This window comes from Schistocerca nitens, chromosome 6 (genome assembly GCF_023898315.1).
Source record: "Schistocerca nitens isolate TAMUIC-IGC-003100 chromosome 6, iqSchNite1.1, whole genome shotgun sequence".
In the NCBI taxonomy this organism is placed as follows: domain Eukaryota; kingdom Metazoa; phylum Arthropoda; class Insecta; order Orthoptera; family Acrididae; genus Schistocerca; species Schistocerca nitens.
Genome location: NC_064619.1, coordinates 682558496 through 682630584, shown reverse-complemented (window position 1 = coordinate 682630584; position 72089 = coordinate 682558496). Strand labels below are relative to the sequence as shown.

General features: G+C 41.3%; 1 pseudogene; it reads right to left on the bottom strand.

Annotated features, from left to right (window-relative positions):
• Positions 1 to 47722: 47722 nt before the first annotated feature.
• LOC126263564 (pyridine nucleotide-disulfide oxidoreductase domain-containing protein 1-like) lies at positions 47723 to 49433 on the bottom strand (annotated as a pseudogene).
• Positions 49434 to 72089: the final 22656 nt, after the last annotated feature.

Genomic DNA, 72089 nt, shown 5'->3' with positions numbered 1-72089 from the left:
GCATTTCCAGTTTGACATTCGATTTCACGATTCACTGTAGCTTTTTAGAGTCCACTTTTCCTTAATCACTTCTGCCAATCCGATGGACAGTCTTGAAAATAGGTAACATTTAGTGATCGCCGACTTCAGTTGCTTTCTATCCATCTGTAAGGGATGTTATCCTGGATGGATGGCATGATGCTGGCGTGTGGTTGTATACCTCGTGAAGTTCCCGTTGGCATTCTGGGATAATCTTCTGTAGGGTCTAGTATGCAACCAGATCGACTAACTCACGTCACGTTGGGACCCAGCGTCCTTCATGCCTGACGATCATTACCTGCTGCATCCTCACAGAGTGCGCTGCCTCACAGAATATGCTTCGGAGTGCCCACGCTGCTGTTACCGTAACCAACATTCATCTGTCTTTTGAGTTTTTATGGTGACTAGTGAGTACCACGAGTGATCCATACACCTCAAAAGACTTCTCCACCAGTTACCCAAAATGAGGGGGCGCCTACATCTGTTTCTAGAAGAGCACATGGCATAGTAGTAAACTACAGTTAAGATGGTGTCACCACCTCCACCGTCGTCTACTCCTTCGTCATCTCTATACTGGCGCCAATTTGGTATAGCAGACAATGCAAACCTGCCTCCAACCAAGCCGGGACCCACAATGCACTAGCTTTTTGTATCTGAAGTTATGATACTGCTTACCTGCTTGCGAGGAAATCGGTCCATTTTAATACTATATGGTAGCGTTAATTTTGGCCAACGGCCTTGCCGCAGTCGCAACACCGGTTCCGTCAGGTCACCGAAGTTAAGGGCTGTCGGGCTGCGCTAGCACTTGGATGCGTGACCATCCGGTCTGCCGAGCACTGTTGGTGCACTCAGCCCTTGTGAAGCAAACTGAGGAGCTACTTGACTGAGAAATAGCCGCTCCGGTCTCGTAAACTGACATGCAGCCAGGAGAGTGTGTAAGTAGGCTTTTTATGTTTTCTTATTGGCAACGTTACGTAGCGCTCTGTATGAAAAATCACTGGCTGTGCTGTGTGCAGTCTGTGGCTAGTTTGCATTGTTGTCTGCCATTGTAGTGTTGCGCAGCGGCAGCTGCATGTGAACAGCGCGTAGCGTTGCGCAGTTGGAGATGAGCCGCCAGTAGTGGTGGATGTGGGGAGAGAAATGGCGGAGTTTGGAAATTTGTAAGACTGGATGTCATGAACTGCTATGTATATTATGATTTTTCAACACTATTAAGGTAAATACATTGTTTGTTCTCTATTAAAATCTTTCATTTGCTAACTATGCCTATCAGTAGTTAGTGCCTTCCGCAGTTTGAACTTTTATTTAGCTCGCAATAGTGGCGCTAGCTGTATTGCAGTAGTTCGAGTAACGAAGATTTTGTGAGGTAAGTGATTTGTGAAAGGTATAGGTTAATGTTAGTCAGGGCCATTCTTTTGTAGGGATTATTGAAAGTCAGATTGCGTTGTGCTAAAAATATTGTGTGTCAGGATAAGCACAGTCTTGAATAATTTTTCAAAAAGGGGACGTTTCAAGTGGTGTGGTGGTCACATGCCCCTCCATAACCGCATCGAGTGGCGCCTGTGGGTTGAGGATGATACGGAGGCCGGTCGGTACCGTTGGGCCTTCCAATGCCTGTCCAGACGGAGCTTAGGTTTTTAGCGTTGATTCTGGTATCCTTGAAGTCATCAGAGCATAAAATTTCATCATGTAATAGAAAATTCGCAGCTTATTTCGCGCCTCAAATGAACATCGATCTCACTCAAAGAAATGAAGTGGTGGACTTCCTGCTCCAACGTAAACCACGGGCCTCGTATTCTTAATCAGCATTATCGTTAACACCCGCGAAAAAAAGGCTACACGATCTCGGGTAAATGTGAGCGTATGTGGCAAATTTGCAGTAAGCATATGACAAGCGAAACTCGTCTCTGAAACGGATGACTAATTAGATCTCTGGTCATGTCAGTGAAATTTCTCAGCACTTATCTGCGTAGAATATATGGACATAAAATTTTTAGGTCAATTTGCAGTCGATGTGTAGCTGAGTGAGTTACTGCAGGATATTTATGAAACATTCCCCAGTAAAATAAGGAGAAGACGAAAACGGGAGGGATGGGAAAAATTACGTAAACTCATTATTATTTGAAATTAACCGTTGCAACTGTTAATACATTTCTCGCACTGTAGGACACGACGATCAGTGTCTCCCTGGAAAAAATGTTTGCGGTCGCCTAAGGAACTATCATTGTACCCAGGCGTCTGCTTCTTCGTCCGAAGATCAACAGCCACGGACGTCTTTCTTCAGGGCCCCACAGCTACGGAACTCACACTGGGGGGGGGGGGGGGGGGGGAGGTGATGCCTGTACTGAAGATGTATAAGAAATTGCCAGCGGAACTTCTGGAAAGTAGTCGAAACAATGTAGGCGAAACATGTGGGCGGGCATTATCCAGCAAGAGCATGATGTTGACCGTCATCCCATTGCTCACTGACTTGCTGGAGTACGGCGCCACACTTAACGCACTACGGTACGTAGAGACTTTGCTAAAGTCGACGCCCAGGAGTGTAGACGGGTGGCTTCATTCTGTTGCAGGATGACGTTCGCGTCCATGCTGCCAAGGTGCTTTCCAGTAAGCTGAAGTAGTTTTCGCTGGAATTCCCAGTCCCTATCTCTCCCCGTGCTATCTTCATATTTGTAGTGCCCTGAAGAACGACATTCGTGCTGGCCAGGGTGGCCGAGCGGTTCTAGGCGCTACCGTCTGGAACCGCGCGACCGCTACGGTCGCAGGTTCGAATGCTGCCTCAGGCATGGGTGTGAGTGATGTCCTTAGGTTAGTTAGGTTTAAGTAGTTCTAGAGTTCTAGGGGACTGATGACCTCAGAAGTTAAGTCCGATAGTGCTCAGAGCCATTTAAACCATTTTTAAAGACAATCGTGGCTGTCGATTTACGCCTGGTTAGACTAATGGTTCAGTAGGCAATTGCGAACACTTTTCAATGAAACCATTGCCGTCTTGTCCACAGCGGGATAAATGCTTTAACGGCTATAGCGATTACTTATGAAATAATAAACAGTTTACTTACCGGTACCTTTATTCAAGTGTCGTTTTTACTAGTGTTTCTTCAACCCGACCAGATTCGCGTCTTAAGACCTCCTTTTACGTCCGACCGGAACCAACACATGCGAAAAAATGTTACAAAACATTACCGAGCGGGGTGGCGCAGTGGATGGCTCACTGGACTCGCATTCTGGAGGACGACTGTTCAATGCCCGCATCCGACCATCATGATTTAGGTTTTCCGTGATTCCCCCAAAACGCGTCACCAAAATGCCATAATGGTTCCTTTGGAAGAAGGTACGACCGACTTCCTTCCCCAGTAGGCGCCTGTGTTCAGTCTCTAATGACCTTGTTGTCGACGGGAAGTCAAGCAGCGATCTCCTCCTGAATCACAAAAAGTTTTCAGTTTTTATGCGTACTTCTAGTTCAGTTCTGATAAATGCGAGCGTCCTACTTGATATGACTGCCCTTTCTTCTCCTTGAAGCTACAGAATGTACCAGCCATTTGAAGTACGCTAGACGGGAAGAAAAACTTCACCGGCAGAAGTCGCTTCAGTGAGCATGAAATACGTGTGTCTCTGATGAACATCCACGAAGCTTCGACTGCTGAACGATAGCGGCGGAGCTCGTGTGTGGCGGCCGCGAGCAGTGTTAGGACGACGTAAGCAAGTCGCAAGCACGACACCACACAGAACGCACACGTAGAGAACGGGGGAAGCAGATCACAGGGAGGAGAAGCTAGTCTGTGTGAGAGAGAGAGGGAGAGGGAGGAATGTGGGAGAGGACGCTTTGGAAGTGCGCCGCGCATTTGCATGACAATCAACAACAATCCCGCAGCCTTCTGGCCTCTTCAACTGCAGGCACAGTGAAGCCGGCGAGCTCGGGCGCAGGTAGTTTTTGTATTAGTTCTGCGGAGGCGAGCGTTGCGCATCGCGCCGCTGACCAGGCCACAAAGGACTGCGGCGACAACAGTGATCGCGCGCAGCCGAGGCGCCGGCCACCAATCGCGGCGCGGCGCGGCGCGGCGCGGCGCCGCCTTTGATGTCTCTCTCTCCTCCGGCCGCAGCGGCAGACAGCCCGGTTTCTGGGCGCGGCGTGCGGTCGCTACGTGTGGCGAGCGGGCATTCCGATCCGCCGACACCACCCTGCACAGGCGCACTTGCGGCTATCGGGCTCTGCGGACTGAGGCAGCCCCTGCGATCCGGCCGGTTAAAGACCCGCGAGACTCGCCCGGTATTCTTCTCTGACACTGCATCTGTGTCTGCTTTCTACGAGGGTTGCCCAGTAAATAATGCCCCATATTTTTTTTCTCCAGAAATATTTATTCCACAACAATCAAATTTACATATGTGAAAGACTGATGTTTTGTCTACTTGCTTTATTTTTCCACATAATCTCCTTCAAGTTCAACGGCCTTTTTCCAGCGAGACACAAGATCGTGTATTCCCTGCCGGTAAAAATCTTTACTCTGCCTACGGAGCCAGGTTGTCACTTCGTGAATCACTTCTTCGTCATCGGCAAAACGTCTTCCACGAATGAAATTCTTCATTGGCCCAAACAAGTGAAAGTCTGAAGGAGCCAAATCGGGGCTGTAGGGTGGATGGGGTAACACTATCCAACCCAGTTTCGCGATGTGTTCACAAGTCCTCAAACTTGTGTGAGGACGAGCGTTATCATGCTGAATCAAAACATCCTGTGGGTTAACATGACGCCCAAGGCGCCGGAAGCGCTGCTTAAGTTTGTCTAATGTTTTGACATAAGCCTCTGAATTAATGGTACTGCCTTTTGGCATCACATCAATGAGAATTACGCCCTCGCAATCCCAAAACACAGTCATCATGACTTTTCCGGCTGAAGGACCTGTTTTGAATTTTTTCTTCTGTGGAGAATAAGCATGACGCCATTCCATCGATTGTCTTTTTGTTTCGGGCTCAAAATGATGCACCCAAGTTTCATCACCTGTCACAATCCGTGACAAAAAGGCCTCCCCGTCAACGTGAAAGCGTCGCAACAAATCGAAAGAAATGTCTTTTCTTTGGGATTTGTGATCGACAGTAAGACACCGAGGGACCCATCTTGCACACACTTTTGAGTATCCAAGCTGATTGATAATCACATCCACACTTCCTTTGCTTAGTGACAACTCCAGTGCCAATTGTCGAGTCGTAATGCGTCGATCCCGTCGAATGAGAACATCAGCCCGCTGCAACATGTCAGGCGTGACAGCCGTGGGAGGCCTTCCCGACCGCGGCAAATCTCGGAGCTCCGCAGCACCGCCCTCTGATGCTTTCACCCTCTGTGCCCAGCGACCAACAGTACTCCTATCGACTGCAGATGTTCCGTAGACGTTGCACAAGCGTTTATGGATATTGCCCACGGTTTCTTCCTCTGCTACGAGAAATTAAATCACTGCACGTTGTTTCTGACGGATGTCACTTGCAGACGCCATTTTAGAACATTCCTACACCACCGCTCTCTGTCTGAGGAAATTGAAACTTTGCGTACACACGCGGGAAACTTCAAATAACTCGCACCTAAAGTTTCACATTTCTACTATTTTTTATTTCGGAGAAAAAAAATATGGGGCATTATTTACTGGGCAACCCTCGTACTATAGTTCAATTCTTTTATCTTGGTGGTTCGCGCATGCCCACCCTGACGCGGGAGATTGCTGCGTTGCCAGTTGCACGCGCCAAGAGAAGCAGCGTCATAGTTTATCACGCAAACTTACGTTTAGGGGGGAGCGCGCAATTTAAGAAGTAAAGCCACCACGGCCGCATTAACCCTTTCGCTGCTACAGAGACGTGCTCCCCGCATTCCGCGCTGTGCGCGATTTTGTCATCATTGCACTGCTCGCCTGTGCAGACACATGGTGTTTCGACTGCTTTGACACACTTTATCATTCGATTTCACAAAAACTATTTGGCCCTAAAATTTGATTTTTACACTGATACCTCCCCCCTCCCCATAGATGACTTAATTTTGTTTCGATGCTCAACGAAGTTATTGTGCAGCATTAGATGTAGTAAACCATTGCACGAAATTCTGAAGAGTTTGCAGAGGTAAAAGTCCATAGCATATACTTTCCATATGGTCGATTCTGGTTGCCACTATAAATTTCAAAAAATTACATTCAAACGAATAAAATTCATGAAGTAATGGGAATTAAGCCTGGAGTGAACTGTATCAAAGCTTTGTATGCGATAGACAGAGAGCGTGTAGTGAAAGCAAATAAATCATTTTTGGAGGTCATAAAATCAAGAAGAGTGCATCATAGGAATGTGAAGAGAAAGGAAACTGATATAGAAAACGAAAAGGAACCTGCTTATGGTGCTGGACAGTTCTAAAACTATGCCAAATTGTTTTTAAATAAAATAAACATTAAACACCAAAGAAGGTTTGAACTCAAAACCTTTCGGTTAGGAGCTAAACCAATTAACCATTACGCTAACGCAGCTCATGAGTCAATAGATTTCCCAGAGGACTTTAAAATAACACACAAAATACCGACAAACACTGTTGGTATGACTATGAGTTACGTTTCGTCGGAGTACAATAGGAAATAAACAATTACCGCTGTTCTCTATTGCGAAAAAGCGGTTATTGAGAATGATTCAGACACCTTTCCCTACTATCGCCTGAATTAGGAGGCTTATTGCTTGTTTGGTTTAATTAATTAATACAATATGAAGCAGTTGGTATAAACAATGCTTTTTTCCAAACTTTCTATAAAAGAAAGTCTGCTATCAAGACATTGCTTTTGTTCAATTACTTTATTTATGATTGAACGTTTCTAAAACTGAAGACACTCGTCCGTGCTCTGCTCTGCAGTCGAGCTCTGGCAACATCATTCTCTGTTCATTTGCTGACTGTGTTTTGTGACGTCAGATGCGCTGAACGAACTTAAACTCGGCCGCCGTCGTAAATGACGCGCACTTTAGTTGAACATTAATCTTCACTAGGCGATGGGTCCATTTTCACCCACACATTTTCTAAATATGTGCTTCTAACTATAGTTGTGAAACTGCCGAACGTTACCATAGACCGTCTTAGAGTAAACTACGGTAGTTTACCTAGAACCTTTGATTAGTTCAGAACATACCCGCATTACCTCTACGTTAGGTGTCTTGCGTATCTGTCGGTTCTTACCTCTTAACGATCGCTTTTTTTATATATGCGATGTGTCTCACTAAATTCCTATAAAAAACTCGAAGTGGTGAACATTCTAGACACTGAGTGATGATATCCAAAGGGCCAGGTAAACTATGAAACCCTTTTAGTGCCACAGAGCTATCAAAAATGGTTCAGATGGCTCTGAGTACTATGGGACTTAACTTCTGAGGTCATCAGTCCCATAGATCTTAGAACTACTTAAACCTAACTAACCTAAGGACATCACACACATCCATGCCCAAGGCAGGATTCGAACCTGAAACCGTAGCGGTCGCGCGGCTCCAGACTGTAGCGCCTAGAACCGCTCGGCCACTCCGGCCGGCACACAGCTATCCTCCTGTCTCTTACTTAAGGTGGGGTAGGACGTCAAACGGGCCGACTTATAGCAGGAGAGGCACCACAGGTCATTTTAACTTCTACTGTCTATACTTTTACAAATAAATTCATAAAAATTTGTTAGCATGACCAAAAAATATTCAGGATTTACACTGATAGCAGTGGACGTTAATAAACATAACAAAAGCAATTTGTTTTATATGTGAAATTCGACCGTTTTTTCCGTTACCATTGGCTGCATTAATTGCTTTAGGTACACTTTTCTTCATAAGTGAGAGAGATTCTTCAATGAATTTTCCACTGCATACAAATCATACTTAAAGGAGTACGAAACTCTAGAATTATTTAATTTATGAAAAAATGACTGAGTTATTACATTTTAAACTTCATGTTTAGGAAAAAACTCAAATTTTATAGTTAATTATGACAATTTTTACCACAATTTTAATAGATTTGGAAAATTATAGAGTTTTGCATTAAGGAGTTTGTGTTTAATAAGTATACCAAGTTTGATAGTAATAGGATATTTATTTTGTATGGTACATGTACCTAAGTACAGAAAATTGTGTTTAGCGGAAAATGGCCGTTAAAGATTCTGCTTGTATCTGGCATAGTTTTAGAACTGTCCAGCACCATAAGCAGGTTCCTTTTCGTTTTCAATATCAGTTTCCTTCCTCTTCACATTCCTATGATGCACACTTCTTCATTTTATGACCTCCAAAACTGATTTATCTGCTTTCACTACACGCTCTCTGTCTATCGCATACAAAGCTTTGATACAGTTCACTCCAGGCTTAATTCCCATTTTCTCTAATACGTATTTCCTGCTTTGCACATCGTCGTTAAAACATGAAACTGCATCGTAAACACCGACAGCAAGTGCATTTCTTCCCGCAAAAACTGTTTTTGGCAATATTTCCCATACACATTGGTTAAATCATTCAATTGGGTTTTGGGTACCGCCATGAAGGCATTTCTTCAGTAAGTTTTCATTTTCAAGGCTCCTGAATATAGGTTTGCTGGCTTCCATTACAGCAGTTGGTAGAGCATTCCTATGATGATATTCTTCACCACCAGTAAGCAATTGACCTTTGGTAGCCACACCATGATTCACTTCCTTTTGGGCATAAGTTGTGGATAGGGTTATTGTCTGTGGACATTTTGTGGAAGTATAAGGCCCAAACTGCTTGCTTCATATTTTTCAAGTCCCCTGTGTTCCTTCTTATTGCCAAACCATAATATGTCTGTAGTTTGTCAAGATCACAGCACCACACTGCACGCCTTTCAAAACATAGAACAAACAAAACCAGCGATCAAAACCATACATATCATTAGCATCAAAAGTAATTGTTTTGGTTACCGGAAAGCACAGAAGTTATGCAATTAGCTAATTATTATTGCTTACAAAAGGCAATTTATGTTCTGTAAGGTTGTGAAATACACGACAGACTAACACTAAATGACGTGGGGTTCTGATTATGTGAGTTTCACGTATGACTATCTTTGGGACAAATATTTCGTTTTAATTCTACAGAGCGAAATACATTTAGGTATGACAGAAGAATGCTGTGCAGAGAGGCGCGGCGTTGCACCTTCATACACTTAAGACCAAGTTACGTACCTTATAACTCCTCAAATATATATGTTTTATACATCAAATTATTCAGGAAGATGTGCGCTACAAAATAAGCATATTTTTGAAAAATCGATTTCTTTTAATGTCCGACTTGAAACAGTGAATGTTTGGCTCAGGTCTTATTCGAAAATTATTGATTTGTAACGTGAAAGAGAGAGATGTTGTAGTAAGAATAAGGGAAACAATGCAGATTTGTCATACAGACCTATAGAACGCAGTTTCCTCAGCTTAAATGTAAAATAAAAAAAAATTTGCACAGCAAAAATATATCAGACATTGCTTTAACACTTCGTCCTAATTTTATAAAACATGTTTCTGTTATTCATAAACAACTTTCGCACTCATCAATAACGAGAGGAAACTCTTGGCTTCCATCATGATGAAGAACGCTGTGTTGAGTACAAAATAACAACAATAATTATATATATTCTTTTGTTTCTGCATGTAATGGGTACTTGCATCAAAAGTAATTGTTTTGGTTACCGGAAAGCACAGAAGTTATGCAATTAGCTAATTATTATTGCTTACAAAAGGCAATTTATGTTCTGTAAGGTTGTGAAATACACGACAGACTAACACTAAATGACGTGGGGTTCTGATTATGTGAAAAAAAAGACAGAGAGAGAGAGAGAAAACGGAGGGGAGTCGTCGTCTTACGAAAACTACCTAACCGTAGTTTACATGGAGCGCAACTCTAATTTTAAGCCTTTGAGTACCACTGATTTTCGCCTTAAATCACTATTTTATTAATATTTTTGAAGTACCTGTGCTTTTAGCATGAAACCAACGATGCTGCTGAAAGACAGAGACATCTTGTGCTACAATACGAACGTAGTACATTGTAGCAGTCACTCGCAGCATGCAAATCAAAGCAAAAGTCGGTGCGGAGACTGCTGCCTGGTTCTAGGAGACTGCCAAATGCGGTTTTTTAAATAGTGGCCATATTAAGAAGGTCTTATGCTGTACAAATAAATATGTCAAATGTTATTGTAATATAAATTCGACTTTTTATCACAGCTTTTATTGGTGGTGTCGAAGTGAAAGTCTTGGGGCAGAAACTAGTTTCGATACAAAATTTACTACATTTTCGGCTCATTTTTTCTTGTTATTGAGAAGTAAAATTTATTTCAAGCATTGAAACTTCATGGAAGCTCGAAGATATGGGTCTGTGTCTGGGAAAAAAGAGAATTTCTTTTCAAACATAACACATGAAATGATGAGTGGTTAATAACTGTTTGCCTCAGTGCTCACAAAGCGAAACGATCGTAAAACAACTGATTGTTTGAACTCTACCAATTTCTTCTTGTACTCTTTACTTTAATTTAATTTTGTGAAAAATATTAAAGTAATATTCCGATGTGCAACCATCACCTTTAAACAATTTAGTGTTTACTTTTGGTCAGATTTTTCTTGTTTTCGTTACTTATCAAGATAATAAAGATAATTTTTTTAAAATGTTAATATCACATTTTTTCGCGTTACTGGGACTCAGAGCGTTAATAAACTCCCTTCACTTACTTTATTTGTCCTTACTGTGATGTAGTTTGGTATTCACAGAAATAGTGCTTCTCAACGTGTCTGAGTCTTTTTGGAGGTGACGTATTATTCATTATTACAGAAAATCCTGACAATATTCAATTTTTCATCAATCGAGCACATATGTGTGCAGTAAGGCAGGTATAAATAAGTGAAGTCATTGTTGGTTTGAACAATGGAATATCTATTTCTGTGGAAAGGAGGGAAGGGGCAGCACATGTCAATGTTTTTAGCTGTAACCAAATCAATTTATAAAGTGACATACTTCTACTCAGGTCACTTGTTTTTCCCTATGGAATACATATATTTTGTAAGTGTTTTTTTCTTTATCAAGATGATAGCCTCAGGCCTCTTTGCAGGGCGATGAAACAGCAGACACACCACTGAACATAACTGATAGTGGTGAAGTAGTGTCCGAGAATGAAGACCATGTTTCAACAATGCAGCTGTTTATCGTCACTAGAAGGCACAGACGATACACTTGAAGAGAAAATGGTAAGCTCTGCAATTCCGATTTAGGATAAATTTAATTGAATGTAAGATAGAATCCATACCTCAACTGGAACAGCATGCAGAATCTATAACAATTCACCTGACTCCTGGCAACAAGGTATGTCACTTTTTGCATTACAAATGAATACTTCGCATACAAGTTGTTCCTTCCTCCACCAATTAAAAGCACCCACACAAAGCCAAAGAAATGTGTTTGTGTGGATATAAGCGTAAGAAGAGTTAGATGTTCTTGACCTAGATGCGTGCATAGGTCAGTTGTTAGTAGCATGAGTTTGTAAGTCACATTTTGAGTCTGCTGAATGTCGATGGGATGAATATAATGGTCGCCCAAATTTCAGAGGCTCAATTGCAGTAGAAATGTTCGAAACGTTAACAAGGGTTCTTCGATTTGATGACCGTCAGACAAGACGATGAATACATAAACAATATATGTTTGCACCTAGAAAGGGCCTTATGGGAGAAATAGGTACAGATATTATCCAAGATGTAGATCACAATATGTTTATTACAGTAGGTGAGCTAGTAGTTGCATTCAGGGGAGACTGCCCCTTTCGCCAGTATGTGTCTAGTAAACCAGAGAATACAGCACCAAGTTTTGGGTACTTTTTGATAGTGAAGAAACTTATGTGTAGAATTTTCAGCCACTTGCCGGGAAACGACCAGGTAGAGCCCCCTGAAAAGAATCAAGGCCGAAGAATTGTAATTAACTTGTCTTACCGCTTGAAATGGTATAGCATTACAAGTGACTTTCATCTCTTACCAACTAATACAAACGCTGATGAAGAGAAATTTCACAAAGACTGGAACTGTGCGGAAAAGCAAGTGTTCCATCCCACCAGAACTGCTGCAGACCAGTGGTATTTATAATTACACATCAACATCTGCTTTTACAAAGGTCGCAACGCTTGTAGCTTACCTCACAAAGCAATGCAAATGTGTCATTTTACAAAGCTCTCTGCACCACAATGCAAAAGTCAATGACAGCACCAAAAGAAAACCTCAAACTATTTGAACCTACAACGCTACGAAAGGAGACGTGGGCACACTAGACAAGATGGTGGTGAGTTATACAGTAAAAAGAAATACAAACAGATGGCATATTGTTGTGTTCTCACGTATCATCGACATGACAGCACGTAAGTTTTACGAGCAATTCCAGGCAGTTGAGCTCGTACGGAAGGCTAACAAAGGTAAAACTGCAATAATTGCTTTACAGGAAACATCATCGTTGGGATCTGTACACTCCTCATCAGAAGAAAATGATGCTGGAAGTAAGAACAGAGGCAAATGTTATCTATGTAGAAAAATTTATAGGAAAAGTTCACTGAAGTGTGCTGAGTGTATCAAATTCATTGCATGTACGTGTAAAAACTGTTAGTAAAAGTTAGCTATGTGGTGGTGAAATCAACACATCATAATAATATTCGACTGTTGTGTAGTTGTACTATTCTGTTACGCAATTTGAGTCAGTAATAGATTAAACTACCTAAATTATAACTTTATCATTTCAGTATACCGATGTAAAAGTATAACTTCCGGAAAGAGAAAAAAAACTGGTCCGTTTTTCACCTAGACATCTTGAGTGCATGTGCAAAATAAACATCGTATAAGGTTAAAAATCAGTCATCATGCATAAATGCCGTACTTGAATTGTGCACCGACTGGGGGAAAGAACTCATAGAGAGATCTACTTTGGAAGCTGTACGATATACTTACTGATCATTAACATGTAATGGTCGTTCAATAAATAATGCACCATAGTTTTTTCCTGACGAGATATTTATTCTTAAGTGTTAGAATCTGGTGACAATATCAGTCAACATTTCATTTACATGTACTATTTTTCTATACAGTCTTCATCACGTTCTAGGGCCGTACGCCAATGTTACGTAAAAGTATGTATTCCCTGCTTGTCACAAGAATTCGGCGACAAAACCAGTCAACATTTCATTTATATGTAGTATTTTTGTACATAGCCTAAATCACGTTCTATGAACGTACGCCAGTGTTACGTAAGAGCAAATATTCGCTGCCCGTAACAACTCTTCCCCCCCATGAAAGACGGACCTTGCCATTGGTGGGGAGGCTTGTGTGCCTCAGCGATACAGATGGCCATATCGTAGGTGCAACCACAACGCAGGGGTATCTATTGAGAGGCCAGACAAACGTTTGGTTCCTAAAGAGGGGCAGCAGCCTTTTCAGTAGTTGCAAGGGCAACAGTCTGAATGATTGACAGATCTGGCCTTGCAACACTAACCAAAACGGCCTTTCTGTGCTGGTACTGCGAACGGCTGTAATTTTTCCCGGGGGCATGCAGCTTTACTGTATGGTGAAATGATGATGGCGTTCTGTTGGGTAAAGTATTCCGGAGGTAAAAATAGTCCCCCATTCGGATCTCCGGGTGGGGACTACTCATGAGGACGTCGTTATCAGGAGAAACACAACTGGCGTTCTACGGATCGGAGTCAGATCCCTTAATCTGGCAGGTAGGTTGGAAAATTTAAAAAGGGAAATGGGTAGGTTAAAGTTAGATATAGTGGGAATTAGTGAAGTTTGGTGGCAGGAGGAACAAGACTTTTGGTCCGGTGAATACCGGGCTATAAATACAAAATCAAATAGGGGTAATGCAGGAGTGCGGGTAAGCTACTACAAACAGCATAGTGAACGCATTATTGTGGCCAAGATAGACATGAAGCCCACGCCTACAACAGTAGTACAAGTTTATATGCCAACTAGCTCTGCAGATGATGAAGAAATTGATGAAATGTATGATGACATAATATAAATTATTCAGGTAGTGAAGGGAAACGAAAATTTAATAGTCATGGGTGACTGGAATTCGAGAGTAGGAAAAGGGAGAGTAGGAAACATAGTAGGAGAATATGGATTGGGGGTAAGATATGAAAGAGGAAGCCGTCTGGTAGAATTTTGCACAGAGCATAACTTAATCATAGCGAACACTTGGTTCAAGAAACATAAAAGAAGGTTGTATACATGGAACAATCCTGGAGATACTAGAAGGTATAAGATTATATAATGGTAAGACAGAGATTTAGGAACCAGGTTTTAAATTGTAAGACATTTCCAGTAGCAGATTTGGACTCTGACCACAATCTATTGGTTATGAACTGTAGATTAAAACTGAAGAAACTGCAAAACGGTGGGAATTTAAGGGGATGGGACCTGGATAAACTGACTAAACAAGAGGTTGTACAGAGTTTCAGGGAGATCATAAGGGAATAATTGTCACGAATGGGGGAAAGAAATACAGTGGAAGAAGGATTCGTAGCTCTGAGGGATGAAGTAGTGAAGGGAGCAGAGGATCAAGTAGGTACAAAGACGACGACTAGTTGAAATCCTTGGGTAACAGAAGAAATATTGAATTTAATTGATGAAAGGAGAAAATATAAAAATGCAGTAAATGAAGCAGGCAAAAAGGAATACAAACGTCTCAAAAATGAGATTTTACAAGAAGTGCAAACTGGCTAAGCAGGGATGGCTAGAGGACAAATGTAAGGCTCTAGAAGCTTATCTCACTAAGGGTAAGATAGTTACTGCCTACAGGAAAATTTAAGAAACCTTTGGAGAAAAGAGAACCACTTGTATGAATATCAAGAGCTCAGATGGAAATCCAGTTCTAAGCAAAGAAGGGAAAGCAGAAAGGTGGAAGGAGTATTTAGAGGGTCTATACAAGGGCGATGTATTTGAGGACAATATTATGGAAATGGAAGAGGATGTAGATGGAGATGAAATGGGATATACAATACTGCGTGAAGAGTTCGACAGAGCACTGAAAGACCTGAGTCGAAACACGGCCCCGGGAGTAGACAACATTCCATTAGAACTACTGACGGCCTTGGGAGAGCCATTCCTGACAAAACTGTCCCATCTGTTGAGAAAGACGTATGAGAGAGGCGAAATACCCTCAGACTTCAAGAGAAATATAATATTCCAATACCAAACAGAGCAGGTGTTGAGAGATGTGAAAATTACCGAACTCTCAGTTTAATAAGTCACAGCTGCAAAATACTAACGCAAATTCTTTACAGACGAATGGAAAAACTGATAGAAGCCGACCTCGGGGAAGATCAGTTTGGATTCCGTAGAAATGTTGGACCACGTGAGGCAATACTGACCCTACGACTTATCTGAATGCTGATCTATCTCGTTAGAGCGAGTTGCCAAGTTCTGATGAGCCGGTCTGCACGACTAGCGGAATGTCTGTGATTCACCATGTCGCTAGCAGTGGCTGTGACAGGACGTTCTGAACGTGGAGATCTTCGAGCTCAGATTCTTCTCTTCCGTTCATGCACCGCTCAACAGTACTCATATCATCTGTATCGTTACCGTACACTGCACACAAGCGTTTATCGGTGTTCACCACGGTTTCTTTTTCTTCAATCAAGAAATCAGTTGAACTGAACGAATATCTTGTGTAGACGCCATTTTGATCGTTCACGACGCATCTGCCATCTGCCAGAGTTGTTCTAAACTTCGCAAATATACAGAAGAAACAAATTCCAAATGTCTAAAAGGATTTTTCCTGGATACGTATATTTGAAAAAAAAAAAAAGAAACTGAGATATTATTGAACGACTGTCTTATTTTACATTTACATCTACGTCCGTACCTTGCAAAATTAAGCGCGTAGTAGAGGACACTTCTCATTGTAACAGATAGACTACTTCCAGCCCTAACATCATTAGGTCCAAATGTGGCACAAATTAGTTACGATGTTCGTAAGAATTGATACTCCACTATTTTTCTTCTGTATAGAAGTCACATCTGTAGCACGGAAACTTAAGCAGCATATCGAAATTCATCTAAGAAATTCATTCTGCGATGGAAGAGAAGCAAGTTATGCCACGATGTTTTCTTGTGGGAGAACGGAAGCATCATTAAAATCATAGCTGTAGTTGTGATTCTTGTACAGGGGTAGTTTACTGTTTACAAGTGCGCGAAGTTTGTCGTCCTTGCTATTTAGTTAGGAATATCCTAGCAGATAAGGAAGGTGATTTCCAAAAAGGAATCTACTTGCTAAAATAAATAAGTGCAAAATATAACACGGATATTTCAAAAGAAAAAACTAAGACAATGGCCTTCATGGGGAAAGAATCAATCAGAACTAAAATAGTGATAGATCAGAAGATTTTACAGCAACTAAACCATTTCATCTACGTATCTCGGATGTGAAATGACGTATGGCTACAGCAGATATATTGAAATTAAGCCTAGTAAATTCAGCAGGGTGTGTCGAACAGTTAACAGAAACCTAAAAAATAAAACCAGGGAATACACTCAAATTAAATTTTACAAAACTGTTGCAGTTCCCACATTGCTCTATGGAAGTGAGACATGGGTGATCACCAAGAAGCAAGAAAGCCGTATTCACGCACAAGAAATGAAATTCCTTAGAGGTGTCAAAGGTTGCACAAGAGGAAACAGACTAAGAAATCAAGATATTGGAGAAGAACTGCAAATCTTTAGCCTCAATGATATAATTCGAGATTACAGAAGAAAATGGAACAAACATCTACAAAGAATGGAGAGTGAGAGAATTCCCATGAAGGCAAGAAATTATAAGTGCCATTGCAGAAAAGACAGAGGAAGACCCCGACGGAGATGGGTACCGTAACAGGCAATTCCTGCCTAATACCTGAAGAGAAGATGAAGATGAAGATATAATCATCTAAGGTTGCCTGTAGCCGGTAATAGCTATGCTCATTGTAGATGTGGTTATCATTACATGTAAGACCATTGCTTTCCCTAGAATAATAACTGATAAACAGCTGAGTGGATGGCAACTATGTTCGCTACTGGTATCAGTAAATAAGTTCTTGAATAATTAAAAGCTGAAGTCGAACATTAAAAATTATGAGTATGCTCCTCAACATAATGAATGCCCGGCTCCACAGCAGAACATAATGCATCGCAGTCCTCACCAGACACTATTAGGACACAGTATAACCAAGTAATGAAAGGAAGACTCATAAAAGGGATCCTCATCAATAGTAAATAAAGCGAAGGAATCTATCAACAGATATTTGACACACAAAGTCTGAAGGATGCTGACACCCTCTCTAGAATAATGAAACTTGGCTGGGATTTCAACTTATAATGACTGAAATGTCGTAACACGTTGAAAGTGGCGAGCTCTATCTTCTTATCTCGTATTTTCTACTCAAAATCTCGTGCTTGTACTCTTGTTAACTTTACTATTATAGAGATAGCCTAAACTTAATTATTTTTTTTAATTGGTCCTGTGCGCAACAAATGACTTATTGGTCTTTCTGCTACCACTGCTTGATCTGCTGCATTCCATTATTTAACAAAAACATAAAAAAAACCTATTATTCATGCTGAGTGCAATGCATGCTCTGTATGGCGGCTACTGCAGTTGCTGAGGCTGCTGCTGCTTACTACAACTACATATGATTCAAGAGAAAGGGTTTGGTCAAATCTAAACTCAATAAATGACAACCCAAACAAGTAATTCCTTTTTTGAAAAACTATATCCTGAAAGCGATTCTTTCTCATTCAATTAACAAAACGCTAGAAGCTCTTTGAACAATCTGCCTCCAGTGGCATTAAAGCAATATTACAAATTAATCAAACTCTTGACACAGACTGAAATACTTCTCAATGAAATACATATTGAAACAGTTCCCTGTCAGTTGCAGAAGATATCAATGACAAAAATCAATACTTAATCTATTCGCCTAACAATGGTTTCCCTTAAGAATTCAACTCCTATCATTATCAAAATTACCGTCTGCTGCTACGCACATACACAAACCCTTTTCTTTAAATTAGTAAGCCCGCTGCAAATTATAAAAGAATATCAACTCAATACCAAATCCTGTGTCGCTGCTGGCGGACATGACAGTACAGCAGCTCAGCGACGACCCCTCGTCCAACACACATGCGCACCACAGCAGGCGGGCTCCTACACTGGCTTCCAAATTGCAACTAATTAATCTGTGCGCTTGTGTGTCCATGCTGTAGCCAACCTTTAAATCCTAAGAGAGTATTGCCAACTCTCATAACCCCCAACCTCATTTTTGAAAATTTTGTGGGGTGATTCTTGCCTAACATATTGGCTAGGAACAAACAGTAAATTTTTTTTTGCAAAACGACGAAAAAATTAGTCCAAGAGAAAAATGTTACAATTTATATCCGATGACAAAGTATTTCTTGCTTAGCATGTAAGTAAAATTTTTTCACAAAACGACGAAAATGTTTTTGCATGGCATATAGGCTAGAGAAAAATGTTAAAATTTTATACAAAATGGCAGAAATGTTGCTTGCCTAATTGATGGGAAATGAGAAAACATGGTTCCTTTTACAAAATAATATCAAAATGTCGCTATCCAAGTATGTATGTAATTAGAAAACACCAAAGGAAATATAATAAGTTTCTTACATAAGTAGATAAAAAAGATCATATAAGTTTTAACAGATGTATAGCAATAACTACTTAAGCATTGAATAGTATTCAATAAGCTAACATAAATAACCAGTAAAAAATAATATTTTATTTTGTGCATTTGGGCACTTACATTTCCATGACATTAATCAGTAGTGGTCTGAGTACATGATAATTTATGTTTTTATGCTCGCAGTTTCCTCTGGTCAAAAGAAACCAGGTCTACATGTTTTAAGTGCAGCAGACTCAGGGACTTCATATCCACTGGCAACCACACTAATATTCCAACATCTGTTAATTTATGGCGTAAGCAAAGTCAGGGACTTCATATCCACTGACAACCACACTAATATTCCAACATCTGTTAATTTATGGCGTAAGCAAAGTCAGGGACTTCATATCCACTGACAAATACGCCTGAAGTCAAAGTTTTATCTGGTGAGACAGTTTGACAACGTAGGCAGACTCAGGGACCTTGTGTCCACTGTCAACCATACGTAACGTTCATTCTCCCAGGATGACACAGTTTGACAGTGTTGGCAGACTCAGGGACCTCGTGTCCACTGACAACCATACGTCACAGCGTTATTGCATAAGGACCTCCTCAAGCTTATGTAGTACAAGTCTCGGTCGAGTATTTTTGTACACTGGAAACGTCATGTTTTGTGGAAACAATAGTCTCCCTTTAAAATACGATATCTCTAACCTAATTACAGAAATTAAGCAAGGAATAATATTACATCGTATAAACAGGCTTGTGAGCTCTGAGCTAATATAAATGTTTTCTTTAACTCTATTGCCACAGAAATTACAGATTTGTGGCATATATCTCATGATATGAAGAATGTGAGGTTCACCATACGGTGGCAAAGCCAATTTCCTTTTAATTTCTCGCCACAGCAATCTCAGATTTGTGGCATGTATTTTTCAATTCAGTCAGAATATGACTGTGCCACATGGTGGCAAGTTAATTTTCTTACGATTAGTTTGGCCAATAACAGTGGCAAAGTTCTGATTGTGACCACGAATCATTATAAATGTGGCACCACAAAAATATTATTTTAATTTCAAGGCATAAATCCTGAGCCATCGAACTCTAATTACCTACTATTTTTACTAGTGATGCTGAAAAAGATCTAAACATTCTGTGTGGTGTCTGTTTGTTCTATATCGTGTCTCCCTACCACTTTCGCGCAACGACGCTCTGAGCGAGTTTTTAAGGGAATTGACTAGTTTGAACCTGGGACCTGTTGCTGGTAAGGAGACGCCAGACCACACATGACATGTAGAATTCAGAAGGGTTCAGTGAGACTAGCGATGATATAACCAATTACTTAATGATTTCAGCGTCAGCTCCACTGCACTCCCTGTAAAAGAATCTCAATACTAACTAAATTTAGTGGAAGGGGTTCAAGGCTTTCCTATTTTCAGTTAGCTGGTAAAATAATGTCGAAAAAGCAGTTAAGTTAACCACTGGAAATTTTATTCTACTCACAAAACATTGTCTCTCATTTGCACTATTGATAAAAGGAAATGTTTTAATACAGGATGGTAAAAACCAACTGTGTTCAACAAAAATGTGAACGAATATTCCCTGAATGGGTTTCCAGGTTCTACATTGGATCGAAGGATGACCTATGCCATATCACATCTATAATCAAGGTTTAAATTAAGTTTCACAAAAGAGAAAACTATCAAAATGGTCTAGAGTGACCCGCAATTATCTTTTTAATTACTTATCTAACTTGTCGTAAATTACTGTGGCTGATGTGGCTTCTCAATAACTATATAACAGAAAAATCATCGCGTTTCTGACTTTTACTTCAAGTGGCAAATGTGAACACCATGAGCTTTAATTGACGATCGACACTAGTATTACGCAAAAAGGGGATGTAACAGATGAGACTTCTGTAGTTCTGAGTGAAGCCTTATGTGCTCAAAAATGCGGCATCGCGTGCGTTCATTACCCTGTCGGTGTTCGTCAGAGGGCGGCGGGCAGCACACCTCCGCTCACCTCGCTGTCTCGGAAGGAACTCTCCTTAACTTCTCCTTACTACAGTTTACCGAAGTTGGTTTAAAAAAACTATCTGGCTGTGTTTTCATCTGACCAAACAGGGTCTCAATGTTAACCTTAAGCTCCGCCTACAAAAATTCTGTCTATCCAATGAGAAACGTTATACTTTTCGTGGTGGGGCAATGTTTTTAAAGTTTGCAACGTAACAGAGACGCGAAAAAGTCTCACGCGAAAACTTGCAGCTGGTGTGGTCCTTTAGTGTTATCGTAACATCTATACTGTTCTTTTGGAGGGCTCTATCTTTTAACATGGGCTGGGGGTTAGTCCTAACGTAACAGAGACGCGAAATAGTCTCTCGCTAAAACTTGCGGGTGGTGTAGCCCTTTTTGTGTTATCATAAGATGTATACTGTTCTTCTGGAGGGCTCTAGCTTTTAACATTGGCTGGGGTGTGGTCTTTACGTAACAGAGACGAGAAAACGTCTCACGCTAAAACTTGCGGGTGGTGTGGTCCTAGCAGTTAGCAGGCGACGTGGGTGCCCATCCTCCGTCCCTTATCGTAGGGCCTTTCAGCTTAACACGGTTCTGCTCTCAGCTTCTGTTCTCGTTTCTCCCCTTGGAAATGCGTCTGTCCCACGGTGGGAAGGTATGACATGCATTTAGGCATTCTTGTGTTAGTCTGTGGTATTCCATTTGCTCACTCGTTAATCGTATTACTATGGTTAATTTAATGTCATGATTTATTCGGAGCTATGTGACATACTACTGAATTTCGTCAAATCTAAACTCAATAAATGACAACCCAAATAAGTAATTCCTTTTTTGAAAAACTATATCCTGAAAGCGATTCTTTCTCATTCAATTAACAAAACGCTAGAAGCTCTTTGAACAATCTGCCTCCAGTGGCATTAAAGCAATATTACAAATTAATCAAACTCTTGACACAGACTGAAATACTTCTCAATGAAATACATATTGAAACAGTTCCCTGTCAGTTACAGAAGATATCAATGACAAAAATCAATACTTAATCTATTCGCCTAACAATGGTTTCCCTTAAGAATTCAACTCCTATCATTATCAAAATTACCGTCTGCTGCTACGCACATACACAAACCCTTTTCTTTAAATTAATAAGCCCGCTGCAAATTATAACAGAATATCAACTCAATACCAAATCCTGTGTCGCTGCTGGCGGACATGACAGTACAGCAGCTCAGCGACGACCCCTCGTCCAACACACATGCGCACCACAGCAGGCGGGCTCCTACACTGGCTTCCAAATTGCAACTAATTAATCTGTGCGCTTGTGTGTCCATGCTGTAGCCAACCTTTAAATCCTAAGAGAGTATTGCCAACTCTCATAACCCCCAACCTCATTTTTGAAAATTTTGTGGGGTGATTCTTGCCTAACATATTGGCAAGGAACAAACAGTAATTTTTTTTTGCAAAACGACGAAAAAATTAGTCCAAGAGAAAAAATGTTACAATTTATATCCGATGACAAAGTATTTCTTGCTTAGCATGTAAGTAAAATTTTTTTACAAAACGACGAAAATGTTTTTGCATGGCATATAGGCTAGAGAAAAATGTTAAAATTTTATACAAAATGGCAGAAATGTTGCTTGCCTAATTGATGGGAAATGAGAAAACATGGTTCCTTTTACAAAATAATATCAAAATGTCGCTATCCAAGTATGTATGTAATTAGAAAACACCAAAGGAAATATAATAAGTTTCTTACATAAGTAGATAAAAAAGATCATATAAGTTTTAACAGATGTATAGCAATAACTACTTAAGCATTGAGTAGTATTCAATAAGCTAACATAAATAACCAGTAAAAAATAATATTTTATTTTGTGCATTTGGGCACTTACATTTCCATGACATTAATCAGTAGTGGTCTGAGTACATGATAATTTATGTTTTTATGCTCGCAGTTTCCTCTGGTCAAAAGAAACCAGGTCTACATGTTTTAAGTGCAGCAGACTCAGGGACTTCATATCCACTGGCAACCACACTAATATTCCAACATCTGTTAATTTATGGCGTAAGCAAAGTCAGGGACTTCATATCCACTGACAAATACGCCTGAAGTCAAAGTTTTATCTGGTGAGACAGTTTGACAACGTAGGCAGACTCAGGGACCTTGTGTCCACTGTCAACCATACGTAACGTTCATTCTCCCAGGATGACACAGTTTGACAGTGTTGGCAGACTCAGGGACCTCGTGTCCACTGACAACCATACGTCACAGCGTTATTGCATAAGGACCTCCTCAAGCTTATGTAGTACAAGTCTCGGTCGAGTATTTTTGTACACTGGAAACGTCATATTTTATAGAAACAATATTCTCCCTTTAAAATACGATATCTGTAACCTAATTACAGAAATTAAGCACGGAATAATATTACGTCGTATAAACAGGCTTGTGAGCTCTGAGCTAATATAAATGTTTTCTTTAACTCTATTGCCACAGAAATTACAGATTTGTGGCATATATCTCATGATATGAAGAATGTGAGGTTCACCATACGGTGGCAAAGCCAATTTTCTTTTAATTTCTCGCCACAGCAATCTCAGATTTGTGGCATGTATTTTTCAATTCAGTCAGAATATGACTGTGCAACATGGTGGCAAGTTAATTTTCTTACGATTAGTTTGGCCAATAACAGTGGCAAAGTTCTGATTGTTACCACGAATCATTATAAATGTGGCACCACAAAAATATTATTTTAATTTCAAGGCATAAATCCTGAGCCATCGAACTCTAATTACCTACTATTTTTACTAGTGATTCTGAAAAAGATCTAAACATTCTGTGTGGTGTCTGTTTGTTCTATATCGTGTCTCCCTACCACTTTCGCGCAACGACGCTCTGAGCGAGTTTTTAAGGGAATTGACTAGTTTGAACCTGGGACCTGTTGCTGGTAAGGAGACGCCAGACCACACATGACATGTAGAATTCAGAAGGGTTCAGTGAGACTAGCGATGATATAACCAATTACTTAATGATTTCAGCGTCAGCTCCACTGCACTCCCTGTAAAAGAATCTTAATACTAACTAAATTTAGTGGAAGGGGTTCAAGGCTTTCCTATTTTCAGTTAGCTGGTAAAATAATGTCGAAAAAGCAGTTAAGTTAACCACTGGAAATTTTATTCTACTCACTAAACATTGTCTCTCAATTGCACTATTGATAAAAGGAAATGTTTTAATACGGGATGGTAAAAACGAACTGTGTTCAACAAAAATGTGAACGAATATTTCCTGAATGGGTTTCCAGGTTCTACATTGGATCGAAGGATGACCTATGCCATATCACATCTATAATCAAGGTTTAAATTAAGTTTCACAAAAGAGAAAACTATCAAAATGGTCTAGAGTGACCCGCAATTATCTTTTTAATTACTTATCTAACTTGTCGTAAATTACTGTGGCTGATGTGGCTTCTCAATAACTATATAACAGAAAAATCATCGCGTTTCAGACATTTACTTCAAGTGGCAAATGTGAACACCATGAGCTTTAATTGACGATCGACACTAGTAATACGCAAGAAGGGGATGTAACAGATGAGACTTCTGCAGTTCTGAGTGAAGCCTTATGTGCTCAAAAATGCGGCATCGCGTGCGTTCATTACCCTGTCGGTGTTCGTCAGGGGGCGGCGGGCAGCACACCTCCGCTCACCTCGCTGTCTCGGAAGGAACTCTCCTTAACTTCTCCTTACTACAGTTTACCGAAGTTGGTTTAAAAAAACTATCTGGCTGTGTTTTCATCTGACCAAACAGGGTCTCAATGTTAACCTTAAGCTCCGCCTACAAAAATTCTGTCTATCCAATGAGAAACGTTATACTTTTCGTGGTGGGGCAATGTTTTTAAAGTTTGCAACGTAACAGAGACGCGAAAAAGTCTCACGCGAAAACTTGCAGCTGGTGTGGTCCTTTAGTGTTATCGTAACATCTATACTGTTCTTTTGGAGGGCTCTATCTTTTAACATGGGCTGGGGGTTAGTCCTAACGTAACAGAGACGCGAAATAGTCTCTCGCTAAAACTTGCGGGTGGTGTAGCCCTTTTTGTGTTATCGTAAGATGTATACTGTTCTTCTGGAGGGCTCTAGCTTTTAACATTGGCTGGGGTGTGGTCTTTACGTAACAGAGACGAGAAAACGTCTCACGCTAAAACTTGCGGGTGGTGTGGTCCTAGCAGTTAGCAGGCGACGTGGGTGCCCATCCTCCGTCCCTTATCGTAGGGCCTTTCAGCTTAACACGGTTCTGCTCTCAGCTTCTGTTCTCGTTTCTCCCCTTGGAACTGCGTCTGTCCCACGGTGGGAAGGTATGACATGCATTTAGGCATTCTTGTGTTAGTCTGTGGTATTCCATTCGCTCACTCGTTAATCGTATTACTTTGGTTAATTTAATGTCATGATTTATTCGGAGCTATGTGACATACTACTGGATTTGCTTATCATGTCAGGGTTTTCATGGAAGGTGTTGGATTTGCCTGACACCATACATATCACCACCCTTCGAACTTAATTTTTGCACTGAATTTAGGCAATGATTGAATCGTTCTCTAAGTTAATCAAAAATTATTGCTTTATCTAAATTTTGTTGCCTACTGTTCAGCCACGTTATTCTGGTTCTATGCTAGTTTGTATTACTGATTTATATTTTTATATTCTTCCAAATTATTCTCAAAAATGACAAGAGAAGAATATTTTTATGCTATTATTAATTCTTAATTATTTTCTTTTTTATTTAAGTGTGAAGTTTGTTTTAAGAAGTTTGTTATCGAAAGTGAGGAGTCTTTCACATCGATTTTCTTAGAAATATATTTTTTATATAAATGTAGTAATTAAGTAAAATCTATTCCTAACACATTTTAAAAATATCATGTACAAGTAAAATGTTTTTGTTTCTAGACACTCATTTCAACATTGTTACACTAACAAATAAGAACTATTTCCAAGAATTGCTTTGACAAAGAAATACACATACACAAGTAATGAGATATTATCCTAACAAATGGTACAAATGTTAAAAAAAGGGAAAACATCCAACAAGATAATTTTTTATTCTTTGTTTTTATAAGAAGAAAATAAGTATTACATAGTTATTCTTTTATTTTTATGAGGAGAAGATAAGTGGCATACAGTTTTAGTGTTTATTATGGTTTACTTTTGTTCTGTGTATACTGTCCATTTCACAACTAATGACTTATTTTTATCGATAGACTATTTTTTACTTAAGTCCATAGTCAATGACTGTTATTTTGGAGTTTATTAGCTGTCTGGTGTGCTTAACTTATTTAGTTTTTCACACGTTTCTTTTGCACAATTCCTACATCACATAATTTGATTTCACACATTCACACAATCCTATGAATGTTTAAGCTTGAGGTTGGCGAATGTTTTTGCACAAAGGTGATGGAATTGAGCGTGATGGATGTGGGCAAGTATTTGATGTACAGCTTGGTTCGTCGTTCCTTGTTGGCTTTGCAAGTGTGTGTTGCTGTTGTGGAGGTCCCGTGATGGAATGGAGCTGTGAGTGCAGAATCTCGTGGTTTACTGGCTTTGTATGCGTGAAAGTCATCGTTATGTGTCGCTGGAAGCGGTCATTTTTCGTTGTAATACTTCGCAGACGACTAGTTTACAATAGGATATGGATTTTGGAAGGTATGTCGTCTATTCTTCACCCATCTTCTTTCTTGGTCTCAATCTTGCGAATCTTCAACTTCTGTTCTTCCTGCTTTTTCTCTGCTTCTTACTTGGTTCTTGGTTCTTCTCTGGGCTTGATATGGATATATTTATTGATAACTCGTCGCTTTGAATTTCTCCTCCTAGTAACAGTTTGATAAACGGTTTGGATATGTCATTTCTACTTTGTGGACGTTTTCTTCAGTTTCATGCATCAGCGTGCTGTTTAATAGCGGTAGTGAGACTTTCACACATTTTTTTTTTTTTTTTGCCAGTGGTGGCTTTCCCAAGCGGTCTTCTCGTCGGGCCATTTTTTTCTCGCTCCGTTTATTCGGGGCGCTCCGGGGTTTACGAGTGGTGAAAGTCCAGTGATTGTTTGTCAGTCCCTGCACCGGTCTCTTCCGGCGTTCGGCGTCCCGGCGCATCTCTGCAAGGTTCTGTGTTCTGTCCCAGCAGATATACAGCCCACTTCAGCAACAAGGGCCTTCTGTTGGTCTCGCTGTCCTTTCCCTTCTGTCGATGCTTCTGCCTTGTAGGAATCGTGTCTTGCTAATTACGTCCTTTTCTTTATTGATACTTCTCGCGTTGCAACTTGTGCGTCGCTGCATCTCGTCCTTGCTGGAGTTTTTACAATGGTTCTTACAAAAAGTTTTACTTACAATAATCTAACATATGTCTAGTACCTACATTGTTTTATGCCTTTTTAGAAAGCTTTACAAATTTCGGTGCCCTTTCCATGTTACAATTCTAAGATATTTTGAGTCTTAACTTATACAAGAAACCTCAAATTCGTTTTTTAGTTTTTTGTAGTGTCGTGGTGTATAGCATTTTAGTATTTCATGCTGTTAGACTATCTACGTTTTATTCCTTCACCTTACTCTATGGTACTATTGGTGTTATTTTTGTTTTTGTTTTTATTGAAACTACTTTCTTTTTCCCACCTTCCTCTCTCTTCATTCTTCTTTCTCCTGAAGATCTTATCTGCAACATAGTCTTGAAATATTGTGCTGATTATTTACTAGTAATAAAATTAATCTTCAAAGTTGTACTGAAAGTATTTAATACTGCTGGTCTTAGGTAAAATACCCTCTAATTCTCTTTTACTGTGTCCCGAAATACCTTGAACTTCTTGCAATTTTTTCGTCGATTTCTTTATGGACTTCTAACATGAGTTGAGGCGATTCCCCCTTTTGTGCATACCATTCTAATTCTTCATCCTCTTTATCTCGCATCATTCTTAATTGTTTGTTTATGACTGGTATTTCTTCTAATTTTAGCTTTTGCTCAAAGAGAAGTGTGACATTCCTGAATGTGACGCTACCTTTCCGCATATCTATTATCGTTCGTTTCTTATTTAAAAAATCTGCACCTATAATCAAATCTACAGTTAGTTTAGGTATAATCACAAAGTTGGCTTCGATCTTTTGACCTTGGCACGAAAGAGTTAACCATGTTTGTCTCATAGCTTCCTCAGCATTGTTTCTAATAGGACCTCTTACTTTAATCTTATGTGTTTTCAGAACTGGCAATTCCTCATTGGCATTACTCTGCATGAGTAAATTTTCCGAGATCGCAGTCAGTTCAGTTCTGCTATCAATTACAATATTGAATGGGATATGCTTTACCATGGCCTTCACAATTGGTTGAATTTGAAAGGGTTGGTTCTGTTCTTCTTATTCTCGCATCAACGAATCCTCCACTCAATCATACATGAGTCTTTTTAGGAATTTCCCTTGTGAATTCGAACTTTCTGTAGGATAAGCTTCGACTGCTACATCTCTCTCTTTTATTTCCTCTTCTCTATTTCTTCTTTCATTTATGCTTTCTTCAACATCCTCTACTTTCTCCTCATCCTCGTCTATCTTCTCCTTCTTTGTCGCTACTTCCACATAATCGCATCTAAATGCTGTAATTATCGCTTCATAACTTCCTTCGTTATATACGTTGGGTTGTGTGCCCACTCGCAACTTATTTTCAACTTCTGTCGACTGCGCATTATCCTCATTGAATTCGCTTTCCCTGGTTTCCGTCTCAAATAGCTCTGCAATACTCATTACTTCGTCCTTTCCTACTACATTCGTTGTGCATGCCTCTGGTAATTCATCTTCCTCGTCAGTATTCTCCCAATTAATTTCGTCCCAGCACGATATTATTATTTTCTTGTCTTCGTTTTAATTTGGTCCCTGCGGATTTGTTTCTTCCTTCTTCTCTTCTCATGATAAGATTTTTACTTCTCTGTTCAAGGTGCTGCAATTATCCTGGGTCGGTACGTAATTCTCTTTGGTATGGGCGCTTAGCTGTCAATTCGAAAGTTTATCAGGGTTTGGTGGTCTTACCTCCACCTCTTCTATCTGCATTCTCTTTTCTTGTTCAGCTTGTTGACAGTGGTTTCTTTGTTGACAATTTGTCGGTATATTGGTTCTCCAGTACCCGTTCCGGTTGTCGTTATTCCCTCTGTAATAGTTGTTGCCGGTCCTTGGTAAATTATAGTTATTGCCATATTCTCTTCTAAATCCATAACCGTTCTTTTGTTGAAATCTGTTGTCGTTTCTTGGTGCAAAGTTATCACATGGTTCGTAATTATTGTTTCTTAGTACTGTGTCTTGTGGATTCCACTGCTTTTTGCTTTCGTTTTCACGTGCGCTTCGTCTTTTTCTTGCGTCATCTTCCGAAAATATGAACTCTTGTTCCCTTAGAATACCTTTAAATGCTTCGACATCATTGCCTCCGCGACCTACTAATGATTGCTGGTATTTCAATGGTAGCTTCATCGCGCATAATTTAATCAACTCTCCGTCACTGTATGGTATATCTAAGCATTGATTTTTCTTTGTCATTAATTCGAAAATTTCACGGGACTCTTCTCTCCTGAATTTTCAAAATATGGGTTCTGTAGTAATTCGTACTTCACTCTGTTCTGTGCTTCGCTGGACCAATATCGTGAGAGAAACTGCCCTCTGAAATCTTCGTACGATCGGCATGTCGCTGCAACATTCTGCATATTTTCTGCGACTGTTCCTGACATGTGTGCACAAATAAACTCTAATTTGTGTGCTGGCGTCCAGTGATCTGGTAATCCTACTCGGAATCGATCAATAAAATTTCGTGGATGTAATGAGTTTCCTTGTCGAAAGTGTTGAAATTTTCTGACTGTGAGGAAATGGTCGTTGTCGTACTTCGTCATCGTTCCATATGAAATTCGCAATTCTTCGCCACTTTTGTTTCTGATCATTTCTCCCGTCGTTCTTTCCGGTTGTGGTAGATCCATTGGATATTGTCCACTGTAACTTTCGCCTACCCTTGCGTAGTATCGTTGGAGTGGTACGCAATAATTTTCTTCCATCGGTTGTGAACGTGTAGCTGAATGCATTGCACTGTACACTTCGCGACCTGGCTTTCCATTGTCACTTATGTTACTTTCCGCCTGTGATTGGATCGCAAATGCGTAATATCTTTGTTAATTGCTTGTTTTTCCGGTGCTGTTACACATACGGATGTGGTTGCAGACTCTGTGCTTGTTCGATCTTGTTCACTACGCTCTTCAATGGTTTGCAACAACTCTGTTCGCAATTTCTGAAACTGTCGCTTCGTTTGCGCTTCTATTTTGACTATGCGGTTATCATATCTTTTCAGCGCTGCTTTTGTGATACGTTTGTGTAACACACTGTTTTCAACAATTTCACGCATTGTACCTGCTGCTTGTCTAGTAATTACATTTTTCTGTTTCTCTAGTTTCTTGACTTCTTTGTTGGAGATGTTACGTAATGTTTTGATCTCGTCCTGAATGTCATTAGCAATGTTTGTACGTCCTAATGTACCTTGTCAATATCTGTTCTCAATTGATTGTGACCTGTTATTAAGTTTCCTATCACTTCTCGAGATTCTTTTGCCTCGTCTTCAAAATGACTTATGTGTAACTGATTTATTTTGTTTTGTTCCATAATCTCACGCATTTGTCTCGTGGTTTCTGCAATTTGAATTTTAATTTGGTTCGCAATTTCTTTATTTTGCCTTGTCATGGTTTCCGTAATTTGTTGTAATAATTCTGTCTGATTGGTGGGTCCTATTGCGTTTTCTTCCGACGTCCTACGCTCTGTGTTTTCGCCCAATTGTTGGTTCGCAACCGATTGCATTGAACTGTGCTGTGACACGTTTCTGCTCGCATTCCTTGTACTCTGTGGCGAGGGAGCTCTGATTTCTTGTACTATGGGTTCTACGTATTCAAGACGCAAGTTAGAATCCTCATCGACTGTCTCTCTACTTTCCTGCTCCTCTGTCGTATGCTGACCTAGTTTTTATGTGCCTTGACATACATTATCCTCGTTATGGTGCGTTATATATCCTATTTCTCGCGACACTGCATAGTCTGTTGTACTGTCCTCTATTCTCTGTCCATTTTCATGCTGGGTCTCTACCTCAATTCGGTCAAGGACTCGACCTGCCATTGCTAATCTTTCCGAATCCCTTATTTTCTGTTTTAAAAGCAATTCACGCGCCCTACTTCGAGTAAACATGCGCTCATACGATCTCACGTGTTTCATAAACGTTTTGCACACACGACTTGACAAACCATTCCCTTACTTGTTGGGTCAGAACCAATTTGTCAACGATGTATCCGCCACCTGTGCGCTTGCATTGAGGAGAAAACTTAATTCTAACAATATTAAAATTCATTACTTAATTATGCTGTTGTCTCTGCTAGAATGTCTATCTATTGAATACTTTATTACTATCTATCGCTGCAGCTACTGTTTCCGACTATTTATAACGTTAAAAAATTTTTTTTATTAGGAACATTTTTGAACAGGATGTTTTTGTGACCTAGTTAGGCATGTGGTCGACCTTCAATCACGGTATTTTACAATCCTGGCAGGGTCGCCATTTTCTAAACATTCTCCGTGGTGTCTGTTTGTTCTATATCGTGTCTCCCTACCACTTTCGCGCAACGACGCTCTGAGCGTGTTTTTAAGGGAATTGACTAGTTTGAACCTGGGACCTGTTGCTGGTAAGGAGACGCCAGACCACACATGACATGTAGAATTCAGAAGAGTTCAGTGAGACTAGCGATGATATAACCAATTACTTAATGATTTCAGCGTCAGCTCCACTGCACTCCCTGTAAAAGAATCTTAATACTAACTAAATTTAGTGGAAGGGGTTCAAGGCTTTCCTATTTTTAGTTAGCTGGTAATATAATGTCGAAAAAGCAGTTAAGTTTACCACTGGAAATTTTATTCTACTCACAAAACATTGTTTATAGATTGCACTATTGATAAAAGGAAATGTTTTAATACAGGATGGTAAAAACCAACTGCGTTCAACAAAAATGTGAACGAATATTTCCTGAATGGGTTTCCAAGTTCTACATTGGATCGAAGGATGACCTATGCCATATCACATCTATAATCAAGGTTTAAATTAAGTTTCACAAAAGAGAAAACCATCAAAATGGTCTAGAGTGACCCGCAATTATCTTTTTAATTACTTATCTAACTTGTCGTAAATTACTGTGGCTGATGTGGCTTCTCAATAACTATATAACAGAAAAATCATCGCGTTTCAGATTTTTACTTCAAGTGGCAAATGTGAACACCATGAGCTTTAATTGACGATCGACACTATATTACGCAAAAAGGGTATGTAACAGATGAGACTTCTGTAGTTCTGAGTTAAGCCTTATGTGCTCAAAAATGCGGCATCGCGTGCGTTCATTACCCTGTCGGTGTTCGTCAGGGGGCGGCGGGCGGCACACCTCCGCTCACCTCGCCGTCTCGGAAGGAACTCTCCTTAACTTCTCCTTACTACAGTTTACCGAAGTTGGTTTGAAAAAAACTATCTGGCTGTGTTGTCATCTGACCAAACAGGGTCTCAATGTTAACCTTAAGCTCCGCCTACAAAAATTCTGTCTATCCAATGAGTAACGTTATACTTTTCGTGGTGGGGCAATGTTTTTAAAGTTTGCAACGTAACAGAGACGCGAAAAAGTCTCACGCGAAAACTTGTAGCTGGTGTGGTCCTTTAGTGTTATCGTAACATCTATACTGTTCTTTTGGAGGGCTCTATGTTTTAACAAGGGCTGGGGGGGTGGTCCTAACGTAACAGAGACACGAAAAAGCCTCACGCTAAAACTTGCGGGTGGTGTAGCCCTTTTTGTGTTATCGTAAGATGTATACTGTTCTGCTGGAGGGCTCTAGCTTTTAACATTGGCTGGGGGGTGGTCTTCACGTAACAGAGACGTGAAAAAGTCTCACGCTACAACTTGCGGGTGGTGTGGTCCTAGTGGTTAGCTGGCGACGTGGGTGTCCGTCCGTCCCTTATTGAAGGGCCTTCCAGCTTAACACGGTTCTGCTCTCGGCTTCTGTTCTCGTTTCTCCCCTCGGAAATGCGTCTGTCCCATGGTAGGAAGGTATGACATGCATTTAGGCATTCTTGTGTTAGTCTGTTGTATTCCATTTGCTCACCCGTTACTCGTATTACTTTGGTTAATTTAATGTCACGATTTATTCGGAGCTATGTGACATACTACTGGATTTGCTTATCATGTCAGGGTTTTCATGGAAGGTGTTGGATTTGCCTGACACCTTACAAAGAAGTTACAATATTTGTTACATTAATTGATGTGTACATTTTGGTTATAAAATATTTAAATAATCCTACAAATAGAAAAGTAATTCCATAGTGAGGCTATTATATATAATAAAAGTAACAGAATCATTTAGAAAAAGTCTAGCCAATGGCTTTCCCGATCAATTCATTAATATGTACAAAATTTATTGAATAATTACGTGACTTTGCGTCTCAACCGTTTTTATATGGTGTCCTCATTGTCCCTGTTTGGAGGCCTCCCTAGTCTTTGTATGAATCTGTGTGGCCATACCTTGGCTGGTCACAAAGAACAAGAAAAAGAAACAACCTAAAAACTACATAATTTAAAAAAATAGATTATTCACAAAATACAACACACGAAACCCCTTGATCTGTCCAGTAGAAACTGAATGAAGTGGTTTATTCATCAAGGTGACAAGAAATAAATTTATGACATGACAAGAGAAAAACCGTTACCTTCCAATTAACCTCGTGCTGGAATCGGCACTGCATCACTAAATGACAATTATGAAATAGAAAAACACATGATAAATTGACTTATTTTACACTACTATTAACATATTCATAAAAATATGGCAGATACTCTCGCCTCTTGGCGTAAGAGTCATTTCGCTCTGGAAAGAGAAAAGAAATCGTTTAATGAGTAACATAATTATCCAGGTCATAGCTCATGTTTTTTTTTTTTTTTTTTTTTGTTACTGCCGACTGTTTCTTGATCGTCTTTCTTCTCGCGACCCTTAAAGGTAAGTGTGCTACGCTCCGATATGAAAATATCGTCTACTACACAAAATTACGCCACGTTAAGTGCTTTCGTTGCTGCAATGGAGAAAACTTCCGTTGCGATCATGTTTCTTGTAAGAAATGCAATAAAGTCAACTTTAACAACAATAAGAAGAGAAACAACAATATCATTCTTACCATTCCACAATTTCACAGAGCAAAAAAAAATTCTTGGCACTCATTCATCACATAATTCAACACTTTGCTGTGTATTTGTATCAGAACGCTTTTCGTGACCCATAGCTATGCCTTAACTTTACTGTGACTTAGACTTTAAGTAAGTGTGTACTCTACCTTAACATTACTGTGACTCAAATTTTATGCAAATGTGTATAAGCTATATCTTCCTTCATAGTATGCCATTGTAGGTTTCTTCGTTTTGAAGTGTATCTTTCTTACCTTCTCTTGTTCTATAAATGTCTGCAAAGTGCTTCCTCAATGTGTCACACTATTCATGAGTGGTCCATAAATCCTAATACGCCTTACCTGAGCCGGCCGAAGTGGCCGCGCGGTTCTGGCGCTGCAGTCTGGAACCGCGAGACCGCTACGGTCGCAGGTTCGAATCCTGCCTCGGGCATGGATGTGCGTGATGTCCTTAGGTTAGTTAGGTTTAACTAGTTCTAAGTTCTAGGGGACTAATGACATCAGCAGTTGAGTCCCATAGTGCTCAGAGCCATTTGAACCATTTTGAACCTTACCTGGCAAACTAATAAACACGAAACGTCCACATAAATCATTACTCTTCAAACTACCTCATAAATCAGAACATGTGTCAGTACGAAGGTTTCCTAATTATACTATTGCCCATTAAATATACCTTCTCAATTGAGAGCCACTTATACACTATATTTTGCCTGACGATAATGTTAACAGTTTCTGTTATTTCATGTTATTTCTCCCTACAAAAACGTACATAGTTATTTCTTGCATTTTCCTTCAAATAAGTCACGAAAATTTCATTGTTTCAGCGAACAATCGCAAGACGTCAACAGCTGGTATAATCCTCTCGTCATAAATGTCCCTTTCCAAAGTTCTCATTCTCTCAAACAATACAAATAATTCATAATCATTCATTTTTGGGCGTTCATACAGGATAGATTGATAGTAAAAGATTAATAGATAAACAGGTTAGTCAAAGATTATGAAACAGTACTGAAAATTGAAATCGGAAGAATATACTGTAACGGCGGGGGCACCTATATTTAGTAAAGATCAGTAAACCCCCTAGGGCCTTATTCCTTTTAATGCATAATAAGTGATGAACACCTCGCGATTTATGTGTTCGTATTGTCTCAAGTTCCACAGCGTTTGTGTGTGCAATGCGTCGTATACGGAAGGGTCCTTCATACACCAAGGAAAACTTCCTACTCAAATATGTTTCCTTATGAGATAGTTGATGTGATCTAAGCAATACTTTTTGACCTACCTGTAAATTCTTGACGTTGACTCATGGATTATGCAGCTTCTTTCTTGTGTCTGCAGTTTTCTTGATGTTCTGTAATGCTATACTTACCACTTTATGGTGTCTTAAACGTCGCTGTGCAGGGAAGGCTACTAATTGTTTTATCCTATCTGGTGGTTGTTTATTTTTCAACACATGCAGTGGAGGCAGGGTAGTGGAATCATTAGGTAGTTCATTAATAATGTTTTGGGAATCGGATAAATGTACATCCCAGTTTCTATCTTAGCGATGGCAGTACAATCTGCAAAGTTTACCTAACTCCTTCATGATACGTTCTGATCGGTTACATGATGGCATAAAAGTGTGATATAAATACTGGTTTAATTTTCCTGCGTCGCAAGGTTGTGTGACATTCACGGACTATTGAGCCCATTCTTGTTGCAGGTTCTCCTTCAAGATAACTGCAAATGAATTCCAGTTTGTGGCCAATTGGCCATGTTGGTGGTAAAGAATAGTCAAATTGTTGTAACCACTGTCGAGGGTGGATTTCGTGACTAGCATTCGGAAAAAGTTTAAATTTCCTAACTGTGAGAAAATGCTTATAGTCAAGTCATTTTTCTTAGCGGATGAGTTTTCTTTTACAGCATGACTCACGTTTCCTCCATTACGTCCCGCAAACGTGTCATATTCACGAGAAAAGTGGTCAGCATTTCCATAATTAACGCGCTCATTGTCGTTACAAATTTGGTAATTATAGGATCTACCAGTGTCATTGCTGCGATCGAGCTTTTCTTCGATGCTGGCAAGCTGTTCCTGTATATTTTTCACGTCACTTTAGTTTTGCTGATTGTCATCCGCCCTTGTTTAAAACGTTGCAGAGACTGAAATTCTTCGGTAACCGCGATCGGTACCGGCTGAGTGTCATCTGACCTCGTATCTAACCGGCTACTCAGTTCTGCCACTTTCATGCATAATTCATCAACTATTTAGATACTGTCTTTAATTGAGTTTCCATCTTTGAAACTTCATTGGTGGTCTGTAATTGCAATGACTCAACATTTTTCGCTAATTCCTCTACTTGCAGTTCTTGTTGTGACGTCTGTCGTTTCACTTCAACACTATCAACATTTTGTACGTGATCAAGTCGGGATACAAGATTGTTAATATCTTATTTGAATTTTTCACGTACCTGGCTTTTCAACTGACTGGTCATTTCTTCAAATTTACGATTTAAATTGTCATTTACCTCACCCCGAAACAATGTGAGATACTCGTTAATTTCGTTCTGAAGCGATTTGAAATTCTTTGCATTATTGTTGTTAAATTCAGTGAGTTTACTGTCCTGTCTGTCATTAAATGAACTGATTTTACTCATTAATAATTGTAAAACATCATTACTGTGTGCAGGGAGTACAACATTACTCTTCTCTGTTAAAGCAGAAGCAGTATCTGCATTTCCACCAACAGAAGGAAAGGCAAAATTGCTCCGCTCTATCGGAGTGGCAACGAGACCTGAATTTCCACCGAAAGTGGAGAAAACAAAATTACTCTGCGCTTTTGAGGCGGAAGCAACGCTGGAATTTCTCATAATGAGTTTGGCTTGCGTCACTGTATTGTCATGTCCTAAGTTGCGTCTAGCACACAGTTGTCCATCACGCATTGTTGGCAAATGATCGAATACATTCCGATTCTCCGCAGTATTGTTCGAAAATTCCCGCATCTCAGTATTCTCAAAAGAATTTCCTACTCTCTGTTCCGAATTTTCGGAAACTGCGTTTGAAACCGCTTCTACATTCATGTTCGGAACCGTATCTACGTTCGCATTTGCTGTAGCATCTGCATTATTTTCCATTTTCTTTTGTGCTCACGTCATCATTGTAGCAATACAAACGAAAACATGTCACTAAAATACACCGCTATCCTAAAAATACCACTGTTCAATTAACTATTTCACAATGCACCAACAAATTCAAAGACAAAACTGCTGAAATAAAATTTTGTGTTAATACAAAGCAATGCCCAAGCGATCAAAATGCTGTGCCGCTACTAATGATTACTGTTGCATAAGCTTGCAGTTGGCAGTAGAAAAACGAAGCACGTCTAACTATGACTCATGTAAAAAAAAAAAAAAGAAAACTTGGCAGGGTCGCCAGGTGAAAGTCCCGAGCTCAATCTTCTTATCTCGTGTTTTCTACTCAAAATCTCGTGCTTATACTCTTGTTAACTTTACTGTTACAGAGATTGCCTCAACTTTATTTTTTTTTAATTGGTCCTGTGCACAACAAATAACTTACTTGGTCTTTCTGCTGCCACTGCTTGATCTGCTGCATTCCATTATTTAACAAAAACATACAAAACCTATTATTCATGCTGAGTGCAATGCATGTTCTGTATGGCGGCTCCTGCTGTTGCTGCAGCTGCTGCTGCTTACTACAACTACATGTAATTCAAGAGAAATGGTTTGGTCAAATCTAAACTTGATAAATGATAACCCAAACAAGTAATTCCTTTTTTCAAAAACTATATTCTGAAAGCTATTCTTTCTCATTCAATTAACAAAACGCTAGAAGCTCTTTGAACAAGCTGCCTCCAGTGGCATTAAAGCAATATTACAAATTAATCAAACTCTTGAGACAGACTGAAATACTTCTCAATTAAATACATAGTGAAACAATTCCCTGACAATTACAAAAGATATCAATGACAAAAATCAGTACTTAATCTATTCGCCTAACAATGGTTTCCCTTAAAAATTCAACTCCTATCATTCTCAAAATTACCGTCTGCTGCCATGCAGGTACACAAACCCTTTTCTTTAAATTAATAAGCCCGCTGCAAATTATAAAAAAATATCAAGTCAATACCAAATCCTGTGTCGCTGGTGGCAGACACGGCAGTACGGCAGCTCGGCGACGACCCCTCGCCCAACACACGTGCGCACCACAGCAGGCGGGCTCCTACACTGGCTTCCAAACCAGCACTAATTAATCCGTGCTTTGCGAAGCACAACAACAATATCTTAGATTCCAGAGCTTGTGTATCCACGCTGTAGCCAACCTTTAAATCCTAAGAGAGTATCCAACTCTCTACGTTAACCCAGGATAATAGGCAGAATATTTTTTAACAGTTTTGGCAGAGGGGAAATCAATGGAGACATCGAGACTTCATCTACCGACATGTGAAAAACGTTACCAGAAACCAGATCCGAGACGTGACTTAAACAAGAAGAAAAATTGCAAGACTGTATTCTCTAACAGTTCATGGGAATAATAGTGAGGTGTGTCACAAAATGTTTCTGCTTACCCTTTCTCTTACAGATTTGTGTATCACGAGTGGCATGAGTAAGCTGGGAGTGGACAGAATTCTTTCACCTGGTATGAAAGGACAGTACTGCAAAAGGAGGAATATAATACAATTTGAAATAAAGGAGTCAGTGTGAGAGCGTATTAACTCCTTTCCCTGTGTCGAGCCACACTGCGTAAGGAAAGAAACAAGCAAAATATACCTTGATGCCGAACTCGGCATTGGAATGAATCAGAAAAGGTACCGGGAGTGGATCAAGGAGAGTAAATGTGTCTTCTTGAATTCTGTCAGATTAAGGTAAAACACTGATGTATTCAACCTAGCGTATAATCTGTCATCCTACAAGACTAAAGTGAACATGTGAATTAAGCGAACTTTACTAGTTGTTCTAGAGAGGAGGAAGTAAGACTGGCAGATACAAAAGTCTAACACACTACAAATGAAGCTGCTGTCAGGGAACTGTAAGAGAAAGACAAAAATCAGTTGTCACAGGTAAGTCCAGTGTCATCGCCATGCTTGGACCTGCAGAAAACGTTGGCTCCACCTCGGGCTGACGTGAGCCTGTACTACTACAAACACAAATATTCCATCTTCAGTTTGACGGTACACGACGTGGGAAACAAAGAAGATAAATTCTATATTTGCCACGAGGCCATTGCTCGTCTTTGTACAAATGAAATAGCGAGGTGTCTTTGCAATTTCCTACAGATGCAAGTTGGTAAAGGTGGAAACACATTCAAACTCTACTCGGATAGCTGCGGAGGGCAAAATAGGAACTGATTCCTGTTTTCTATGTTGTTTAAATTTGGAGTATCAATCACACATCACTTACTGGAAATGGATCACTCTCAGAGCGAACGTGACTCACAGGCAGCGCGCGCTCCCATATAAGTAACAAAGAGGAATGAGCCTGTGTACGTTCCAGATCAGTGGGTAATTACAGTTGCAAGTCATACACAGTTAACGAACTGAGTCAGGACTTAAGATGCGCATTCAAGAAAGTGGCACAGAGGCAACAGTGTTATGTTCGGCACCAATAAAAATAAGGTGATGAGTAGTACTTACACTTATCACGAAGAAAGGGTATATTTGCCTAGAACCGGTCTAGAGGAATGCAGCTGTTAGCGAACGCCATATCACGGGTTGTTGCCGTCAGTGAACAGTTGAAGGATCACTTGTCCTGATGCGACAGAACGTGCAGCCCAACTACTTTCATGAGGTCCTCTTGTGACATTGCACATGAAAATCTGAAAACACTATTTTGTCAGTTTTTGTTATCATAAAGTTAGTGTAGCGCAACTTATGATGCAAAAATGCTATAGATTATTCCAAAGAAAAACATTGGTAAGTCCCTAAACTCCGTAAGTGATAGAATAGGACGTATAAACACCTTCATTTGTAACTGTTTATCTTTGATGTTTCAATAAAATTGAAATAAATTTGGATTTATACTGCTTGTTTAAATTTCTTTTGCGTCTCTTATGAAATTTACGATCTGGAGTTAAGAACTTAATATTTGTAGCCGTCGAAATGATTGTCCAACACTGAGACGGATGTGCACGATTAGCAATGCAGCATCCAGTCGGGTGGGCATTGTAGTGCAAATGGCGCAGGGTCAACACGCTTGCGCAGAGCTAAGATATCTCTGTTCTGCGCATTACGTCACTTCAACCAGTTCGCGTCCGTGTTTACTTGGTGAAGCGAGAATTTTTTTGTCGTTGTTCTTTACTTACCTGATTATTGAGTCTGTTAGTTTCGTTCGACATCAACAACGGCCATTTGTGCTAAGGCTGGGGGGGGGGGGGGGGTTAAGTATTACATATTGCACCACCTTTTAAAGTGTACCACTACTGTATCTTACAAAAAAACCTAGACGGTGAAGCAGCTTGTTGGAAGGAATGTGTATCAGGTTATATCGAGCTGTGTTAAGTGCAACAGACAGTTAAGAATTCTGGCGTGGAGTCTTTCTCTCACAGTTATGTAAGGTTTGTTTACAATTTATATGCCTAGTAACCATAATCATTCAATGACAATGCGAGGTAGAAATAATTAAAATCGCCCTAGCTTCTGTGTAGTAAAAAGTAAACTGAGACGTACGGTACTGTCTTATAAAATGAAGTACTAATGGTCCTATAAATACTAATGGTATATTTTAAAATAACGTTCATTATATATGTTTTACCAGTCTGATGTAATAACGTACTGCTTCATATCTTGCCAATTGTAAAAGCCTAAAGGAAGGAGGTCTGTTGACTGGTCAATTTTCGAAGACTGAATTTTGGATATATTATTATTTCAATACATTTAACTATGATACAAAACACGTTACTCCATGCACAGTTTTAAAATATTGTCTTACTTTACTTCACGCGCTCTAACATTTTACTGAAATATGCGGTCATAAGAGATATCAGTTGTTAGTCATGCAATTCAAAGAAGTCGGAATAAAATATGGTCTTTTACTTACTGGAACCCCAAGGAAGAGCTAATTTCTGACATTCTTCTATTTGAATCCCAAATGTCTGAATGTTCTAGAGACAACCTGAAAAGGCTAGCCTTTGAATTGGCGATAGCAAATGGATTCGCACTCATATTTAAAAAGGTGATGGCAGATAAGTAACGGTATTCCAGCTTCATATCTCGGCGTTCTAAATTATTTCTGCGCCAAACAGAAGCAACTGTCTTCAGCAGATAAGCTGTCAAGACCTTTTTAAAGTTATTTCTGGTTTATTGGGCAGAGATGGTCTTCAGGCTATGCACATATTCGATATGGAGGAGACTAGTGTACCCACAGCACAGAAACAATAAAATGTCAGTATAGGAAGAGGTACGCAACAAGTGAAGGCAATAATTAGCACGTTTGTCGTTCCAGTGCTTCTGGGAATGTATGCGCCTCCAATGCTACTATTTAAGAGCAAACAATTTTTTGATGATTTGAAGCCTGGAACTCTATCTGGCATGAAATTTGCTATTTCAGGCAATGCTTGGGTGACTGGTGGATTGTTTCTACAGGGAAATTACAAGACCTGTGTCTAACAGGAAGTTGTTAGCTAATATTACATGGACATGCAACACATACAAAACTCTGCAAACTATGAAGTGTAACGTATATGAAACCAATATGTGACGTTCCTACAGAAAATATTGCCTATGTTCGTCTGTAAAAGTGGACTCGATAAGCAACCTGGGCTACTAGTAAACGGAATCTAACCTGCATAACACGGTGTGCGTGTTATATGAGAGTCCGTTTCACTGTCATTTAAGCCCTCAACAGATCGTTACATGAAAAACTTAAAACTGACATTTGGATAAACTATCTGATTGCGTATTTGAATGCGAAAAACTACAGGAACAAATAAACCTGTAACAATGAATACCTAAGCTATCTGACTGCGTTTTTGAACAAGAATTTACAAGTGATACAGAACCTGGCTTGTGCAACGGAATTTACTGGATTACAGTACATGACAAGTTGTGTTGTGTCGGTGTGCCTGTTTTAGCCCTAAGTTTTGCACTCGCCTCTTTAGATGACTGCCTTTTTCCATGTGGTTTACAGCAATTCGCAGCAGCACGCAGCAGCAGTGGCTAAAGCTTATTGTTACTAAGGATGAATTTAATAAAAGGTAGTTTCTTTGAGTCCTATTAGGAAGGGATTTCATAAATTAAGTATATTTAAAAACGCCAGAAATCATTTTGATCAATTATTAATAATGACAATGAAAATGACATAGGTCTCAATATTGGCTGAGTGTCAGATTAGCAAATTATTTCAATTTCAAAGTTACATTAACATTTAATAACCACAGCATTTATTTATTATTATTTCCAGGATAAGGAGGTTTCTTTCACTGACAAGCACAACAGCAGCAGCAGGATTTTCTTTCAAGATATCTAAAATGATCTGACAATGCTAAAATAGTTTACAAATTCTACACCTGTAGAAACCTACTGGTTCTAATGATGTCATTAAACCAATGTAGTCTCAAGAGTATTTTCGTTTAGAAATGAACTGCCTTGACGGTAGATTGATCAAGAGTGGGAAAGGTAAAAATTTGCGAGTATATGTTGAAAGGGACACGTGCATGAGAGAGGACTTCCCTATCAATACAAGTGTCTGAGAGATGACTTTCCTATCAATCTCCAGGATAGTTTTGTTTCTCAAATCAACAGAGTGCCTTATCATGCAGTAGCACACATGATGTAGTTTTGTCGGTCAATTTTCTTACACTGCGACCTCAAGGTGTCTCAGATATTAGCAACTAGTTCCAGCTGTGATGCACACACCCCTTGGGGCAGAATTCGTAGCGAAAACACACTTTTGGATCTATCAGATGTAAAATAGTATGTTCACACTACACTTTGCTCGAGTTTACGCCTTTCCGTGGGGCTCAGCCTTTCATTTATTCTTAAGAAGTTAACGATAAAGGCATCATAACTCGTCACCAGTAACAGTACTGAATATGAGTGCTCAATGAGCGACCTGATGACGTTAGATAATAGTCACTCTGTTGATTTTTGTTGTTTCGAATTAGAGCATGCAGTACTCCTACACCAGATCTCTGAACGTTGCTTGTTGAATGCAAATGTCGCATGATGGTCAAATGGTAATCCATCTCATATATCAGTAGTCGAGATTTCCTTAATGTGGAAAATCATTCATGCCAGAACGATCTTTGTTGAAACAAGAATGTCTTTATCTGGCGTATTTTTCCCAAAAGCACTCGCTCCACACACAGTTCAAATCTTTCTAGCTGCCTCCTCTGCATTCATCCCTCTGTTGTACCAAAAGTAAATACTGTGTTGCAAATTTTACACCTTTTTCCACTTGCGACTCAGTTTTACAATGTTTTTTTTTTTTTTTCAAGTATGCAAAATCCAATGCTTAACTGCAAGATCCCCCCATGAACCATGGACCTTGCCGTTGGTGGGGAGGCTTGCGTGCCTCAGCGATACAGATAGCCGTACCGTAGGTGTAACCTCAACGGAGGTGTATCTGTTGAGAGGCCAGACAAACGTGTGGTTCCTGAAGAGGGGCAGCAGCCTTTTCAGTAGTTGCCGGGGCAACAGTCTGGATTGTTGACTGATCTGGCCTTGTAACACTAAACAAAACGGCCTTTCTGTGCTGGTACTGCGAACGGCTGAAAGCAAGGGGAAACTACAGCCGTAATTTTTCCCGAGAGCATGCAGCTTTACTGTATGGTTAATGATGATGGCGTCCTCTTAGGTAAAATATTCCGGAGGTAAAATAGTCCCCCATTCGGATCTCCGGGCAGGGACTACTCAGGAGGTCGTCGTTATCAGGAGAAAGAATACTGGCGTTCTACGGATCGGAGCGTGGAATGTCAGATCCCTTAAACGGGCAGGTAGGTTAGAAAATTTAAAAAGGGAAATGGATAGGTTAAAGTTAGATATAGTGGGAATTAGTGAAGTTCGGTGGCAGGAGGAACAAGACTTTTGGTCAGGCGAATACAGGGTTATAAATACAAAGTCAAATAGGGGTAATGCAGGAGTAGGTTTAATAACGAATAAAAAAATAGGAATGCGTGTAAGCTACTACAAACAGCATAGTGAACGCATTATTGTGGCCAAGATAGACACGAAGACCACGTCTACTACAGTAGTACAAGTTTATATGCCAACTAGCTCTGCAGATGACAAAGAAATTGAAGAAATGTATGATGAAATAAAAGAAATTATTCAGATAGTGAAGGGAGGCGAAAATTTAAAAGTCATGGGTGACTGGAATTCAGTAGTAGGAAAAAGGAAAGAAGGAAACGTAGTAGGTGAATATGGATTGGGGGTTCGAAATGAAAGAGGAAGCCACCTGGTAAAATTTTGCACAGAGCACAACTTAATCATAGCTAACACTTGGTTCAAGATTCATGAAAGAAGGTTGTATACATGGAAGAATCCTGGAGATGTATCAGATAGATTATATAATGGCAAGACAGAGATTTAGGAACCAGGTTTTAAATTGTAAGACATTTCCAGTAGCAGATGTGGACTCTGACCACAATCTATTGGTTATGAGCTGTAGAGTAAAACTGAAGAAACTGCAAAAAGGTGGGAATTTAAGGAGATGGGACCTGGATAAACTGACTAAACCAGAGGTTGTACAGTGTTTCAGGGAGACCATAAGGGAACAATTGCAAGGAATGGGGGAAAGGAATACAGTAGAAGAAGAATGGGTAGCTTTGAGGGATGAAGTAGTGAAGGGAGCAGAGGATCAAGTAGGTAAGAAGACGAGGGCTAGTGGAAATCCTTGGGTAACAGAAGAAATATTGAATTTAATTGATGAAAGGAGAAAATATAAAAATGCAGTGAATGAAGCAGGCAAAAAGGTATACAAACGTCTCAAAAATGAGATCGACAGGAAGTGTAAAATGGCTAAGCATGGATGGCTAGAGGACAAATGTGAGGATGTAGAGGCTCATCTCACCAGGGGTAAGATAGATACTGCCTACAGGAAAATTAAAGAGACCTTTGGAGAAAAGAGAACCACTTGTGCCGGCCTGGTGGTCTAGCGGTTCTAGGCGCTCAGTCCGGAACCGCGCGACTGCTACGGTCACAGGTTCGAACCCTGCCTCGTGCACGGATGTGTGTGATGTCCTTAGGTTAGGTTTAAGTAGTTCTAGGGGACTGATGACCACAGATGTTAAGTCCCATAGTGCTCAGAGCCATTTGCACCATTTGAACCAGAACCACTTGTATGAATATCAAGGCTCAGATGGAAATCCAGTTCTAAGCAAAGAGGGGAAAGCAGAAAGGTGGAAGGAGTATATAGAGGGTCTATACAAGGTCGATGTACTTGAGGACAATATTATGGAAATGGAAGAGGATGAAGATGAAGATGAAATGGGAGATGTGATACTGCGTGAAGAGTTTGACATAACACTGAAAGACCTGAGTCGAAACAAGGCCCCGGGAGTTGATAACATTCCATTAGAACTACTGACGGCGTTGGGAGAGCCAGTCCTGACAAAACTCTACCATCACGTGAACAAGATGTATGAGACAGGCGAAATACCCTCAGACTTCAAGAAGAATATAATAATTCCAATCTCAAAGAAAGCAGGTGCTGACGGATGTGAAAATTACCGAACTATCAGTTTAATAAGTCACAGCTGCAAAATACTAACGCGAATTCTTTACGGACGAGTGGAAAAACTGATAGAAGCCGACCTCGGGGAAGATCAGTTTGGATTCCGTACAAATACTGGAACACGTGAGGCAATACTGACCCTACGACTAATCTTAGAAACTAGATTAAGGAAAGGCAAACCTACGTTTCTAGCATTTGTAGACTTAGAGAAAGCTTTTGACAATGTTGACTGGAATACTCTCTTTCAAATTCTGAAGGTGGCAGGGGTGAAATACAGGGAGCGAAAGGCTATTTACAATTTGTATAGAAACCAAATGGCAGTTATAAGAGTTGAGGGGCATGAAAGGGAAGCATTGGTCTGGAAGGGAGCGAGACAGGGTTGTAGCGTCTCCCCGATGTTACTCAATCTGTATATTGAGCAAGCAATGAAGGAAACAAAAGAAAAATTCGGAGTAGGTATTAAGATCCATGGAGAAGAAATTGAAACTTTGAGGTTCGCCGATGACATTGTAATTCTGTCAGAGACAGCAAAGGACTTGGAAGAGTAGTTGAACTGAATGGACAGTGTCTTGATAGGAGGATATAAGATGAACATCAACAAAAGCAAAACTAGGATAATGGAATGTAGTGGAATTAAGTCGGCTGATGCTGAGGGTATTAGATTAGGAAATGAGACACTTAAAGTAGTAAAGGAGTTTTGCTATTTGGGGAGTAAAATAACTGATGATGGTCGAAGTAGAGAGGATATAAAATGTAGACTGGCAATGGCAAGGAAAGCGTTTCTGAAGAAGAGAAATTTGTTAACATCGCGTATAAAGTGTCAGGAAGTCGTTTCTGGAGGTATTTGTATGGAGCGTAGCCATGTATGGAAGTGAAACATGGACGATAAATAGTTTGGACAAGAAGAGAATAGAAGCATTTGAAATGTGGTGCTACAGAAGAACGCTGAAGATTACATGGGTAGATCACATAACTAATTATGAGGTATTGAATAGGATTGGGGAGAAGAGGATTTTGTGGCACAATTTGACTAGAAGAAGGGATCGATTGTTAGGACATGTTCCGAAGCATCAAGGGACCACCAATTTAGTATTAGAGGGCAGCGTGGAGGGTAAACATCGTAGAGGGAGACCAAGAGATGTATACACCAAGCAGATTCAGAAGGATGTAGGTTGCAGTAGGTACTGGGAGATGAAGAAGCTTGCACAGGATAGAGTAGCATGGAGAGCTGCATCAAACCTGTCTCAGGACTGAAGACCACAACAACAACAACAACAACAACTGCAAGATGATAACTAGAACTTCGCTTTCGAAAATGACAGTTGATACATACACTTACAGCGTCGCGTTGCGTTTCCCTGGGCGGCGCCGGATTTCAGGCGGCGGGTGGCGTCTGGCCGGTGGCCGGTAGCCGCTGCAGCGCGAGGAAACGCTCGAGCTTAAGCTGTTGTGATCGCGACGCAGCCACGAGCTGTCCTACGGAATTGTTTCTGGAAGGACTTGTTACTGCTGGTGGGTAGAATGTGAAGCGAATTATCTTCGATGTTCAATCAGACTCATAACTTTAAACGAGGGCCGAAAAAAAAAGCAGCTGTTCGACGCGAATACGCAACTATAAGCATAGAATTCGAGACTTTTTTTAAAAAAAATCTCATTTTGTTCGTTTTCATTCGTTGCATCTGTTCGGGGCGGACGTCGTCAGACATCCTACTAAGTTCGTCGTTGATCCATTAACTCAGTTTATTTATTACAGAGGGAATCTAACCCTCTGACGGAATACGCTTCTTTTTTTTTGCCACAGTCACTTTTTAATTTATTTGCATGTAATATAAAGTGAGCTAGCAAAAATGCTAAACTTCAAACACAATTTTATGACCAGCAAATTTCACTGTCACAGAAATAAAATTACATATGACATAACTTAATCGGCTCCTATAAAAAAATTTGCCTCAACTCTCAAACACAGGTACGATATCATTAAATTCCAACATACTGAATACCTAATCAAAAATTTATTTCCTTAACAGAAGGAGTGGCATAGTTATCAAGCCACAATAGTAATAGCTTTGAAAGACATAAGTAACACCAGCAAAAATACAAATAGGTTGCATACAATTAACAGAAGCTCGTAATTCTGTAGTTTAATCAAAGTACAATTAACAAAAGCTTGTAATTCTGTTGTTTAATCAAAGTGCAATTAACAAAAGCTTGTAATTCTGTTGTTGAATCAAAGTAGTCTTCTATGTCAATGTCAGGATTAAGAAGATCCTCCCCATACACAATGACATCTAGCTGATTAAGTATTAAATTTTCTCACATCTCTTCCAAGTCAGTTTCACCAATCAAGACTGCACCGTGTACCTTACCATCTTTTATTACCAACTTTATGTACTCATTTCCTTTCCTTACTCTTACCAAAAGTTCATAATCACTGTTCAGTTTCTGACTATTGAAAAGACCCAACAGAATCACTTTATAGCCAAAGAATTTTGTCACATGAGAAAATAGTTCAAAACAAAAATCTTGCATAATTTCCTCATTTGTTATTGATGCTGCCATACATTTTCCAGCTTAAGATCCCATTTGCCTAGCCTGTGTCCAGAGCCGCATCTGAAACCATGGGGCCATGATGCTGTACAAACGTCTCCAGCAGCAAAAATATCCGGAACAGATGTTTCCATTTTCCAATCAACCTTTAAGCCACCATCAGAAGTAAAGTCTATATCTTTCAAATCTTTCACAAAAAAGGTATTTGGGATCACACCAGTCGCAGATACAATGAAGTCACAGCCATAGATAATTCCATTTGTCAGTTCAGCAAAGACTGGCCAATCACTTTCCTCTGAATTGTACTTCAAATGATACTCGTCTGCTGTAAGAATTTGCTTTATTTCACAATTGTACTCTACAGTAACTTTTGAGTTCTCCAGCTGGCTTCCTGATATGTTGAAATTTAAATGCCAGTCTGGACCTAAAGCTGCACCCCTTTCATCAGTTAGTTTCATTTTTGACAATGTGTACTTCATCCTCTTCACTACTGACTTTTCTTGATTATTTTCGCCCTTTTTGTTTATCTCTTCTTGAAAGAATGCAGCAGCTTCCGGGTCAATAAATGGAGCTGATATATGATTGTCTCATATGACCCAAATTTTTTCTAGACCTTTTATTTCATGTACGATTTCAGTTGCAATGCCACCATTTCCTACAACTAAAATTCGTCTCGAATTTTTTACACGTTTTTCAAACTGTTCAACTGATTCTGTGTCCCTGATACCAATCAAGTAAGGATTATTTTTATCTATTAGTTTTGGATATCCCCCAGAACAGATGCAAAGCTTCTTGTATTCTACCTGTGCGTCCTTGCTTGGTGTGAACTCTGTGGGATTCAGCATCAACATCTACAACTATGTCTTCAATCACTGAGATAGAAGGGTATGTTTCTATGAGAGTGTGTACATCCCTTTCTTCAACTTCAAATTCTGTTAAAGTTTTGGTGAGTGCAGTTACATTTGTTGCTGCTTTAATCAAAGGAGATGCAGTTATTAATAAGCACTTTACTCCAGGAGAGTAAAAGGACAGGCTTTCTGCACATGAAACACCTGCTATTCCACCTCCAACTATCACATATGTTGGTTCCTCCATATCTTCCAGTTTTACCTTAAATTTTACAATTCAGAGCAATTAAATCTTCAAAGATGGGCTCAGACTGCATCAAGACTTGTAGTGACGAGAGTAATCATAGGTCCGTAGAGGTACATCAAATACTAAAAGCCCATAGTCTCTAGCTTTCTCAACTGCAACCAAGAGTTCCGCGTGGCGCTTTTGACACAAACCAGTTTTCATGAAACTTAATATTTCACCATTGTGTGAATTCATCTCTGCAAATGGGACAAGGGTTTCCAGTTGAAATTACACCTTGCCTAATGCATGTTTTTCGTGTTTTCTTGGGAGCGTACATTCCTTTATGGTTTCGTCTGTAGTGCACACAAACTGGATCATTTCCATATGTTTGACTGTAAGCTTTGCTTTCTATGTACTTAATTCTTGTTTCAACAGGAATTTCTCTCGTTCTGTCTTTTGAAGCATGCTTCTGTTCTGTAACTATGTCATTTGTTATTTCTTCAGCACTTTCTCCGGAAGAAAGTTTCTGCCTAAAGGCTCCCTGTAAAGATACACCTCTTTTACCCAGCTGTCGAGCTACCGTGCCGGCCACTGTGTGTTAGCAAGCTATGAAGCTATGGAAGCCGCTTAGGAACTGAGGAGCAAGAACGCGAAGACTATTTGCAAATACAGTTATGTGGTACGTGTTCCGAGGACATTATAGAGGAGATACGCATACCTGTGTGCGTTGGATGTTCTTCCTCTCTGCAAACACATAGAGGGGTGGCGCTTAAGTTGAGCCGGTAGAAATGTTTATCGAACTTCCAATGATTAAATTTCTGCAGTGCTGTAACTGTCGTGAAGTTCCTTGGCGTTTTTCCATTTCTATACCATGATACTCTTGGTATCGTGGAATGAACTAGTGCTTAGTGACTCCTTTGATTTTAAGCTCAAGTTCTCTTCTATCCTCGCGTTGTTGTTTCAGAGATAAGTATTGTACTCCTCTGACGACCCTGCTTTCGGATTTGGACTTGGGTTCGGACGTGACAATGTTGTCCGCTACGTGATAAAAAGTCGTGTACAACATGATCATCGCTGACAGGCACAGCACGTTCAGACGGCCTTTTATCAAGAAGGCCCCTCCGTTGCCTCCGGTGTTCCGTGAAATCCATGACACGACTTGTTGCCTCCGTTGTTCATTGTGAAAAGTAGTGCCAGGCGTAACTGAGCAGGGTTCTCTAATTCAGCTGCAACTGCTTTCTATGTGTACAGGGGTGCATCCTGTCCAGTCATGCCGCTACTCCCATAGGCTCAGTGTGTCGGCCCGCGGCTGCATAAAGCTAAGTTCAATACATTTCACCCGGTTCGCCACTCAAGCTGACGCTGGAACGCTCAAACAATTAATAATTATTTATTTTTATTGCTAGCAAACGCACTGAAATCTGTCAAAAGCAAAATTTTTTGACCTCAAACGTTTCTCTCCATGTCTGCGTTGTTCCATTATACCGTTACGCTCGACTTTCTGAGAAAATATGATATGATGCACACTCCGGTCGAAGATAGCTTCAAGTATTCATAAGCAGGTGGAGACTGTACAGGAAAAAAGGTTGCATGACATTAACTTTTTGTAACTGACACTGTTCCAGAGAATTTAGAGACGTAAACGTACGAAAATAGACGGACTTACGCCACTTTCGTGATGAATTCTATGCTAATAGGTTTCTCATCAAATGAAAATATGGTGAATAGAACATTCGACGGTATTTGTTATAATGTCCCCAATAAATTAGTAATTACATCAAGAAAATTTCTTTTATCTTAGCGAGTATTTTCGCAAGAGATAACTGTAATTTTTTGGTCATAATATTCTCAAACAGACTATGACACATCTCATAAAGATGTATACCTCCACGTTTCCATTTCCGTTGGCTGTTATTACTTACGTCAAACGAAATATTTAGAGAATAAACAAGTGTGCGACGTGAAAAGAGATGGCGAAAAATGAACGCTGAAGACTTTGTCCTATGTTGTGCATTTATTGTGGGTAATGAAGAATGCAGATTAAGTTAGATACATAATTTAGCATTTCTTTTTAAATTAAATGTTTCCGAGGTGTGAAAATCTACAATAGCAGTGCTCCAAAATCGTAAGCTATTATATATGATGATGTGTCCATGTAAGGTTAACCAAACGGTAACCAAATCTGCAAATTTTGATTGTTCTAGTGTTATTCAGTATTATATCATAACGATTCGTAGCTACATGGGTAAGCACTGAACAAAAAGTATTTTGGGATAAGCAAATTTGTGTGATTTTCGCCATCAAGTATAAAATATTTTCTACTACAGAGTGGCGGAATAATCGGATAACATAGTATGACTTCGTACAGTTGTATTATGAGTGAACGGGAAATTATATGGTGTCTTTGTAATACAAAAAGGTCACTGACTAGGCAGCCATGTTTAAAACAAAAGTGTTGCTTGATGTGATACTACTTTCTAATAATTTTTAGCAGTTTACTTTCTGTTCAAAGTTATTTTTCTATATTATTATAAACATACTTTTGTATTATTGAACAAAATTATCTATAGCACACGACATATGTTTTATACCTAACAAGGAAAATAACTGATTTGACTAGGGAAACTTGCTGACTTCTTTGTAAACACCAGCTCAGAATAAACACGGAGCGCTATTTACCATTTGGACAGCAAAACGAGTTGCCGGAGGCTGTTCGTTCTCAGTTAAATTGTATCCTTTAAATTTGCATATAGAGTTTCATTTCACATTTTATGATAAATTGTGTTATTTTTTAATACTTCCTGATGTTTATGTGAGACCAATAGAATTGTCACTATGACCTAAAGCGATTTGCCACTATTCCAGAAAAAATTTCAATTCTCCGCTATGTAAACACGGTGAGACGCGCGTTTATCTTATCCCTGTGAGCATAGTATGCAGGTTCTCGCGTGTACGACTATATGAAAATAATGACAACATGCTCAATAACGGACACTGCGGGCTAAATGGAACACTGCAGACGTCTTTTTTGAACTTGAATTCGTTTTTGATGAGCTAGAAACGGAGTCTATGAATGATTTTCGGAGAGAATTCGACATTTATAATCTTAGGTTCGTAGGAGAATAACAACAAGAAGTAGATAAAATGAGAATAGCAAAGGCTATTTCGGTGCACCGCGCTTCGTTCCCAGACAATCCATTAACAAGTTCTGTGTGAGACATTGGTTGAACCTGGACTATTTTCCTGCTATCGTTTTGTGTAGGGAATCGGGTCGCCGGTTTCTGATAATGTCCAAAGTGATCTTAAAGGTTTGTGGAACAAAAAAAAAGACTTACGTAATGTTTGTTTATTATTATACTGCTTGCTTACCGCTGAGGAACAACTGACACTTGCTAAGGAAAAACTGCCACGGATCAACCGACAATTGCTACGGAAAATCCATCCACTGCTAGCTGAAGTAGAGGACGGAACGTGTTAACTGCAGCGGAGCCTGCGTGCGAACGCTCTGGTAAGCTTTCGACAGCTGATGCAGTACTGTGTCCACGAAGGTTGTTGTAGAACCGATAGAGCGACATTACGTATGGTACCACAAAATGTTTGCAAAACATCGTTTGGATGATCACGATCGTGGACGAGCAGTTGGACGGCTCGAAGCCGGTAATCGTGTCACTACTGTGACCGTAGTAATGCGTGCGTGTAGACGTGTCATCTCGCGATTAAAGAACGTTTCCGAAGGTGTAAATGCTACGCAAAGCATACTGGCGGGCGTAGACAAGCACTACACAGCAAGAGGATTGATACGTAGCCCTAGAGACGAGCGGACACCACATTCGTAGGCAGATCGTTACAGACATTGCAGCCGTTACCTGTACACGTGTCTCTGCCCAAACCAGTTCTCTGCGGTTAAATCAGGTTGGTTTCAGTACTCGAAAGCCTGTTAAGTACATCTCACTTCGAGACTGAGTTCGTCTGTGTAAGGAAAATGTAGTTTGGGGTCAGCAACAGTGGTCGAGAGTGACGTTCTCCGTCGAATCTCACATCGCTGTGGCAGTGAATTTGTGCGGGGAGAGAGGGCACATAATGTTGATAAACGTCATCGGCATCGCCAAGGCGTTAGGGGTCTGTGGAATGGACAGGTGTTACAAACAATGACAAAACATCGCTGCGTATCTTTGCACGAGATATTGCACAGGGTAATGCAGAAAGATTAATCTGGATCACGTCTGTCTGTCTGGTTGTATAGTAGGTTCCGACCTTGTGTTTAAGGTCGACAATCCTCGTCCACACAGTATGCCAGAGTTGTCGGCCTCACTGCAAACTGAAGATATTGACGGTAGTGAATGGCCTGTGTACTTCCTGGAGCGAAATCCCATAGAGAATGCCTGGCATGCTCTGGCAGCCGTGTTTCTTAACGAACACACTTCCCCGAACACTGCAAGAGCTGAAAACCGCCTTGAGACAGGAGTGGGGCAATATACCCCAAGGGCTCTTCGACAGTTTGGTAAATCAGGACGAATAACAGGTACAAAATGTCCACTAGTGCCCTAGGAAAGCATATTCCTTACTGAGAGTCCAATCTCTCTTATGTATATCTATATGAATGGCAAAATAATGCGAACACCTGTACTTAATAGGGAATGGTTTATTAATAAAGAGTTGGACGCTGTTTTCCCATAATACAGCTGCGATTCTTCTTGGAATACTGGCATATAGTGATTGTATAGTCTCCAACGGAATGTTATGCCACTCTTGGATCAGAACTTCTTCTGACTCCTGTAGCGACGAGGGAGGCGGAAATCTGCTCCGGAGTCTGCGCTCCAATACCGCCCACAAGGGTTCGATAATGTTGAAGTCCGGGGGGACTGTGCTGGCCAGAGAAGATACTACAGTTCAGCTTCGTGCTACTCACACCATGAACGTACTGTCCTGGCTGTGTGAATGGGTGCATTATCGTCCTGAAATATGCCATCATTGTTGGGGAACAACATTTGAATCATGGGGTGCACTTGATCACCTAAAATGTTCACATAATCTCTGTCTGTAACACGGCCTTTGAGAGTAATGATGGGACAGCAGACCACCATGATATGGCTACCCACACCATCACACTTCCACGTCCATGCTTAACCGTTGGAACCTAGCAATCAGGATTGTAGGCTTCTTTTGGCGTGCTACAGACGTAAACACGGCCCGGTGTAGTAAGTAACGAAAACTCTGACTTGTCGGACCATATGACGTGTTTCCACTGATCAGCCGTCCAGGAACATGTTTTACTCTTCTCTGCGTTGTCTGTCGTCACTAACGGTTTAGGTATAGCAGCTTGTCCATGAACATTCACTTTATGGAGTTCTCGATGGACACTGTCAATCCACACGAGGTTTCGAAGATGGCTATTGAGCTCTGCGGCCACTTAAGTCTGTGCAGTTTTGTGTAGTTTTGGCATAATTCGTGTTAGCGTACGACGATTGAGCCGTGTGCGGCTCGTGTTCGTGCGTTTATTATTGACATCTTGTCTTTGCGGTACTGCCGTCCCGTTTCTTATTCGATTTACTGGCATCACTAAATTGCTTGCTGGCCTGCCGTGAGTGGCAGCAGCAGTGCTTATCGATAAAAGCACTGTCATACTATCTTTGGAACGACCGATAGTATTTGCAGGTCGTAGTGTGTCGGGAGTTCAGTTGGGACGGAGTAGCAGTGAGGATCGGACAGCCAGGACTTGCCCTACCGTCGTCGACACACATGACTTTAGTGGGGACGAGCTTGGTGGGTCGTTTGGTCGGTCGTCTCATCAGACGACATGTATTTGGTCCCAGACTGCTTCTGGGTTCTCTGTGTGTTGACTTGTGATTCGTCCTTGTTGTTCCACAGTGACATCTACATCTACATCTATACTCCGCGAGCCACCTTACGGCGTGTGGCGGAGGGTACTTATTGTACCACTATCTGATCCCCCCTTCCCTGTTCCATTCACGAATTGTGCGTGGGAAGAACGACTGCTTGTAAGTCTCCGTATTTGCTCTAATTTCTCGGATCTTTTCGTTGTGATCATTACGCGAGATATATGTGGGCGGTAGTAATATGTTGCCCATCTCTTCCCGGAATGTGCTCTCTCGTAATTTCGATAGTAAACCTCTCCGTATTGCGTAACGCCTTTCTTGAAGTGTCCGCCACTGGAGCTTGTTCAGCATCTCCGTAACGCTCTCGCGCTGACTAAATGTCCCCATGACGAATCGCGCTGCTTTTCGCTGGATCATGTCTATCTCTTCTATTAATCCAACCTGGTAAGGGTCCCATACTGATGAGCAATACTCAAGAATCGGACGAACAAGCGTTTTGTAAGCTACTTCTTTCGTCGATGAGTCACATTTTCTTAGAATTCTTCCTATGAATCTCAACCTGGCGCCTGCTTTTCCCACTATTTGTTTTATGTGATCATTCCACTTCAGATCGCTCCGGATAGTAACTCCTAAGTATTTTACGGTCGTTACCGCTTCCAATGATTTACCACCTATGGCATAATCGTACTGGAATGGATTTCTGCCCCTATGTATGCGCATTATATTACATTTATCTACGTTTAGGGAAAGCTGCCAGCTGTCGCACCATTCATTAATCCTCTGCAGGTCTTCCTGGAGTACGTACGAGTCTTCTGATGTTGCTACTTTCTTGTAGACAACCGTGTCATCTGCAAATAGCCTCACGGAGCTACCGATGTTGTCAACTAAGTCATTTATGTATATTGTAAACAATAAAGGTCCTATCACGCTTCCTTGCGGTACTCCCGAAATTACCTCTACATCTGCAGATTTTGAACCGTTAAGAATGACATGTTGTGTTCTTTCTTCTAGGAAATCCTGAATCCAATCACAAACCTGGTCCGATATTCCGTAAGCACGTATTTTTTTCACTAAACGTAAGTGCGGAACCGTATCAAATGCCTTCCTGAAGTCCAGGAATACGGCATCAATCTGCTCGCCAGTGTCTACGGCACTGTGAATTTCTTGGGCAAATAGGGCGAGCTGGGTTTCACATGATCTCTGTTTGCGGAATCCATGTTGGTTATGATGAAGGAGATTTGTATTATCTAAGAACGTCATAATACGAGAACACAAAACATGTTCCATTATTCTACAACAGATTGACGTAAGTGAAATAGGCCTATAATTATTCGCATCTGATTTATGACCCTTCTTGAAAATGGGAACGACCTGTGCTTTCTTCCAGTCGCTAGGTACTTTACGTTCTTCCAGAGATCTACGATAAATTGCTGATAGAAAGGGGGCAAGTTCTTTAGCATAATCACTGTAGAATCTTAAGGGTATCTCGTCTGGTCCGGATGCTTTTCCGCTACTAAGTGATAGCAGTTGTTTTTCAATTCCGATATCGTTTATTTCAATATTTTCCATTTTGGCGTCCGTGCGACGGCTGAAGTCAGGGACCGTGTTACGATTTTCCGCAGTGAAACAGTTTCGGAACACTGAATTCAGTATTTCTGCCTTTCTTCGGTCGTCCTCTGTTTCGGTGCCATCGTGGTCAACGAGTGACTGAATAGGGGATTTAGATCCGCTTACCGATTTTACATATGACCAAAACTTTTTAGGGTTCTTGTTTAGATTGTTTGCCAATGTTTTATGTTCGAATTCGTTGAATGCTTCTCTCATTGCTCTCTTTACGCTCTTTTTCGCTTCGTTCAGCTTTTCCTTATCAGCTATGATTCGACTACTCTTAAACCTATGGTGAAGCTTTTAGTATTGTTCGAGTTCTTTGTGGAAGTGTTTTCGTCGAACGGTGTGTGTCTTGTGTAGTTTTCACTCAGCAGCTGTTTTAATGCTGTTTGCATGCTGCATGTGGTCGGTTGGTTGGGATCAGGCACTAGCTGTGTGAGCAACAAAGTTCGTTGCCCACCGAACCTGGACACTGAAGTTGAGTGATCAGTTAACTTGTTATGAAACCTCAACTGCTGTGACATCTCTTCGTTCATTGCCGGTTGTTGCTTGCTGGACCGTTCAAGCTGTGTTGGAGTCGGCGCAATTTTGTAGCCGTCTTTAACTATTAAATTGGTTGTTATTTGTCAGTGACGTGCACCGACAGTATTTTGCCTTGTCGCCGTTAATGCCCCAATTATCTGCCCAGGTCGTTAGCGTAGTTTTCTGGCAGTGTACTTTTCCTCGCCGTGTTGATGCTGTCCGGCACGGCGAGTTCTTCGACAGCCTTTTAGTTGTTTGTTCAAATTTTTTGTTGAGAGTGGTTATTGTACCTTCGCTGTTTTTAGACGCCAATTCTGAAGACGTAGTGCGACTGGTATCTTTGTCCTCGCCTGATATTTTCGTTGTATCGTTGGTCGGGCAGAAGGGAATTGATTAGGTTGTTGGTCGGTCCTTCAGCTGTCCCTGTGTTGGGTTGCTATCCGAGTATTTAACCTTACTCTTGGCTGCCTGTCTCACCTCACCTTACGTTAGAGCTACCTCCTCAGGCCGACCCTCGGAACACTTCTGAGCACCACTGTTCTGTTGGTTTCAGATTGTGATTTCCATTTTAGTCTGATGTACTGTGCGAGGCCTTCAGTCATCTATTAATTTAGTTGTTTTAATTTTAAGATAAGGCCTTCAGTCAACTTAATTTAAAGTTTGAAGATTGATATGTTTAATAACTAAAATTTTGAAAGTTTGTACTATTTGAAATTTTTGTTACCCAGGCCCTAAGACTTGAGTTGTTCAATGGCCAGTGTGTGTCCTTCAGCCGAGCTTTTACGTGAAATATTTGTAAGATAAGGCCTTCAGCCATTTTAAATTAAAATTTTGAAAATTGATTTTTTTTTAATTTGCTTTATCTGAAATTCCTGTTATCCAGGCACTAAGCCCTCAGTTGTTCAATGTCTTGTGTGTGGCCAGCAGCCGAGTACTTACATGAAATATTTTTTTAAGTAAGGCCTTCAGCCACGTGTATTCTTTAAAGTAATTTTTATAACTTATGTTCAGGCCTTCGGCTGTTCTTGTTTTGGCGTGGTTTAGGGCCTTCAGCCCAGGAGGTATTGCAAGTTTTCTTAACTACGCTTCAGCCGTACTGTTTGAATTTGATCCTTTTAAGGCAAACTGTAATTAAGTGGTTCTTAGGAAGATAAGGTTTTAGTGTTTTGTGCAACTAACAGTAAGTGATTACCACTCCGTCCACAACCATAACCTGACCCGCTCTATCCTGCGAAACCCGATTTCAACGTTCTCTGTCATTTAGTTTAGATTTGCGCCCGCTTTTACCTTTATACGATGATGTCTTTTCCATGTTTTGTGTAGGCTGTCTTGACTGTTGAAACAGATGCTCTTGAAACATGCAATATGTTGCTGTCCTGGTTACTGATGCTCCAGCTAATCGGGCTCCCACAATCTGCCTTCTTTCGGACTCTCTTAGGTCTTTCATTGCACGTCGTCCTCGGCCTCTGACTGCAAACAAGAAGTGTGCACTACTCCTGAACAACCTGCACTAATGACTACTCCGTTCTGAACACGCATAGTCCACTGCGACCAGTGCGCTACCTGTATTGTTGACCATCAAACTCAACCATCCCATTACTGGCGCTGTTCACATTACTTTGAATATCCCCTGTACGTTATGTCGTTCATCATTGCCCGTTATTATTCCTGTCAAACAATGTCTTCGTTCCTTAGCAACTGTCAAGCAGTGTATTATCGTCCAGCAGAAATAAAAACCTGCAGTACGTCAGTACAGCCACCACCTTTTGTTGCCGGCCGGAGTGGCCGAGCGGTTCTAGGCGCTTTAGTCTGGAACCGCGCGGCCGCTACGGTGACAGGTTCGAATTCTGCCTCGGGCATGGATGTGTGTGATGTCCATAGGTTAGTTACGTTTAAGTAGTTCTACGTTCTAGGGGATTGATGACCCCAGCTGTTAAGTCCCATAGTGCTCCTAGCCATTAGAACCAGCACCTTTGTTACCACCATACTATTACTAAAAATGGTAATAAACTCCCAACTACAGCTGTGAAACCTAGTCAACGGCTTTTCACTCACACCCGCTGTGCACCTCCACCTAAGGCTGCATCTTCTGTTATGGTGGTTTCTATAGCTATACTTTTTTAAACGTCACTGAAAGACAATTTTAAGTAAGACTTAGTGCATCAGAACTGCATTTGTAGATCATCACAGACTGCCGGCTCTATTCGCATTCAAATTGTGTTTGTAACATAACTGAACCGTGATCGGGAAAGAACAGGTTACACTATACAAAACCGAAAAGAACTTGAAAAGTGCCAAAATAAAAATCGAATAGTGTTTAACTGATACCTACATCAAATGATTTCATCTGATTAGTGGATTATAAATCTAACTTCTGATTTTATCAAGACAAACATTTGGTAGTTATCGTTGCATTTTATTGATTTTAGTTAATGAATACTAATCAAAACACAGTCACTTGAATGAAACAGCTTAAGCGCATCGTGATATTTCGAACTTGTACTTCGACTGAGATACCTCAAGTGGTTCGAAATACGTTTAAAATATAGTGACAGAAAATAAGTATGGTAATACTCTCGTACCATAACAGCAGGCTTTATTTCATGGAAACCGTCACCACAACACGAGAAGGTGTTAGCACTTTGAAAATAGAAAGGAAACCAAAGCGTAAACTTGAATCACACGATGAGAGCAGATGAATTACCTACAAAGAGTGACTTTGAAAAAGACAGATACTATCAAGAAATTTTGTGATATAGGTGAAAATGTTTCGTATGGTAGACGAAAACCAAATTTTATTGCCTAAAAATTAGGACTGCGCTGAACGAAATAATATAATCGACTAGCAGTTAATCAATGTGTTTGCAGTAGATTGGCAAAATGAATAGTGAATTCATCAAATTATGTCGAAGTGCGTACCATGTGGAACATCAACAACATCATTTCACGTTCATGAGACCTGGAATTCATTCCCATCGACAACTTGAATATTGTTACAAACAAGATGAACTACAGTGAACACACATTTCGCAGCGACTTTTTGACTGCTGCAATCGTGTAGAAGGAAATTTAAGATGTATGTGGGAGCGATTTGCTGGGCTTACGTAATGCGAACTGCTTTTAAATGTGACTTCAGCAACATTTCAAAATACTCACGAGGCTAAAATGGCTAGTAATACAACATATGCACTGAAGAAAAACTTCAGCTTCATACAATGAAGTATCATATAATTTTAGTATATGGACAAGTTCCCGCTAGGAATTAATAGGGGCTGTGTCTGTACATGATGGTATCATTTCTTTACTGCAGCCGATATAGCCGTTTTCCTAAGTACCGTCAGGAATTCAACATTTGAAACTTCCTGGCAGATTAAAACTGTGTGCCCGACCGAGACTCGAACTCGGGACCTTTGCCTTTCGCAGGCAAGTGCTCTACCAACTGAGCTACCGAAGCACGACTCACGCCCGGTACTCACAGCTTTACTTCTGCCAGTACCTCGTCTCCTACCTTCCAAACTTTACAGAAGCTCTCCTGCGAACCTTGCAGAACCAGCACTCCTGAAAGAAAGGATATTCCGGAGACATGGCTTTGCCACAGCCTGGGGGATGTTTCCAGAATGAGATTTTCACTCTGCAGCGGAGTGTGCGCTGATATGAAACTTCCTGGCAGATTAAAACTGTGTGCCCGACCGAGACTCGAACTCGGGACCTTTGCCTTTCGCGGGCAAGTGCTCTACCAACTGAGCTACCAAAGCACGACTCACGCCCGGTACAGGAAGTTTCATATCAGCGCACACTCCGCTGCAGAGTGAAAATCTCATTCTGGAAACATCCCCCAGGCTGTGGCAAAGCCATGTCTCCGGAATATCCTTTCTTTCAGGAGTGCTGGTTCTGCAAGGTTCGCAGGAGAGCTTCTGTAAAGTTTGGAAGGTAGGAGACGAGGTACTGGCAGAAGTAAAGCTGTGAGTACCGGGCGTGAGTCGTGCTTCGGTAGCTCAGTTGGTAGAGCACTTGCCCGCGAAAGGCAAAGGTCCCGAGTTCGAGTCTCGGTCGGGCACACAGTTTTAATCTGCCAGGAAGTTTCATATCAGCGCACACTCCGCTGCAGGGTGAAAATCTCATTCTGGAAACATCCCCCAGGCTGTGGCAAAGCCATGTCTCCGGAATATCCTTTCTTTCAGGAGTGCTGGTTCTGCAAGGTTCGCAGGAGAGCTTCTGTAAAGTTTGGAAGGTAGGAGACGAGGTACTGGCAGAAGTAAAGCTGTGAGTAGCGGGCGTGAGTCGTGCTTCGGTAGCTCAGTTGGTAGAGCACTTGCCCGCGAAAGGCAAAGGTCCCGAGTTCGAGTCTCGGTCGGGCACACAGTTTTAATCTGCCAGGAAGTTTCATATCAGCGCACACTCCGCTGCAGAGTGAAAATCTCATTCTGGAAACATCCCCCAGGCTGTGGCAAAGCCATGTCTCCGGAATATCCTTTCTTTCAGGAGTGCTGGTTCTGCAAGGTTCGCAGGAGAGCTTCTGTAAAGTTTGGAAGGTAGGAGACGAGGTACTGGCAGAAGTAAAGCTGTGAGTACCGGGCGTGAGTCGTGCTTCGGTAGCTCCGTTGGTAGAGCACTTGCCCGCGAAAGGCAAAGGTCCCGAGTTCGAGTCTCGGTCGGGCACACAGTTTTAATCTGCCAGGAAGTTTCATATCAGCGCACACTCCGCTGCAGGGTGAAAATCTCATTCTGGAAACATCCCCCAGGCTGTGGCAAAGCCATGTCTCCGGAATATCCTTTCTTTCAGGAGTGCTGGTTCTGCAAGGTTCGCAGGAGAGCTTCTGTAAAGTTTGGAAGGTAGGAGACGAGGTACTGGCAGAAGTAAAGCTGTGAGTACCGGGCGTGAGTCGTGCTTCGGTAGCTCAGTTGGTAGAGCACTTGCCCGCGAAAGGCAAAGGTCCCGAGTTCGAGTCTCGGTCGGGCACACAGTTTTAATCTGCCAGGAAGTTTCATATCAGCGCACACTCCGCTGCAGAGTGAAAATCTCATTCTGGAAACATCCCCCAGGCTGTGGCAAAGCCATGTCTCCGGAATATCCTTTCTTTCAGGAGTGCTGGTTCTGCAAGGTTCGCAGGAGAGCTTCTGTAAAGTTTGGAAGGTAGGAGACGAGGTACTGGCAGAAGTAATGCTGTGAGTAGCGGGCGTGAGTCGTGCTTCGGTAGCTCAGTTGGTAGAGCACTTGCCCGCGAAAGGCAAAGGTCCCGAGTTCGAGTCTCGGTCGGGCACACAGTTTTAATCTGCCAGGAAGTTTCATATCAGCGCACACTCCGCTGCAGAGTGAAAATCTCATTCTGGAAACATCCCCCAGGCTGTGGCAAAGCCATGTCTCCGGAATATCCTTTCTTTCAGGAGTGCTGGTTCTGCAAGGTTCGCAGGAGAGCTTCTGTAAAGTTTGGAAGGTAGGAGACGAGGTACTGGCAGAAGTAAAGCTGTGAGTACCGGGCGTGAGTCGTGCTTCGGTAGCTCAGTTGGTAGAGCACTTGCCCGCGAAAGGCAAAGGTCCCGAGTTCGAGTCTCGGTCGGGCACACAGTTTTAATCTGCCAGGAAGTTTCATATCAGCGCACACTCCGCTGCAGAGTGAAAATCTCATTCTGGAAACATCCCCCAGGCTGTGGCAAATCCATGTCTCCGGAATATCCTTCTTTCAGGAGTGCTGGTTCTGCAAGGTTCGCAGGAGAGCTTCTGTAAAGTTTGGAAGGTAGGAGACGAGGTACTGGCAGAAGTAAAGCTGTGAGTACCGGGCGTGAGTCGTGCTTCGGTAGCTCAGTTGGTAGAGCACTTGCCCGCGAAAGGCAAATGTCCGGAGTTCGAGTCTCGGTCGGGCACGCAGTTTTAATCTGCCAGGAAGTTTCATATCAGCGCACACTCCGCTGCAGGGTGAAAATCTCATTCTGGAAACATCCCCCAGGCTGTGGCAAAGCCATGTCTCCGGAATATCCTTTCTTTCAGGAGTGCTGGTTCTGCAAGGTTCGCAGGAGAGCTTCTGTAAAGTTTGGAAGGTAGGAGACGAGGTACTGGCAGAAGTAAAGCTGTGAGTACCGGGCGTGAGTCGTGCTTCGGTAGCTCAGTTGGTAGAGCACTTGCCCGCGAAAGGCAAAGGTCCCGAGTTCGAGTCTCGGTCGGGCACACAGTTTTAATCTGCCAGGAAGTTTCGTATCAGCGCACACTCCGCTGCAGAGTGAAAATCTCATTCTGGAATTCAACATTTGTCGTAATTCGTATGTCCCCGTTGATGACCCGTAATTATCGATCTGTCAACATCCAATGAAACTGATGATGCCAGTATATGTGCCTTATATACTGATGGGAGGTCGTAGTGATTTAATGGTTTAGTGTAATCCAGCTAACTTAAATCTGGTGATACAATTCATTATCGTTAAACCGGTTGAATTTTGATTCCACAGTAAACGAGGATTATCTTCTACGAGCGGCCTCTATAAATTTGAGAAGATTTTACCAAGAATTAAAAAAAAAACTAACAATAAAGTAAATGACTAAACATCCTAGGAACTGAATCAATATCTAGCCTAAACAATAATATCAGCAAGCATTATGACGAGGACATTTGGAATATTTAATTAAAATCACTCTAGTCACTTTATCAAAGAAATATAATACCAAACGATAACGAACAAGAATAGAACAGTTAATTTCATGTGCCACATTACAAAGGCTCTGTGTACCTTTTTCCTGAGAATATTAAAATGAAAAACTGAGAAACACCATAGATAAGAATCAATTTGTTTTCTGGGAAGTAAAATGAAATCGAGAAGTTGCGTAAGGATCATAGGACGAAGACTGCTAGGTGCAGATCTCTTTACGTGATAAGGAAAAGGAGTGTCACATACTTGGGTATCGTCCTCAAGACCTTGTTGGAGTAGCCTGAAGGACGAAAGGCTGATGAAAAGACAGGTGTTGTACAAGTATGTGAAAGAGGTGTACACGAGGATGTTGTTGGTACCCATCCCTTTTCAATATTTGTGCTGACAAATTAATAGACATATCGTTAGAAAGAACAAGTGGAATAACAAGGAAAGCTTAAGTCAATTGAATGTGACATCATCAACTAGTGATGGCTGATTGAAATGAAGTACTACAATGTATGATGTAGAGGAACGTAACACTGGGAAAAGAATATTGAATCAGAACGAAAGATAGGAAAGAATGAAGTGATGAGAGTCAGAAAAGTCAAAATAATATGGGAAATACAGACCTTGCAAAAAGTAAAATCTGTCTGGTTATTGCGAAGTTTGGTGAAAGAAATTATAAAATAGATCACAGATTACCTACAGATAAAGGACTTTTTGAAAAGGTGAAAGGTTTGTTGAAAGCAAAAAGAACTCCTACTGAGTTAAGAAAGATTTGAAAGCAAAAAGAACTCCTACTGAGTTAAGAAAGATTACTTCAGAGTCTAGTGTTACATGACAGCGAATCATGGACATCCAAAAGAAACGAGAAAGAACTCTTAAAAATTTTAAATGACAATCATGGATATTGAAAAGTAAGGAGGAAAAATGCTTCAATAGTTTTCATTTATGTTTGTCAAGAGAAATGTTAAAACTAAAGTGGACCGGCATAATGACAAACGTACAATAACTTCTGAGAACACAAGGGGAAGCAAAACTAAAGGATGTTATTCTATGATGAGCCAAGACATTATTAGCACCTTCTAAAAAAGCATGCTGGACCAAACTCAGAAGGCAACACAGCAGCCATTGAGCATGGCGTGGATTCGGCAGGGCGTTGATAGATCCCCAGACGTTTGTGCCACCAAATGTCTACATACAAGTCACACAGGTCGCGTAAATTGCGGGAGCCGGTGACCAGTAGCCTTCCATCGCATTTAAATCGATAGAAATTGGTGGCCGACACGTCAACGTGAGGTCACCGACATGTCTCTCACATCACTTTAGCACGATTCTGGTCCTGTGACATGGACAATTATACTGACAGAAAATACTATCGCCGTAGGTGAACAAATCAAGCATGAATGGATGCAAATGGTCCGCAATAATGATTAGGTAGTCCACAGCTGTCGCAGTGCCTTGGATTACCACCACACGTCCGGTGGAAGACCGGGCGAATGACATTGTAGCGTAGTACTGCCCCTACCAACCGGCGCGGAACACGTTTAGAGCAGTCGCTCGCCCACACGACTGCGTATCCCGAAACGACCATCGATCTGGCGTAACAAGAGTCGTGAATCATCTCAGCAGGTGACACGTTTCACTGTTTACCAAGGAAAAAGGCCAAAACAGCCGTATGTTTTGAGAAGTTATTTAATTTAGACCATAAGTTCCGACAGCTCAGTAATGGCTTCTTCAGGTCCCTATGCATTCCATATCTAGACAATCGGACGCATCGATACTTGCATAACTGGAGCACTCAGTGTATGGATTCCATGAATTTGTTGTTGGAGTGTCTACTTCGAAGACTTGACAACTATCACATGACTTAATACTGATGAGTCGAAGAACAACAATAAATGATGTAGAGGAATGTAACATTGGGAAATGAATATGGATTCAGTATAAAAAATAGGAAGAACTTAGGTTGTGAAGACTTCGATGTAAGCACTCCAATTCACGGAATTCAGATACTGAGGGCTCCAGTTATGCAAGTATCGATATATCCGATTGTCTATATACGGAGTGAATAGGAGCTTTATTGAGATGCAGAAACTGGTTGTCTACGTAAAATGACTTTTCAAAATATACAGCTGTTTCGACGTGTTTCCTTGGTAAATGTAGACTTGGCACTGTCCGGTATCTACAGTGCATCAATAGAGACGTTTCCATTGATCCACCATATACTCCTGATGGCCCCACTCCCATTGCAATCGTAAATGACGATAGATATGTTCAAGGATATGAATGACATCTGTTCTGTCGGATCATATCTATAATTCTATGGGCGCGATGGCTATTTGATGAAAATGTTCCAGTGGGGATACACAACCAACGCCTGAAATCCTACGGGAATCAGAAATCTGCGAATAGGAGGTTAATGGACGGAGTCGTTCTGGTGTGGCGGACGAAAGTTGGAAACTTGGCTCTGCTGGGAAGCATGTCCGTATCGTCGAGGCGATTGAGGTAAACATTCTAGAGAAATGGAGCATGCGGTCTCGTGTTGCGGTCCGGCACAGATTTTTCACCTTTCGCCGTTGCATAGCCGCAACGCCCTGTGCGGCTGAAAGTCATTGTTTCCATCTCCCATCTGTTTCTTTTACAGTCCTTACATCCCAGTTATTGACGTGGTTGTCGGTTCTCCGGTCAACGTGGGAACACGTAAGTGTCGTCTGCTCAGTAGTCACATACACAACAACGTGCGCTGAACTGTGTCCAACGAAGAGCTTGTGCGTGCCTCAGCACTGACTCTGCCTCCACATCCACAGATCCACTACAGATGACCGCCTATCCTTCCTTACAGAGCGGGCAATCCTCGGACCTCAACATTCTGTGATGAAGCGTGGACTTCGAACACCATGTCGCTTACTAGAGGATTCACCGTTCCTCAACCACTATTCATCGGTGTTCATGACAGTTGCACGGAAACAGCTGGTCAGTATCGACGTTCGTGAGGTACTCGTTCCCTGGTGCAAGGTCACAATAATTTATATCGCTTACGTCACTGGAATTCCCCATCTGAGGCCCGTATTGTCTCTAGAATGATGCCCCATTCATGTCAACTGTGCTTACGATGTCTAGTGCCCGCAACGCCACTGCGCAGCATTTAATATCACGGTGGACTGTGGCCGTAATGTTTTTCTTTACCATTGTGGGACTGAGGAAACATCCTGACTGGAACGCACACAGCGAAAAATTGACATTAGCGAAGAGTCATCCAAGGAACAATCCCAGAGAAATGGGTGAGAGAATGAACAAGTCTTGGAATACTGCAAGGTGTACAACTTTGCTTCCGCCATCTGCGGCGACAACGGTAAGTAGCTGTCGAAAGAAGCAGGTCGCAGACGCCAGGCTGTTAGCTTGGGCCTCGGTCAACATAACCTCATTCAAACAATAGTCGATTCGTGTCTACGTCATAAAGTTGATTTTGATTGAAAATGTCAGTTTACTAGCTTAATTCTTGTCATTTGCGGGAGTTGTTACTTTTGTGTTTCAACAGAAGAAAACAGCGGCTGAGATCATCGAATGCTCTCAAGTACATATGGTAAGGACGCTATTAATGAGAGAAAGAGTCGTGAGTGGTTTCAACGCTTCAAGAATGGTGATTTTAACGTCGTAGACCAGCACAGTGGTGGAAGAGAGAATGTTTTCGAAGATGCAGAATTGGAGACATTGCTGAGTGAAGACTCACGTCAAAGTCAAGAAGAATTGGCATGATTAGTAGGAGTGACACAACAAGCCATTTCAAAACGTCTCACGGCACTGTGCATGATTCAGAAAGAAGGAACTTGGGTCCCTTGTGAGCTGAAACCAAGAGACGTCGAACGGAGTTTGTGTGTTTGTGAACAGTTACTTCAGAGGCAAAAACGGAATTGTGATAGTTAAAATGGCTCTCAGCACTACGGGACTTAACTTCTGAGGTCATCAGTCCCCTAGAACTTACAACTACTTAAACCTAACTAACCTAAGGACATCACACACGTCCATGCCCGAGGCAGGATTCTAACCTGCGACCGTAGCGGTCACGCGGTTCCAGACCTGTCCGTAAGGGTCTCCCAGCCGTTTATGCCATAAGACTTTCACTACCAAAGAACATGGTGCATGCACCAACTGCGTTTGATCTTCACAATTACCATGAGGCTGAATACTTAAAAACTATGTCGACAGTTACTGCACGAATATGTACACTATGTCCACATCCTGTCCTAGATACAATGTACTTTTATGACGCAGTAAAACTATAATTATGAGCCCAGAGTCTTAATTACAAATGTATCTGGTGAAACCCGACAACTCAAACCACGACACCAGTTGCGGTCAAACATTTCCTTCTCTACGCAGCAAGTTTCTGGGTGTTTGCTGTCAGCACCTCCGAGGTAGCGCGTGAGACTCGTCCCTCTGTAGGGAATTATGACCGGAAAATCACAGGAGGTAATGAATAACGAGAGCTAATTAAAAAGTTTTTAGGAGCCGATAAATTGCGAAACGTCCGCGCGCGGGAGGAAATATTCGCGTGGCCGTTAATCTGCGTCGGGCAGCGGCGCCTGACCGCCACGGCGTCCGGCGCCAGTTAGCAGTTTGAGGGCGGCCGCGCCGCTAATGGGCGCAGTTTTTAACAAGTGCCGCGGCCGCGGCCTGAGTCAGAGGTGTTGGCAACTCGGAGGGCCGGCGCGCCACTCGCCGCGAGAGCCTCTTAATTGTCCCGGACCCTCCTCGCCTGCCCCAGCCGCTTGTCCACTTCACCCTTGCTCCTCTGCAACTGTCTCCCTGTAATTCTGCACCCTCCCCTGCCTCGCCGCCCACCGCCTGTCTCTGCCGCCACAACGACAGTCTAATCGTGTTCCTACCAGCAGTGGCTGGACGAGAAGTACGAGGCAGACGTCTGTCTTTGAGTTGCGCTGTTGCGATGAACCCTCGGCTTATACTCGTCTTCCGCAACACCTAAAAATGATTGTATAAATATCACTAACAGTAGATAGTGTCGGAAGTTCCATGCGGCTTTTCGCGGATGATGCTGTAGTATACAGCTGCAGCATTAGAAAATTGCAGCGAAATGTAGGAAGATCTGCAGCGGATAAGCACTTGGTGCAGGTAGTCGCAACTGACCCTTAACATAGACAAATGTAATGTATTGCGAATACATAGAAAGAAGGATCCTTTATTGTATGATTATATGATAGCGGAACAAGCAATGGTAGCATTTACTTCTGTAAAATGCCTGGTAGTATGCGTACAGAACGATTTGAAGTGGAATGATAATATAAAATTAATTGTTGGTAAGACGGGTGCCAGGTTGAGATTCATTGGGAAAGTCCTTAGAAAATGTAGTCCATCAACAAACGAGCTGGCTAACAAAACACTCGTTCGGCCTATAGTTGAGTATTGCTCATCAGTGTGGGATCCGTACCAGATCGGGTTGACGGAGGAGATAGAGAAGATCCAAAGAAGAGCGGCGCGTTTCGTCACAGGGTTGTTTGGTGAGCGTGAGATGTTCAGCAAACTCAAGTGGCAGACTCTGCAAGAGAGGCGCTCTGCATTGCGGTGTAGCTTGCTCGCCAGGTTTCGAGAAGGTGCGTTTCTGGATGAGGTATCGAATATATTGCTTCCCCCTACTTATACCTGCCGAAGAAGTCACGAATGTAAAATTAGAGAGATTCGAGCGCGTATGGAGGCTTTGCGACAGTCATTCTTCCAGCGGACCATACGCGACTGGAACAGGAAAGGGAGGCAATGACAGTGGCACGTAAAGTTTGCGGAATATAAATGTAGATGTAGATATAGATATCAGTTTGTGATCATGAAATACAGAAACACCGTGAGAAATGCATGCTTCATTTACAACACAAATGCAGATGCTGTCTAAACAATCTCCCATAGACCGAACTAAAGTCACTAATTTTCTACAAATATAGTTCATTGGAAAAAAAATTGTATGCTCGTCTGCTCTAACGAACCAAACACAGTTAACACTAAAAAATGGCCGACAGGCTGATGGCCTTTGTTCAGCAACTCAAAGCCTCGTGCAGGGTGGAGTTTTCCACAAACTAATATTTACAATATTCTGTCTGCGTTTAGTACGTGTACAACGATAGAGGTCCTTGGAAAAACAGAATACGTTCGATGTTTAGCACGTTACGACATCCAGCCATGCACACTGGACCCTCGGCGCAGTTACAGAGCCAGGCAGAGTCTGTCGAGGAAGCAGCAGGTCGGTAGCAGGCAGCGGCGTCGTAGTGGAGTGGATGCCCGTTTGCAGGTCTGGATCGACGTGAACTCACTCTGCACGGTGGTGCACGGACCTAAATGCCGTCGAGCGCCACGGGAACTATTTTAGATTACGTGGTTCGCGCAAGGAAATACGTCCCCCCCCCCCCCCCCAACCCCCTCCCCCTTTTCCGTTCCGCGACGACTGGTGACTTTGCTAGGGCCGCCTGGTAGAAATGGTGCAAAAGTGTAGTCTGGTGCAGAGCCATTGCGTGGCATGTAAATACTGGGAGAAGAACGTTCCAGGTCCTGCCAGATGATAAGGAACGAATAACTATGGGGTATTTTATACCAACGAGGGGATTTTTCCACTTTCTCAGTGGCCACGGTCCATATCCGTTATATTTGCGTCGTGTGACTGGAGCACAGGAGGGAACCACCGAGCATGTGGTTTTCGAGTGACCCCTGTACGATGATGTGGCAGCAACGTTAAGGCAGCAATTACCTAATGACGACATACTTAACCTGTTGCTACAAGAGGGTGCATTTCAAGTAATAAATAACCTGGCCGACAAGGTATCACGCAAGGTACTTCAGGGATATTTGAGGGAGAATAGCGAAATTTAGAGAATCATGAGATATACACCTGGTCACACCAATCCCCTACCGCTGGGGCATGGACTGGCCGACCGCCGTAATTACAGGGAAACTGAGAGAATCATGAGATGTACACCTGCTCACACCAATCCCCTACCGCTGGGGCATGGACTGGCCGACCGTCGACACAGGCGGGATCCGCCACGGTCTGGACTATGGGGAAAGGTGTGCCGAACACTGGACTTGTCTAACACACCGAAATTGACGTAGGATACGTTAATAACGTTGAAACTAGTTGTAGGGTAGTACTAGATAATTGAAAACTGCAGCGAAAATTAAAGACTTCTGGTACACGCCCACTGCGATTAGCTCGGTGGGTATGGCATAGTAACTTTGTATTAAACTGGCACAACCTATAACGCTGCAGGTAGTGTAGCAGTTGGTTAGCGTGGTCAGTAGCTGAAACTAACAATGTAGACCGCCCATAGCAGACAATCACTGAAAACACTACTTGTAGATTGTAAAATACCTGCGATAATTAATCGGTCATTGTAACATCAGTAGGAACCGCTAATTAAGTAAGATAGTTGTTTATCTTATATAATAATAATAAAGACTTAATTAAAAACACCATAAATTGTTGTGCCAGATAGAACGCCGGCCGCACAGGCAGGACGCCACAACATGACTTAAACATCTAAGCTGCAAGTTGCAATGCTGTATTTGACCACGAACAGCACCTGTGCAGTGGCCTCAATACGTTTCAACTATTACTGTTCTGTGTAATTGTGAGTGCATCATGACAGAACTAAGTGAATTAGGACGTGGCAAAATTGTTGGTGCTTGTATGGTGTGTGTCCCCATAACCAAGATACAAGAAGTGTTCGACGTTTTAGGAGGCACTGTGTAACAACTTTATACCGCGTACAAGGAAAGTGGAAGCACGTCATCCAATAAGTCGCAACACTAACGAAAGGGTGTGTCGAGTGATCGTTAGAGACGGTCATTGGACAGGATTGCCACGAAAAGTAAGAGAACAATAGCTGCATAAGTTCCTGCAGAACCGAATGTCGCATTCGTGAACCTAGTCAACACCAAAATAACTCGAAGGAAGTTCAATGACCAGGGAACTGCAGGGCGAGCTGAAATTGCAAAACCACACGTAAGTGCTGCAGATGCCCATAATACGAAAACCTGTTATGAGCCCATCCCATGGTAGAGTGTTTATTCCCCAATAGTGATGCTGTGTTCCAAGAGGGTCCCTGCTAGCACAGCTCGCATTGTCCAGGATTGCTCTTTTGAGTTAGACGATGAGTTGTCGTATCTTCCCTAACCACCAAAATCACCAGGTCTTACTGAGCCTTTGTGGTATAGTATGGAGAGAAGCTTGCGTGATCAATACTCACATCCATCTTCGTTACCGGAACTTGCCACACTTTTGCAGGAAGAATGTTATAAGT